This window comes from Primulina tabacum, chromosome 11, assembly GCF_025594145.1.
Source record: "Primulina tabacum isolate GXHZ01 chromosome 11, ASM2559414v2, whole genome shotgun sequence".
Taxonomy (NCBI): domain Eukaryota; kingdom Viridiplantae; phylum Streptophyta; class Magnoliopsida; order Lamiales; family Gesneriaceae; genus Primulina; species Primulina tabacum.
The window spans coordinates 17,208,036-17,280,124 of NC_134560.1; the positions used below are offsets into that span (position 1 = coordinate 17,208,036).

General features: G+C 36.0%; 4 pseudogenes; all 4 read left to right on the forward strand.

Annotated features, from left to right (window-relative positions):
- The first annotated feature begins 18,734 nt into the window (after nucleotides 1-18,734).
- Nucleotides 18,735-18,834, forward strand: LOC142519984 (small nucleolar RNA R71; annotated as a pseudogene).
- A 1,853-nt stretch (nucleotides 18,835-20,687) lies between these two features.
- On the forward strand, nucleotides 20,688-20,787 carry LOC142519985 (small nucleolar RNA R71; annotated as a pseudogene).
- Nucleotides 20,788-21,338: 551 nt separating this feature from the next.
- LOC142519986 (small nucleolar RNA R71) lies at nucleotides 21,339-21,438 on the forward strand (annotated as a pseudogene).
- Nucleotides 21,439-21,989: 551 nt separating this feature from the next.
- LOC142519981 (small nucleolar RNA R71) lies at nucleotides 21,990-22,089 on the forward strand (annotated as a pseudogene).
- Nucleotides 22,090-72,089: the final 50,000 nt, after the last annotated feature.

The window sequence follows — 72,089 nt, forward strand, 5'->3', positions numbered from 1 at the left end:
TTCGTCCAAATATGTTTTAGTAATCAAAGGATAACACAAATCTAGTTACCAAACAAATTATAACAGTAAAAAGGAATATATATTCGCCAAGCCGTCTCAGACACGGACCCCGTGTGGGCCTCCATGTACGGGTCCGTGTACACTCGGCCAAAAATACTCTCAAGCAAACAAAGGACACGGACCCCGTGTACAGGTCCGTTCTTGGGTCCGTGTAGACTCTGGATTTCTTCATTCTTGTGTGTAATGGACACGGACCCCGTGTACAGGTCCGTGTACACGTCCGTGTAGCCTCGGTCGTTCACAAAGATGCTTGAAGAATGTTCCTTTGCCCCCCCCGACGCGCTAAGTCGCAAGCTTCCAATTCATCTTCTACTTAATTGTGATGCAACCCGAACCCTTCGAGCCTTGTTTCCAAGCTTTCATTGGTTGGATAAAGGGCAACATTCAACATCTTCAAGCGTACTCTCGGGATTGGTTTTTAGAACGCATAGTGGTTGGCTAGATTCATATCATTCTGGATTGGAGAGTGTGAAACATTCAGGCTTGACCAATTCAAAAGTAGCATAAAATTCACGCACAAGTTCTATATAAGTAGGATATAAGACAGAAAAATATGATTCCCACCCAATGTTGCGAATCAAATCAAGCACTCTAGTTTTAATATTCAACAATTCCATGGTAGGGTGATGAATATAATTGCATGGAATGATTCTTTTGTTACACAATGCCTTATATCTATCTTTTTCCATTTTTTTGGTGAAGGTCAAATGACCATTCAAATTTGATTCAGATGGTGGTAATGAATTCATCCCTTTCCACAGCCAAGCCCTTTTATATGAACATGACTTACTCGTGCCTATATCCATTGAATTCAAAGAATTGTATCAATTAACAGAATTTTCTCACTCCAATACTTCCTAATACGCTCCAACACAGCAGCAAATCACAATCAAGTCTAACAAATAGATAATTGTCCATGAATTCAGACAACAATGACAATTCAACTAACTGAAATTAGAAGTGCGAAATTGAGAGATGTCACCGATAATAATCGTTGATATGAATCTAGCCAGCCACTATGCGTTCCAAAAACCAATCCCGAGAGTACGCTTGAAGATGTTGAATGTTGCCCTTCATCCAACCAATGAAAGCTTGGAAACAAGGCTCGAAGGGTTCGGGTTGCATCACAATCAAGTAGAGGATGAATTGGAAGCTTGCGACTTAGCGCGTCGGGGGGGGGGGCAAAGGAACATTATTGAAGCATCTTTGTGAACGACCGAGGCTACACGGACGTGTACATGGACCTGTACACGGGGTCCGTGTCCCTTACATTCAAGCATGTGAAATCCAGAGCCTACACGGACCCCCTTCCGGACCTGTACACGGGGTCCGTCTCCTTTACGACTTGGAGAGAAGATTTTTCCTAAATTAGAGTTTTAATTATTTTGGCAAGTAGATTTGATATCATTAAATATGCAATTTTCTGTATTTAGGTTTTTATTACCTATATTTAAGCTAGAATACCATGTAAACAATTCAACTTTTGTTCATTAATGATTTGATGTCAAATTGTGAAATTTTCTCTCAAATACACTTCGGTGTTTTCAAATTCGAACTTTCAAAGGGGGATTCTTTTGTCGTTCGTCTATCGATTTTAACAAGGGTTGCCAATGACAGGTTCTTTGGAGGTTCTCTTGAACGCGATTGTTTCTACCGTTGATTAATTGTTGCTAGACCGCGTGATCTAGAGGCGATTATCACACCTATCAATTACTTGTTTCAAAGATCGGAACAAATCAAAGATCTCGTGGGCGGGATTGTATCAATCGTGATGGTGTTGCATTGGAGATGTAGACTAGTGATGCACGGGGAGCGCTAGAAAACCCGAACGGCTGATGGGTCTCGGCTGTTGTAGGAGGCGCGAGTGCCTGGTGAAGAAAGGTGGCGCCTTGGTGGTTGGTTGTGAGAACCCAAGATTTTACGATCCGAAGCAAATCAAGTAAGTAATATAAACATGGAATTTAACTCAAACTAAGCTCAAAAATGTTTGTTCTAACTAAATAACTTGAATGATTACTTAGATTTTCACTAAACTTAACTCGAGGAAGCAACTTCAAAGCTCGGGGATTAGCTCAACTTGAAGTCAAGCTACAAGTAACCACATCCATCGAAGTATTGTCACGGGAGGAGTAAAACCCCAGCTCAAGGACTCGATCTTTCAGCTCAAAGCAGCTCAACCAAGTTGTCCTAAAAAGGCCAAAAACGGAGCTATAAGTTGAGCTAAGGTTTGGACAAATTATATATGCAAGAAATAATCAATGAAGAAGCTAAGGGTTAAGACAAACTTAATTTGCATGGGAGTTTGGATAATCATCCTAGAACTTGAAGAATGCATGGGAGTTTGGATAATCATCCTAGAACTTGAAGAATGCATGGGAGTTTTGGTAATCATCATAGAGCTTGAGGAATACATGAATCTTTGAACCAAAATAATGAGCAATCAAGCCTTTCTTGTTGACCAAGATTTCGGCCATGATGGGGCTAGGTGGAAGGGTTTTTCCAGCCTATAAATACTACATGCTAGACTTCAAAACTTACACCAAAAGTTCCCCTCAAAAAACGAAAATTTCGGCCCACTCCCCTTCATCAAACCTCTCCAAAATTTCGGCCAATCTAAGCAAGGAAGAGGAAGGAATTTTCGTGCAAACAAGTACTGAAACTTTGCCTCAAAGTGCTGCCGGATCGAAGACAACATTTGTCAAGGTTACGTCGAAGTGTTGCCCGATTTTCGACAAGAAACTTCCTACAAAAAAATCTGTAAGTGGGCTTTTGTTTTACGTAGCTTCTTTCTATTTTTAAACTTTGATATAGATAACATGACATGCATGTTGGTATGTCTTTTTCGAAAATATTGGTTTGCTCCGTTTAAAAATTCGATCGATTATGTTTTCTTGCAATGCTTCAAATTCTTTGATTCCGCTGTACATGTCTACAAGTCTGAACTCTAAGAAATCTGAGAAGTTCTGTATGTTACCTCTGAACTCTTTGTTACACTGTTACGAGTCAATTTGAAATGGGACGAGAATTGTGATTCTGTCTGGCCCCCAATGGTGGGTGTAAAACCATTTCTGTTTGGCCCCCAATGGTGGGTATAAAACCATTTCTGTCTGGCCCCCACCGGTGGATATAAAACCGAGTTCTGGCCTCGCCCCTTAGAGGAGTAACATATTGGGGACAATTTGACCATGGAAATGAGATGAGTAACAGTGTTATGTTGGTTATAATCTGATCTGTTTCTGAACCGTTCTGAAAAATCTAATTCGTTCTGAATTATCTGTCTCATATTTGTTCATTTCGATATGATGAGTTAAAGGTATTAAGATTTGAAAGATTGTTAAAGAACTATTTTAAAGAATTAAGTTCTATATGTATTTTTGGAATCGATCGACCCCCACTTGCTGAGTGTTTTCCCAAAAACACTCACCCCCTTACAATTTCAGATAAAAATGAAGAACAAATAAATGAGGAGGAGCAGGAAGCTTTCTGGGGTTGGTGATCGATGATCAAGAGCAAGAATCAAGTTATCCCATTTGTTTAAGTTTTCCGCATTTCGCAACTCTGATGTATTTTATTTCATTGTCGTTGTAAGACAATACTTTATTTATGAAAAAGACTGGTTTGATTTGATACGAGGCTTTATTGTTTGCAATATAATTGTTAAACAATGCCGGATGTCACCGACGCTTCGGACTTGGGGCGTGACATTTAAGTGGTATCAGAGCCGCCAGGTTCATAATCCCGCTGGGATTTTGATAGACAAAATTTGGCGAAGTCAAATTTTGGCAAAAGCCTAGTGTATCCCAATTTGAGTCCAACTTTCATCCGTTCTTGAAGTCTAACTTTCATCTGTTTCCTGAATTTCGAATAGACTTCAAAAATCTATCCCTTCGATCATTCCACAAACTCTGAATATTGAAAATTTTCCACAACAACTTTGTTTCTACTATTTGTGCCTTTCTATCCTTTATACGATTCTGATGCTTTGGTTTCGATTTTTATCCTAGGAAATGGCTGCTCCACGTACTCGCGCTCAGGCTGCTCTTCGTATGCGTCAGCTTACCATAGATAATCAAGCTAGAGAGATTGCGACTCTGAAGGCGCAACTGGCTAGGGAGAAACTGGAAAAATAGAAGCTTAGAGAAATTAGGCACATACTAGAGACCGACGTACAACAACTTACTCACCATCTGGATTTGGCTGAGAGAAGTGAGAGTGAGGGTCGCACGAACAGGGATTGGTGGTGATTTAGTTGCTGCGTGGCTCGGCTATGGAAGTTAGAGCAGACGAGCGGCGAGCGACTGCGACGACGACGGCGACGGCGCTGGAGTTGCAGATGGAGGAGAGGGTGATGTGAAACTGGTGGACGCTGCTGTTGGCTGAGAGTTGGAGAAGGAGGCGATGATGGGATTTGGAAAGAGGCGATGGAGGCTGCTGTGAGAGAGAGAAAAAAATTAGGTTAAATTTTTTTTTAATTAAAAAAGAAGAGAAAAAAAAGATATTTTCCCAGCAGTAGAGGTATTTCAACAAGGCGTGGTCACGCCTTGTGCGAAATTTTTTTAAATCAGTAGAGATGTTTCAACAAGGCGTGGCCACGCCTTGTGCGAAAACCTCTACTGGAGCAAAATAAAAAATAACAAGAACTAAAATTTGGGTTGCCTCCCAAAAATGCAATTTTTTTATGTCGTTATGCTCGACCCTCAAAAGCACTCATTAAAAGAGCGGCTGACGCCCAAAGTACATGTCATATGACACCATATATGGGTCTTGGTTCAATGTGCCCTCAATTTTGGCTTGATGTATGCAATGTAAGCTCGTCTCCTCAAAAAAACATGACTTTAAATAATAGGCATGAGACGAGAGTATCATCGTTGTCTTTTGAAGAACAAAATCTGTTGAAATCGGTAGTGGAGAAAGACAAGGATCTCCTAGATGTATGTATGGTAATATTATCGACGAGCTCAAATCGATAGTCTCAGGAGCTTGTTCATCTCTCAACTTCATTGGTGCCTCATCTTCATGTGATATTTCTTCCAAAACTTCTTCAGACTGAGGCTCAACAGTTTCCTCATTCAATGCCACGCATTTGTTTACCATATCATTCAATCGACTTATGATTATTTCAAGACTATATCCCTCATCTTCTTGATGCTCGAAAGGTTTGTCTCTAAAATCAGATTGGCTAATTTCTGGAGTGTATTAGTGGCTCCAACTCTGCAGCGAAGGATCCCAATACTGATGGTAGTCAAACTCGGCCATATCATTTAGCAAATATATCACATTGTCTTCACGTCAACAAAGTAGTGGACTACCAGTTATTAGTGCTCTATTAAATACTCATCTTCGTGCAACTGCATCCAAACCTTTAAGAAAAAGTCGAAGAAGAACATAGTTAGAAAAATCATTATTCCTGAATTTTGTTGCTAAATTATTGAATCTCTCCCATGCTGCATAGAATGGCTTTTCGGTTTGTTTGGCAAAACTTGTGAATACTTGTCGATGAAACATCTCGAAGTATTTCACAACAAAAAATTCTCAAATTCTTCTTTTCTTAATGAATAACCTGTACAAGAAGAATGAGACATAAAAAAAAATAACAAAACTCGAAAAAAAACTAACTTTGCACCGTTCCCCGGCAACGGCGCCAAAATTTGGTGTGCTGTTGTTGACCCACCAAAACTAAATTTCTACTCTCTAAATAAAATTAGTGTAATGGTGAGCAGGGTCGAATCCATAGGGAACGGGAGATTTATTTCTTTCGAGCAAAATGTAAATAAAGGGGGGATTTTGGGATATTAATTTAATAAAATGCTAAACTAAATTTCTCCACGAAAAGAAAATAATAAATTTAAATGACAATTGATCAACTAGAATAAAGTGAAGAATTTATTATGAGAAAATACTGATTCAAAGGGATTCTACTATTTAATTATCTCACTGTTCATCGGTAAACCAATCATTTATTCATGTTATTCCAAGCAATTAACCTTAGAATAATAAGGATAGCCGCTAAAATTCTTGTGTTTTCCTAAATTAATTGACCGAACCCAACATCCAGTCAAAACTTACCAATAATCAACTGGGCACGATAGCGTTCCATATTAATTAACGATAGCATTTTAGTTTCGTGAAAACAGTTAATCCTAAAATCTAACAACCAAGATAGCTGCAATTGAAAGATGTAGTTCCGTCGATTTATTTAGATTATACATGTTATGATAGCACAACACATCTAACATATTGCTACTCACGTACCAATCGTTCATGAAAATTACGGATCACTGAATTCATGGTTGGCATTAGAAAATCATACATCAAATTAAATTGTCAGATTAATTGACGTAAACATTCATATAATTATATCATAAATCAACGAATACTTGGGCAAACAAGAATAATAAATTAAAGTGCAAAAACTTCACAGTGATAAAATTAAAATAGTAGACTATCTCTTTAATTAGAAATAAAACTTAGTCTAAAGGTGTGGAGAAAATCCTTGTGCCCTTCTTTCTCTTCACTTCACGTGAGTTGTTTGAGAAGAGGTTGGAGAGAATTCTTTCTTTTCTTTCTGCTTGTGCGCCTCCCCATTGTCGTGAATGGTAGTATGATTTGGGTCTAAAAATTAAACCAAAATGCCCACTAATTTCTTAATTAACCCTAAATCTTAAAATATAAAATAATAGATAATATCTTATCTAGAGTTTCCATCCAAAAATTTCCACTAAACCAGACACCATAATTAATTCTTTTAAATCTTGCATAATCTTCACAAAATCAGATTTTTCACTTATTGCAATTTTAGGCAACTGTAACATAATCATAAGGCGTGGCCAGGCCTTGTGCCAGGACCTCTTCTGGTTTGATCATTCTCTTTCAAAACCCTATCTTGGAAACTTCAAATGTGATAAACATCACCTTTTTAACTCAAATTTGCTCTAAGACCGTAAAAGTTCCTTCTACAATAAAATTACACAAAAATGTATCAATTAAACATATCGGGGGTTGGAATAATGGGAAATATGAAAATAAAAATTCTAACTACTACGGGCCTATCAGTCAATTGGGCCTAGGCCAACGTATTAACATATTATCATATTCGTATCCGTATCCAAGGAAACACGATCGTCAGGCTCCCACTGGAACCATAACCCTCACGATATTTCCAACATATCATCGTATTTAGTCACAATCTATTCACGTCCTTCAACATGTCGTATTTCCATCACTTAATAAAAACATGCATAATAATATCATTTTTCTTTTAAACCAAGCATGCACATATATTTTAAATCGTAAAAATTCATGAACATTTAAAAAGCATAATTTAATGTATAAAAATTCATAAACATTTAAAATAATCATATTAGCATATAAAACAGCAATTAGAGCACTGCCATGATGTTTACTAATTTCTAGGTGTAAAATGACCGATTTACCCCTGGACGTAAAATTTCACGTTTTTGACTTTTTCATAATTTCATTGACTCTAACATGGCCTAAATAATTATTTAAGCCTAAATTAAAATTTTCATAATTTTATTTAGCTTAAAAATCAGACGTTTCAATTAATTCGTAATTAGTCGTTTTAATGTCGAAAAATTTCAAAATTTAATATAAAATTCCTAAATTTAAATTTTAGCCCTCGTGAACCACGATTCGACCCCCGTGAGTCGTGTTTCGATCAATTTAACAAAGGAAAACCCTAACATGACCCTTATGTTTCGACCCTGAGCCATGGTTCGATTTTCACGAGCCACCCTCAAACCATGCTGGACCAAACCCTGACCAACCCCCTTAGGCACCCTACTGAACCCTTGGAACCCATGAATAGTACCCCTAGGCTCGAACCAAAGCCACACCAGCAGGTGCAAGCAGCGGCCGAGAACTCCATGAAGACAAGGACTCTTGTTTACACTCCTAGGACTCTAGCCGACCGAGCCACCCTTGAACCAGCCTATTGTGCACTCACCTAGGACACTAAGAATTCGACCTAGCCTAGCCCACAGCCCCCTGGCCGAGCCACCCAACCCCTGCAAGCCTGCGCATGATCTGCGCTGATGTGCGCTGCTCTCACTAGGACTCCTTCCCCAGCCCATGACTCGAGTCCTAGCATGGCTAGGACTCTACCCTTGACCCTTCACAGACCCCCGCTAAGCCCTGACCCAAACCAAGACCAAGCTTAGCCCTTATGACTGCTACTACTTACATTATAATTCACCCAAGTGTAGGTTGTCTGCGAGTAATATATTTCGTAAGTACGAGATCGATCCACAGAGAGGTTATTTTAAGTTTAAATTTATTAATTTATAAATTACCAAATGCAAGAATTCAGTTTACAAATTATAAATTTTGTCGAGGCTCAAAGATTTATTATTGGTTTATGTAATATTGTTTAACTAAAAGTAGAACAAAGAAAATCACCACAAATAATGGTTCCAAGAAAATTAAATATTTAAACACACACATAATATAATATAGTTCCCAATATAGAAAATACCGAATTAACCGATATTTTGTATATGGTACCTATGATTATATATATATAACTATATAAATATATAATTGCATAAAGTAAATGTTAAATTAAATCATTATATTTCATTTAGAACAGCCGACTGAGCCACGCTATTGACTAAATGAAATATATGATTTAATAAGTTAGTTGAAGTAAAGTAAAAGTTAGATGCGAAATATAAAAATTAGTTGTGGGAAAGTAAAAGTTAGTTGCAGTAAAGTAAAAGTTAGATGCGAAAAATAAAAGTTAGTTGCGATAAAGTAAATGTTAGATTGTTAGATGTTAGTATTAAATCATAATATTGCATTTAGAACAACCGGCAGAGCCACACTATCGTCTAAATGAAATATATGATATAATTATATAAATATATATATATATATATATATATATAATATAACAATAATAATAATTGATGAAATATTTATTGTATCAAAATTAAACAACAAATCAAGATAACCATTTTAATGGTATCAAGCATTTGATGTAAATTCATAACAACAAATAATTTATTTTAAACATACAATAAAAAGAAGTTAGCTAAATGAAAAGAAATAAAGAAAGAGTATACAAAATATAAACAATCTTATTTCACCAAGAATTCATCCTCGTCACTTTAACATAATAGATTTAGCTTGCCATGAGCTTACTTTTGATCATCACTCATATTTATGAGAATGAAAAATATATTGAACTTAGAACTTTTATACACACACACTATATTTTACAATGGGATAGAATGATTTTCAAGCTAGCACAAAGCCTCTATTTATATGCCAAATGAGAGAAAGGGTCAAATTTTTTATTAATGTTATGTAATTGTAATAATAGTTTTTGTCTCCTCCAACTTCAATTCCATGACCCTTCTTTCAATGCTATGTTCCATGACTTCAATCTCCGAATTTGACTCTGCTCAAAGCAGCAAACATGTAGGGCATTGTCTGTAGATAAATTTGGCCATTTTGTTCATCTCATTTGGTTAAATATTGAATTATTTATGATTTTTTTACTATTAGCTGGTCATAGTAAAGTAAATATGTCCTTTTGATATTTGCACAATTTGATCATCTTAATGAACTTTTTAGGCATTCATGTCTTCTCCAAAGTTGTAGATAATTTCTCAAAAATTTCAAACATATTTAAATCATCTCCATTTGAATTTTGCAGCTTGAGTTATCATTATTTTACCAACACGTAGAAAACCTGAAAATAAAACATATTTAGTAAGACATTTAAATATAAACAAACAATACTAAAATGACATAATTTTATAATTTTAATGAAACTTAAATTTTAAAATATAGGTTTTAACATATAATAAATTATTAATTTTAAGTTTCATCACACCCCCACACTATCTTATTACTAGTCTCTTAGTAATAAAATAAAATATATCAGAAAATCACAACATAAATTCTTTATTCCTTTTATATATTCAAATATACAAACATATTCATTTTAAAAACAAAATCATATACCGATTTATATATATATATATTTCGTTTAATATAATAATATATAATTAGATGTGTTTTTATTATTATTCTTATTTTCACATAATATATATATTTTTTTAAATTTCTAAATTTTTATAATAATATAGTCAAAATGATAATTCACACCACCCACCATAACATGTATAATATCAAGAATATTATTGTAAAAGTCTCAACTCCATATATTTTTTCAGGTCAAAATATTTAATGAATAGCTAGTTTTCACTCATAGAATTGGAATGAATATTAACTCTCATTGAAAAAGGATAAGTATTAAAGCAGACAATTAAATAAACTAATATTGAAAAAAAAAAGGAAAATTTACAAACAATAAAATCCCTTTTCTTTTTTTCTTTTTTTTCTTCTCTTTTTTTTTCTTTCTATTTTTTTTAATAACGTGACTGCAAAATTTTACAATAACAAAAATTTTTTTATCCAAGCATTCTACCATAAATATTTGTATATATATATATATATAAACATTTTATATAATGGATACATCCGACTACCTGTGAAACTTATCTAGCAAGAACAAATCTTTTTGTTTGTTTTTTTTTATTTTTTTATTTTAAAAACATATTGATTGATGTTTTCAGAACACATTGATAATACATCAATCAAATCTAGAAAAAAAATTACAATGAATAAAGTATTTTGAAGTCCGTTATTTAATTACTTCTTTTTTTTCAATAAATATTTTTTAGGGGAGTTATATTCTTGTAATTAAATATTTTTTAATAATCAATAAAAGTTTATTAATTGTTTTCTCATTTCTGACCACTTACTCACAAAATATGTGTGAGTATATATTATACTTTTACAAAAAGAATTCTTTCAATTATACATGTTAACAACCATACAAACCATATCTTTTAACAATATTCTCATAAAAATTTTAGAATTATTTTATTTGAAAACACACACAATTATATATATATATATAAATAAATAAACACATCTATTATATATTTTATATTAATTGATCAAAAATATATATATATATATATATAAATTAGTACATATGAAAAACTAATTTTTCTTGTAGTCTGTAATTTGAATATAATGAATATTAAAATCCAGTGTATTGTGATTTTCCAATAATTATTAACTAATGCGTCTCAGGTGCATTTTACTGACACCTTACTCGACATTGAACTAAAAATTATTATTATTATTACTATATATAAGTATATATTTTTATTTTCGTATAATAGAAAAAGCTAATAGGAGAAGAAGAAGAAATTATTCATACCTTTAAAAAAAGCATTAAAACATACCGTTGAATCACAAGTTTAGCATCACATGAATTTTCTTTTCTTACTCTTGGATGTTGGCCATTAAGTTGAGATAAGAATGGATCTGATTCATGACTAAATCCTTGTAGTAAATCAATAAGTTCAACTTCACTTGTAGCAGAAACTAACATCTTTCATGGAGCTAATGAAAGAAATCACTGTTCAACAACATCATCAAGAAACGATAACAGTTTATTATAATAATTGTTAAAATTTAACAAACCAATTGGCTTATTATGGATATTTAATTGTGCCCAGCAAACAGTACATATTTCCTCTAAAGTACCGAAACCTCCTGGAAAAGCAATGAAAGCATATGAATGTTCAATCATTTGAGTAATTCGTCCATACATGTTGTCCACTTTAATTTCTTCTTCTATTGTTGGTCCAGTAAGATTGGCTAAAGTAATCAGAATAATGCCTAAGACTTCACTTCCACCTGTATGCGCAGCTTTAGCAACTTTTCCCATGAGACCAACTTCACCACCACCATATACCAAATGAATCTTTTTTTATCAAATGTTATTCCAAGCTTTTCTGCTACTTCAATTGAATCTTTTCCTGCACTAGATCAACAAAATACACAAATATTTTTTATTTTACTTACCGTGGATGTTGACATATTTAGAAATATATTTTCTGTAATTGTTAGATCACATCATATGAATTTATAGGTGTAACATGCCAAAAGTCAATATTTGAACAGGAAATTATTATTAATAAAAGAAAATAAAAATGACATAAAATTAAAACACATATATACAATGTAGTTGTGATTGTGGCTCACATCTTCCTCTGATTTTACGTTCAGTAACGGCTTCAACGCCTTCTATGAGTTGAGGATATGCTTCCCATCCAATTTTCTTATAAATGGACAAACAGTGTCCTTTAACGTCAGATTCCCAAGACTAAATTGTATATATATATATTACTTATCAAAATAAATGTGTGTTACAATAGTAGGATTTTTGTAAGGCTGATTCCACCGTCCATATTGATATTCCTCGTGTTTAAATTGCCACCATAATTTAAGAAGTTTATTTTGCACGTATCCACTAGAATGCATATCAATAACCTCTAGAAAATTATCCAAAGACTCTTTACTCAGACCATTCTTAATGAATAAAATTTTATCTTCTCTATTCATTGATGTCATTCCAACATTTTTGCATTTTCTCTTACAAGTCTACCTTGCATTTCCCCTTACAAGTCTACCTTGCACATTTATGACATCCACCTATACGTTTAGCTCTTCGCTTTTTGGCATATGTGCTTTTACAAAATCCTAGCACATGTCTTCTTATTATTTCACTTGCTTCCCCAACCAATCGGACTTTTGCTTCAATTATCAAACAGACATCATTTAGTATGCCATAAGACATCATCAACATTAGTCGCTCACATCTAGCTTTATATATTTTTTTCAGCGCATTATCAGGTAAACAAACAAAATATTTACGAAGATTCATAATACACAGGATCCATATTATTATTATTATTATTATTATTATTATTATTATTATTATTATTATATATATATATATATATATATATATATTTCAATTATTTTGGGGACACTGAAAAAACCGACTTAGACAGTCACGGAGTACCGTTATCCGCTACTTAACCAAGAAATGAACTAGAATATGCAAAAACAGAATGAAAATATCAAACAACTATTGTGGATCATATAAAGACATAAACTGATCATTAAGAATTTCATTTTCTATAAAAGGCTCAAGTCTTTGCCCATTAACTTTAAACACATAATTATTTTTAGGATTTTCAATATCAACAGCACCATGAGGATAAACAAATTAAACTATAAATGGTTCTGACCACCTCGATCTTAGTTTTCCTGGAAATAAATGCAAATGAGAATTATAAAGTAGAACTTTTTATCCAATTTCAAATGACTTTCTCATAATATTTTTATCATGAAAGGCTTTAGTTCTATCTTTATAAATCTTTGAATTTTCATATGCATCATTTTTTAATTCTTCAAGTTCATTTAATTGCAATTTTCTTAATTTAGATGCATCATCTAGATTAATATTAAATACTTTAATTGCCCAATAAGCTTTATATTCAAGTTCAACTGATAAATGACAATATTTACCAAAAACTAACCTATATGGTGACATACTTAATGATGTTTTAAATGCAGTTCTATATGCCCATAATACATCAATTAATCTTAAAGACCAATCTTTTCGAGTTGGATTAACTGTTTTTTCTAAAATTTGTTTTATTTCTCTATTTGCAAGTTCAACTTGACCATTACTTTGAGGATTATATGGAGTAGAAACTTTATGTGTAGTGCCATATTTTCTTAACAAAGAAGAAAATGATTTATTTATAAAATGACTTTCCCAATCACTAATTATTGCTCTACGGTATTCCAAATCGGCTAAAAATATTTTCTTTTAAAAATTTTATAACAACTTTATGATCATTAGTTCTACATGAAATTGCTTTAATCCATTAGAAACATAATCAACAGCGACTAAAATGTAAGTAAATCTAAAAGTTAATGGAAATGGACCAATAAAATCTATCCCCCAACTATCAAATATTTTCAATAATTATGATTGGATTTAAAAGCATCATGTTTCGTTTTAAAATTGATCCCATTTTCTGACAGTTATCACAAGATTTGCAAAATAAATGTGTATCTTTGAATAAAGATGGCCAATAAAATCCACATTGTAAGATTTTTGTAGCTATTTTATTGGATGAAAAATGACCTCCACATGCTTCTGAATGATAAAATTTAATAACATTACTTACTTCATTGTCGGGTATGCATCGTCGAAAAATTTGGTCAGGATAATACTTAAACAAGTAAGGATCATCCCAATAAATTTTTTTTACTTCTATTAAGAATTTATTCTTATCCTGTGAATTCCAATAAAAATGCATTTTATTTGTCACAAGAAAAGTTACAATTTTAGCAAACCATTACATAATAGTAGCATAAAACAACTGATCGTCTGGAAAATTTTCATTTATTGGTTCTTCATTATGAGATGATTCAGTCATTATTCTAGATAAATGATCGGCTACAACATTTTTTTTCTTGTTTTATCTTTAATTATAATATCAAATTCTTGTAACAATAAGATCCACCGTATTAATCTTGGCTTCGCATCTTGTTTATTTGATAAATATTTTATGGCAGAATGATCAGTGTAAACAATACTAGTAGAACCAATTAAATAAGATCGAAACTTATCTAATGCAAATACTACTGAAAGTAATTCTTTTTCAGTAGTTGAATAATTTATTTGGGCTCTATTTAAGGTTCTACTAGCATAATAGATTGCATAAGGTTTTCCTTCTTTTCTTTGTCCTAACACAGCTCCTATAACATAATCACTTGCATCACACATTAATTCAAATGGTAAAGACCAATCTGGAGGTTGTAAAATAGGTGATGTAATTAAAAGACTAATTAATTTTTTAAAAGCATTTTCACATTTCTGAGTACATTCAAATTGTGTATCTTTTGTTAAAAGATTTGAAATTGGTTTAGATATTATGTTGAAATTTTTTATAAACCTTCTATAAAATTCTGCATGACCCAAGAATGATCGAACTTCTTTGACTATTTTTGGTGATGTTAAATTAGCAATAACATCAACTTTGGTTTTATCAACTTCAATTCCTTTTTCAGATATAACATGTCCTAAAACAATCCCAGATTTAACCATATAATGACATTTTTCCCAATTTAAAACAAGATTTTTTTCTTCACATCTTTTTAATACTTCTTCCAGGTTTTTTAGACAATTTTCAAATGAGTTTCCAAAAACAGTTATATCATCCATAAAAACTTCTACAAATTCTTCAATAATATCACTGAAAATACTTAACATGCATCATTGCAATAACTCTCTCTTTTCATTTTTTATAACAGTGATGCCTGAATTTTTAGATACTACCTGTGTTGGACTTACCCATTTACTATCTGAGATTGGATAAATAATTCCACCATCTAATAATTTTAATACTTCATTCTTAACAACTTCCTTAATATGTGGATTTAACATTCTTTGTGGTTGTTGATATGTTTTAACATTTTCTTCCAAGTGAATTTTATGTGTGCAAATTAAAGGATTTATACCTTTTACATCTTTCAAAGTCCATCCAATTGCATTTTTATATTTTTTAAGTAATTTAATTAAATTTTCTTCTTGATTTGGTAGAAGAGCGGAAGAAATTACAACATGAAATGTTTTATTTTCACCAAGAAATACGTATTTCAATTCTAATGGTAAAACTTTTAATTCAAGTTTTGTATTATCATCTTCTTTAAAATTATTTTCATACTCAAAACTTTTCATTGAAAAATCTTCAGATTGTTGATTTTCTTCTTGTATATTTTCTTCCACAATTATTTTTATTTCATTTATACTTGGTTGTTTACATAAATTGAACACATTAAGTTCTAGAGTCATATTTTCAAAAGACAATTTCATTATTCCATTTCAACAATAAATTAAAGCATTTGAAGTTGCTAGAAATGGTCGTCCCAATATTACTAGAATTTCATTATGTACTTCTATTGGTTGTGTATCCAAAATAATAAAATCTACAGGATATATTAATTTATCAACTTGAACCAACACATCTTCTACAATACCTCTAGGTATTTTGATTGACCTATCCGCCAGTAGGAGAGTAACAGAAGTGGGTTTTAATTCTCCTAAATTAAGTTTTTCATAAACTGAATAAGGAAGTAAATTCACACTTGCTCCCAAATCTAACAAAGCTTTTTTAATTTTATTTTCTCCAATAATACATGAAATTGTTCGACAACCAGGATCTTTATATTTTAAACTAGAATAGTTTTGAAGAATAGAACTTACTTATTCAGCCAAAAATGCTTTCTTCTTCACATGCAATTTTCTCTTCACAGTACATAAGTCTTTTAAAAATTTTGCATAGGAAGGTACTTGTTTAATAGCATCTAATAATGGAATATTTATCTTTACTTGTTTAAAAACTTCATAGATATCAGAATCACTTTTTTGTTTTTTATGATTTGTTCATGCATAAGGAAAGTGTGGAGGTTTATTTGACTCATTTACTATTTCAGATAATTTATCATTTACCATATTATTCTTAGAATTTAAGGTATCATCATTCTCAAAAGTATCAGAATTATCATCCTTACTCTTTGAATTTAAATGATCCTTGTTTTCATTACTATATGGATCATTAACTATTTTACCACTTCTAAGGGTAATAACGTATTTTATTTAGTCAATTTTATCATTATTTAATTCTTGATTTTAAGTTTTAGGATTAGGTTGAGGTTGAGATGGAAATTTTCTTTTTTTCATGAATATTAAGTGCAGATGCAAATTTTGCAAGAGTTTCTTTCAAATCACTTATAAATTGACTGTTTTGAATATTGATAGACTCTTGCTTTTGGATAAATGCATGAATTACATATTCAAAGTTTTTTCTTGGAGGTGTAACATATGGAATATAACCTTGATGATTTTGGTTATTTTGAAAATATTGTTGTGAAGGTTGTGCATTATTATCATTCCTCCAAATAAAATTATGATGATTTTTCCATCCAAGATTATATGATTGTTAAAAAAAAACTAATATTGGTTTTTATAATTGTTAACATAATTTGCTTGTTCATGGAGACATTATTTAAATGAAGCTAATGTTGGGCAATCTTTTTTAGAATGAAAATATGTATCACATATATGACAAACAACTTCTTGAATACTTTTTAATTGACCACTCTTTTTCATTTCTAATTACTCAATTTTTCTTGCTAAAGATGCAAGTTTAGCTTGAATATCTATATCATCTTTAAGATTATAGATACCATGCCCATTTGTTGAATTATTGATTTTAGTTGTTGGTGGTTCCATTGTGCCTATATTATCCCAATTTTGAGCATTTTCTGGCAATGAATCCAAACGCTCCGTAGCTTTATTTGGGTTTTTATCTTCAAAAGTTCCATTCCACATGAATTCTATCATTTGCCTATCTTTAGGTATTAGACCTTCATAAAAGTTAGAAACTATTCTCCATGTTTCAAAACCATGATGTTGGCATGTATTAAGTAATTCTTTATATCTATCCCAACATTGATAAAATGTTTCTCCTTGTTTTTGAGAAAAAGTTGTAATTTGTCTTTTAAAAGAGAGTGTTCTATGGGAAGGGAAAAAACTTTTGAGAAATTGTTGCTGCATTTCTTCTCATGATCTTATTGAACTTGATCTTAAATTTTGTAGCCATGTTTTAGCTTTATCTTTTAAATAAAAAGGGAAAAGCTTTAATCGAACTATATCCATGCTACAATTTTGATCACTATAAGTGTTACAAACTTCCTCAAATTCTCTTAGATGTAAATATGGATTTTCAGAATCTAAGCCATGAAAATTTAGTAAAAGTTGAATAATTTGAGGTTTAAAGTTGAAATTAGATGCAAGTTTAGCTTGAATATCTATATCATCTTTAAGATTATAGATACCACGCCCATTTGTTGAATTATTGATTTTAGTCGTTGGTGGTTCCATTGTGCCTATATTATCCCAATTTTGAGCATTTTCTGCCAATGAATCCAAACGCTCCATAGCTTTATTTGGGTTGTTATCTTCAAAAGTTCCATTCCACATGAATTCTATCATTTGCCTATCTTTAGGTATTAGACCTTCATAAAAGTGAGAAACTATTCTCCATGTTTCAAAACCATGATGTGTGCATGTATTAAGTAATTCTTTATATCTATCCCAACATTGATAAAATGTTTCTCCTTGTTTTTGAGAAAAAGTTGTAATTTGTCTTTTAAAAGAGAGTGTTCTATGGGAAGGGAAAAACTTTTTGAGAAATTGTTGCTGCATTTCTTCTCATGATCTTATTGAACTTGATCTTAAATTTTGTAGCCATGTTTTAGCTTTATCTTTTAAATAAAAAGAGAAAAGCTTTAATCGAACTATATCCATGCTACAATTTTAATCATTATAAGTGCTACAAACTTACTCAAATTATCTTAGATGTAAATGTGGACTTTCAGAATCTAAGCCATGAAAATTTAGTAAAAGTTGAATAATTTGAGGTTTAAAGTTGAAATTAGATGCAAGTTTAGCTTGAATATCTATATCATCTTTAAGATTATAGATACCACGCCCATTTGTTGAATTATTGATTTTAGTCGTTGGTGGTTCCATTGTGCCTATATTATCCCAATTTTGATCATTTTCTGCCAATGAATCCAAACGCTCCATAGCTTTATTTGGGTTTTTATCTTCAAAAGTTCCATTCCACATGAATTCTATCATTTGCCTATCTTTAGGTATTAGACCTTCATAAAAGTGAGAAACTATTCTCCATGTTTCAAAACCATGATGTGGGCATGTATTAAGTAATTCTTTATATCTATCCCAACATTGATAAAATGTTTCTCCTTGTTTTTGAGAAAAAGTTGTAATTTGTCTTTTAAAAGAGAGTGTTCTATGGGAAGGGAAAAACTTTTTGAGAAATTGTTGCTGCATTTCTTCTCATGATCTTATTGAACTTGATCTTAAATTTTGTAGCCATGTTTTAGCTTTATCTTTTAAATAAAAAGGGAAAAGCTTTAATCGAACTATATCCATGCTACAATTTTGATCATTATAAGTGCTACAAACTTACTCAAATTATCTTAGATGTAAATATGGATTTTCAGAATCTAAGCCATGAAAATTTAGTAAAAGTTGAATAATTTGAGGTTTAAAGTTGAAATTAGATGCAAGTTTAGCTTGAATATCTATATCATCTTTAAGATTATAGATACCACGCCCATTTGTTGAATTATTGATTTTAGTCGTTGGTGGTTCCATTGTGCCTATATTATCCCAATTTTGAGCATTTTCTGCCAATGAATCCAAACGCTCCATAGATTTATTTGGGTTTTTATCCTAAAAAGTTCCATTCCACATGAATTCTATCATTTGCCTATCTTTAGGTATTAGACCTTCATAAAAGTGAGAAACTATTCTCCATGTTTCAGAACCATGATGTGGTAATGTATTAAGTAATTCTTTATATCTATCCCAACATTGATAAAATGTTTCTCCTTGTTTTTGAGAAAAAGTTGTAATTTGTCTTTTAAAAGAGAGTGTTCTATGGGAAGGGAAAAACTTTTTGAGAAATTGTTGCTGTATTTCTTCTCATGATCTTATTGAACTTGATCTTAAATTTTGTATCCATGTTTTAGCTTTATCTTTTAAATAAAAAGGGAAAAGCTTTAATCGAACTATATCCATGCTACAATTTTGATCACTATAAGTGTTACAAACTTCCTCAAATTCTCTTAGATGTAAATATGGATTTTCAGAATCTAAGCCATGAAAATTTAGTAAAAGTTGAATAATATGAGGTTTAAAGTTGAAATTAGATGCAAGTTTAGCTTGAATATCTATATCATCTTTAAGATTATAGATACCACGCCCATTTGTTGAATTATTGATTTTAGTCGTTGGTGGTTCCATTGTGCCTATATTATCCCAATTTTGAGCATTTTCTGCCAATGAATCCAAACGCTCCATAGCTTTATTTGGGTTTTTATCGTCAAAAGTTCCATTCCACATGAATTCTATCATTTGCCTATCTTTAGGTATTAGACCTTCATAAAAGTGAGAAACTATTCTCCATGTTTCAAAACCATGATGTGGTAATGTATTAAGTAATTCTTTATATCTATCCCAACATTGATAAAATGTTTCTCCTTGTTTTTGAGAAAAAGTTGTAATTTGTCTTTTAAAAGAGAGTGTTCTATGGGAAGGGAAAAACTTTTTGAGAAATTGTTGCTGCATTTCTTCTCATGATCTTATGGAACTTGATCTTAAATTTTGTAGCCATGTTTTAGCTTTATCTTTTAAATAAAAAGGGAAAAGCTTTAATCGAACTATATCCATGCTACAATTTTGATCACTATAAGTGTTACAAACTTCCTCAAATTCTCTTAGATGTAAATATGGATTTTCAGAATCTAAGCCATGAAAATTTAGTAAAAGTTGAATAATATGAGGTTTAAAGTTGAAATTAGATGCAAGTTTAGCTTGAATATCTATATCATCTTTAAGATTATAGATACCACGCCCATTTGTTGAATTATTGATTTTAGTCGTTGGTGGTTCCATTGTGCCTATATTATCCCAATTTTGAGCATTTTCTGCCAATGAATCCAAACGCTCCATAGCTTTATTTGGGTTTTTATCTTCAAAAGTTCCATTCCACATGAATTCTATCATTTGCCTATCTTTAGGTATTAGACCTTCATAAAAGTGAGAAACTATTCTCCATGTTTCAAAACCATGATGTGGGCATGTATTAAGTAATTCTTTATATCTATCCCAACATTGATAAAATGTTTCTCCTTGTTTTTGAGAAAAAGTTGTAATTTGTCTTTTAAAAGAGAGTGTTCTATGGGAAGGGAAAAACTTTTTGAGAAATTGTTGCTGCATTTCTTCTCATGATCTTATTGAACTTGATCTTAAATTTTGTAGCCATGTTTTAGCTTTATCTTTTAAATAAAAAGGGAAAAGCTTTAATCGAACTATATCCATGCTACAATTTTGATCATTATAAGTGTTACAAACTTCCTCAAATTATCTTAGATGTAAATATGGATTTTCAGAATCTAAGCCATGAAAATTTAGTAAAAGTTGAATAATTTGAGGTTTAAAGTTGAAATTAGATGGAAGTTTAGCTTGAATATCTATATCATCTTTAAGATTATAGATACCACGCCCATTTGTTGAATTATTGATTTTAGTCGTTGGTGGTTCCATTGTGCCTATATTATCCCAATTTTGAGCATTTTCTGCCAATGAATCCAAACGCTCCATAGCTTTATTTGGGTTTTTATCTTCAAAAGTTCCATTCCACATGAATTCTATCATTTGCCTATCTTTAGGTATTAGACCTTCATAAAAGTGAGAAACTATTCTCCATGTTTCAAAACCATGATGTGGGCATGTATTAAGTAATTCTTTATATCTATCCCAACATTGATAAAATGTTTCTCCTTGTTTTTGAGAAAAAGTTGTAATTTGTCTTTTAAAAGAGAGTGTTCTATGGGAAGGGAAAAACTTTTTGAGAAATTGTTGCTGCATTTCTTCTCATGATCTTATTGAACTTGATCTTAAATTTTGTAGCCATGTTTTAGCTTTATCTTTTAAATAAAAAGGGAAAAGCTTTAATCGAACTATATCCATGCTACAATTTTGATCATTATAAGTGTTACAAACTTCCTCAAATTCTCTTAGATGTAAATATGGATTTTCAGAATCTAAGCCATGAAAATTTAGTAAAAGTTGAATAATTTGAGGTTTAAAGTTGAAATTAGATGCAAGTTTAGCTTGAATATCTATATCATCTTTAAGATTATAGATACCACGCCCATTTGTTGAATTATTGATTTTAGTCGTTGGTGGTTCCATTGTGCCTATATTATCCCAATTTTGAGCATTTTCTGCCAATGAATCCAAACGCTCCATAGCTTTATTTGGGTTTTTATCTTCAAAAGTTCCATTCCACATGAATTCTATCATTTGCCTATCTTTAGGTATTAGACCTTCATAAAAGTGAGAAACTATTCTCCATGTTTCAAAACCATGATGTGGGCATGTATTAAGTAATTCTTTATATCTATCCCAACATTTATAAAATGTTTCTCCTTGTTTTTGAGAAAAAGTTGTAATTTGTCTTTTAAAAGAGAGTGTTCTATGGGAAGGGAAAAACTTTTTGAGAAATTGTTGCTGCTTTTCTTCTCATGATCTTATTGAACTTGATCTTAAATTTTGTAGCCATGTTTTAGCTTTATCTTTTAAATAAAAAGGGAAAAGCTTTAATCGAACTATATCCATGCTACAATTTTGATCATTATAAGTGTTACAAACTTCCTCAAATTCTCTTAGATGTAAATATGGATTTTCAGAATATAAGCCATGAAAATTTAGTAAAAGTTGAATAATTTGAGGTTTAAAGTTGAAATTTGATGCAAGTTTAGCTTGAATATCTATATCATCTTTAAGATTATAGATACCACGCCCATTTGTTGAATTATTGATTTTAGTCGTTGGTGGTTCCATTGTGCCTATATTATCCCAATTTTGAGCATTTTCTGCTAACGAATCCAAACGCTCCATAGCTTTATTTGGGTTTTTATCTTCAAAAGTTCCATTCCACATGAATTCTATCATTTGCCTATCTTTAAGTATTAGACCTTCATAAAAGTGAGAAACTATTCTCCATGTTTCAAAACCATGATGTGGGCATGTATTAAGTAATTCTTTATATCTATCCCAACATTGAAAAATTGTTTCTCCTTGGTTTTTGAGAAAAAAGTTGTAATTTGTCTTTTAAAAGAGTGTGTTCTATGGGAAGGAAAAAACTTTTTGAGAAATTGTTGCTGCATTTCTTCTCATGATCTTATTGAACTTGATCTTAAATTTTGTAGCCATGTTTTAGCTTTATCTTTTAAATAAAAAGGGAAAAGTTTTAATCGAACTATATTTATGCTACAATTTTGATCATTATAAGTGTTACAAACTTCCTCAAATTCTCTTAGATGTAAATATGGATTTTCAGAATTTAAGCCACGAAAATTTTGTAAAAGTTGAATACTTTGAGGTTTAAAGTTGAAATTAGATGCATCAGGAGGAAAAACTAAACAAGATGGGGCACTAGTTATAATACGGTTCGTATGGTGCCTAAGTGTTCTTAATTTATCATGTTCTTGATTATTATTATTATTATTATTATTATTATTATCATAATCTTGATTATTTGAATTATCATCCATGTTTAAATTATTTTCAGATACTCGAATAAGTTTACCACTTTTTTTATGACTCCAAATACTCATACAAGTAAAAACAACACAATACTTATAAATAAAACATAAATTACAAATATAAACTTAATTGCTACTACTTAAATTATAATTCACCCAAGTGTAGGTTGTTTGCAAGTAATATATTTCGTAAGTACGAGATCGATCCACAGAGAGGTTATTTAAATATAAATTTATTAATTTATAAATTACCAAATGCAAGAATGAAGTTTACAAATTATAAATTTTGTCAAGGCTCAAAGATTTATTCTTGGTTTATGTAATATTGTTTAACTAAAAGTAGAACAAAGGAAACCACCATTGTAAGGCCCGAGAATTTGATTACCGTAATCTGAACTGAATTGGGTGTATTTACCGTAATCTGAGATTATTCTGGGATGATTTCTTGATTAATTGAAGTGATTATAGACGGAACGGAGTGGACCGGGAAAGACGAGAACATACGCGAAATATGTGGGAAGGAAATGTCATGCGCGCACATGCGCGAGTTGGTGCGCACACATGCGCGGTTGTGACAGAAGACTCTACGCATATGCGCGGCGTGAGGGCGCACATATGCGCGAAGTGTACAGTAGCCTAGTGGAGTGCTCGGCGCATATGCGCGACGTGAACGGCGCATATGCGCGAGCAGGGCAGGAAGGTTGGCGCACATGCGCGGCAGAAGGCACGCATATGCGCGAGTTGATATATGCGGAGACAGTAGGTCTCGCGCATATGCGCGATGTCAGTGCGCGCATATGCGCGAGTAGTCCAGTAGTCGTACAGTGTTTCCGGCGCATATGCGCGGACCTTGGGCGCGCATATGCGCGCGAAATGCAACACGAAAGTAAGCCACCTGCCCCTTGAACATGCACGAGATATATATATATATATATATATATCATGAACTGTTTAGAATTCAAAAGAAACGAGAAAAGGGTCGAAGCTTTGGAGAGAAAAATCCTTACGCCTTTTGTGAAAGATCCGCCCGTCTGAATTGTAATCCGACTGCAGTACTGTGTTCCTATTAACGCAGGCTACAACGGGACGTAAGTTTTGTTACGTTTAGATACGATTTGAAATTATGATATTACCATAATTGAATGGAATTCATATATGATGTTCTTGACATGTTAGACATCATAGAATCGAAGTCAGATTAAGAAACGGACTGGTTATGTAATTGTTATGATTTTTGGAGTCGATTTGATTGAGAATCGATATCAGATTTATATTATCGTGGAAATTATGAGTTATATCGATAGTGATTATGAGTTATGGTATTATATCTGTGATGTTGAGACTGACAGGGTTATCGAGACTGTATTGTTATACCGTCAAAACATCCGTAAATTGATATTGATCAGATTCGGTATTGATTGAGATGGTATCGTGGTATCATATGTCGATTGACATTGATCAGATTATGTTTTGTTTTGAGTATTAATCAGAACAGGTTTTGAACTGAGTTATATACTGATATTGTATCTAATCGATTGTCATTATCAGATTGGGTATGGACAGAGTTAACTTCAATACTTCGTCTTCGTCGGACCGAGAAGATAAAGGTATAAATTAATGTTGAGTTGGGATTGCACAACTCGAGTGAGGTTTGGCTCGAGTTTCCCTAAATCACATACTTTACCTTATTGTATTGATTTGATTGATGTACTTGTTCTCTTGATTTATAGACAGCAGGTATTAGACGAGTAATCTTATGACAGAAGTGCCTGGTAGTGGTGGGATCGCCACGGGCACATTGCACGATGTCACAAGATAGTGTATTGGCGATTGTGCCAAAGTCTGTCACCGGATGTTTGGCTATCGATGTGGATATAATACGAGCTTCTTCTATTACTGGTGATCGATACCATATCGATGTGGATAGAATTGGTATTTCTTCTATTACTGGTGATCGATACCCTATCGACGTGGATAGAACTGGAGTCTTTTCTATTACTGTTGGTCGATATGGGAATGCTGACTTCTGGAAACCGGGATCCCTAGACTAGGATTGAGTCTAGTCTTAAATGTGACGTCATGAGTCTAATTGACAGTTATATTGATTCATATTGAGTTATGTTCCTGATGATGGTACATGTTTAGAATATGATTTATTCTCGATATGGATTTATATTCTGATCTGAATACATGTTAGACATATCTGTTATATGCTTTTATATTGTTTTTATGATTGCATGTATACATGATTTATAGTGAGAATGTAATTCTCACCGGAGTTATCCGGTTGTTGTCTTGTTTGTATGTGTGCATGGCAACAGGTGGGATAGGATCAGGGTCAAGAAGAGAATGAGGCTGGACTAGATAGCGTGGAGATCCGGGCTTCGAAGCAACTTAGGATTCAGCACTGATATATAGTTGAACCTAGTTGAATTCTTGTAAATAATACAAGGTTTATATGTTTATGTTTAGTATGTAATCTGAATTGAATTACATTACGTTTTCGCTTTGTAGTTTAAAAAAAAAAATTTAGACCCTGTTTATTATAATTGTTTGAATTATTCCTAAAGACGATTAAGGAATAATTAGCGTCCGGGTCCCCACAACCATAAATCATGGTTACAAGAAAATTAAATATTTAAACACACACATAATATAATATAGTTCCCACTATAGAAAATACCGAATTAACCGATATTTTGTATATGGTACCTATGATTATATATATATAACTATATAAATATATAATTACATAAAGTAAATGTTAAATTAAATCATTTATTTCATTTAGAACAATCGGTAGAGCCACGCTATTTCCTAAATGAAATATATGATTTAATAAGTTAGTTGCAGTACATTAAAAGTTAGATGCGAAAAATAAAAATTAGTTGCAGGAAAGTAAAAGTTAGATGAGAAAAATAAAAGTTAGTTGCGATAAAGTAAATGTTAGATTGTTAGATGTTAGTATTAAATCATAATATTGCATTTAAAACAACCGGCAGAGCCACGCTATCGTCTAAATGAAATATTTGATATAATTATATATATATATATATAACAATAATAATAATTGATTAAATATTTATTGTATCGAAAGTAAACAACAAATCAAGATAACCACTTTAATGGTATCAATCATTTGAAGTAAATTGATAACAACAAATAATTCATTTTTATACCTGGAATAAAAAGAAGTTAGCTAAATGAAAAAAATAAAGAAAGAATATACAAAATATAAACAATCTTACTTCACCAAGAATTCATCCTCTTCACCTTGACATAATAGATTTAGTTTGGCATAAGCTTACTTTTGATCATCACTCATATTTGGGAGAATGAAAAATATATTGGAGCTTAGAACTTTTATACACACACACTATATTTAACAATGGGATAGAATGATTCTCAAGCAAGCACAAAGCCTCTATTTATAGGCCAAATGAGAGAAAGGGTCAAAAATTTTATTAATGTCATGTAGTTGTAATAGTAGTTTTTGTCTCCTCCAATTTCAATTCCATGGCCCTTCTTTCAGTGCTATGTTCCACGACTTTAATCTCCGAATTTGACTCTGCTCAAAACAAAAAACATGTAGGGCATTGTTTGTAGATAAATTTAGCCATTTGGTTCACCTCATCTGGTTAAATATTGAATTATTTATGATTTTTTTACTATAAATTGGTCATAGTAAAAGTAAATATGTCCTCCTTTTGATATTTGCACAATTTGATCATCTTGATGAACTTTTTAGGCATTTATGTCTTCTGCAAAGTTGTAGATAATTTCTCAAAGATTCCAAACATATTTGAATCATCTCCATTTGAAATTTGTAGCTTGAGAAAAGATGCACCGCCTGAAGAGTTTAATGTAAATGAGAAAATTGAGGTAAAAGCACCTTCTCCTGAATTAAAGGAACTGCCAAGCCACCTTTGTTATGCATTTTTAGGTGAAAATTTGATATATCCGGTAATCATCTCTTCTTTTCTTACTTGTACTGAAAAAGAGAAATTGTTGAGAGTGTTGAGGAAATTTTAAACTGCATTTGGTTGGTCTATTTCTGATATCAAGGGGATTAGTCCCACTATATGCATGCATAAAATTTTGATGGAGGAGTCGTATATACTCCTTATGTGGATCACCAGAGGAGGCTAAATCCAGCCATGAAAGAGGTAGTGAAAAATGAAGTGTTGAAATTGTTAAATGCTGGAGTTATATATGCTATTTCTGACAGCAGTTGGGTATCTCCTGTGCAAGTAGTGCCTAAAAAAGGTGGAATGACTGTGGTAAAGAATGAAAATGATGAACTAATATCTACTCGTACTGTGACTGGATGACGAGTATGTATTGATTATAGGAAGTTGAACAATGCCACACGTAAAGATCATTTTCCATTACCTTTTATTGATCAAATGCTTGATAGACTTGCTGGTTATTGTCACTACTGTTTTTTAGATGGTTATTCAAGTTATAACCAGATTGTTATAGCACCGGAGGATCAAGAGAAGACAACTTTCACGTGTCCCTATGGCACGTTTGCTTTTAGGAAAATGCCGTTTGGGTTATGCAATGCACCTGCCACTTTCCAGAGGTGCATGATGGCCATTTTTGCAGATATGGTGGAGGAAATAATGGAAGTCTTCATGGACGACTTTTCGGTATTTGGTTCGTCGTTTGATCATTGTTTACATAACCTTTCCCTTGTTTTGCAGAGATGTCAAGAAAAGAACTTAGTTCTTAATTGGGAAAAGTGTCATTTTATGGTCCAAGAGGGTATTGTTCTTGGACATAAAGTGTCTTCAAAGGGATTAGAGGTAGACAGAGCCAAAGTGGTTGCAATTGAAAAGCTTCCACCACCGAAGAACATCAAAGGGATAAGGAGTTTTTTAGGACACACTGGGTTTTATCGTAGATTTTTCAAAGATTTTTCTAAGATTTCTAAACCTCTGTGTAACTTGCTTGAAAAAGAGTCGACTTTTATATTTGATGATGATTGTTTGCAGGCATTCGAGAATATCAAAATGGCATTGGTAACTGCACCGATTATGATAGTGCCGGTCTGGAAGGAAACCTTTGAGCTAATGTGTGATGCAAGTGATTATGCAGTGGGTGCTGTATTAGGCCAAAGAAGGGAGAAGATGTTTAGGGCCATTTACTACGCAAGCCGCACGATGGATGCTGCACAACAAAATTACACTACAACCGAGAAGGAGATGCTTGCAGTAGTATTTGCTTTCGAAAAATTCAGACCTTATTTGATTGGCACAAAGGTAATCGTTTTCACTGACCATGCAGCTATTTGCTACCTATTCGCCAAGAAGGATGCAAAACCACGCTTGATAAGGTGGATTTTGCTATTACAAGAATTTGACTTTGAGGTCAAGGATAAAAACAAGCGCTTATTAGAATACGTGAAAACAAGCGCTTATTAGAAGGCAACCCAAATTTTTGTTTCTTTATTGCATTTTGTTTTCGGTTTTGATTTTATTTTTGTATTATTATTATTATTATTATTATTTTGGTTGTGTACTTTTAGTATAGTGTTTTCTTGTATATTCCCAAATCTTATAAATCCCAATTGTTTTCTTTTCAGGACTAAAAATTGGAGAAAAAAATTTTCCCGAAGGAAGAACGCCCCCGCGCTAACACAATTAGCGCACCTGCGTTAGCTTTGGAACAAAAAATTGAAAAATTTCCCGAAGGAATACCGCACCCGCGGTATCTTTTGCAGCGCACTTGCGGTCCATTAAGATTGAATTTCAAGAATTTTCCGAAGGTGGAGCGCACCAGCGGTGTATTCTGTAGTGCACCCGCGATACATTTACAGAAGCCATACCGCACCCGCAGTAACTTTTGCAGCGCTCCCGCGGTCGATGAAAATTGAATTTCACAGATTTCCCGAAAGTATATCGCACCCGCGGTCCTTCTTATATCGCTCCCGCGGTCCATGGTTTTAAAATCTGAAATGGGCAAACATCGGACATAAACGAAGAACACTCTTAAAAATTTCTTCTCCAACTTCGAAATTTCTCCTCTCAAAACACACTCCAAACTCAAATTTTGTTCTTCCAAGCATAAATTTTTCACTATACACCTACATTACTTCAATAATTCCATCCAATACCCATCTTATTCCACAAATTCAACACAAAACCTAGGGTTTGAAAGGGGGCTCGAAAATTTCATCAAGGATTGAATGGAGCTTTGATTTTGTTCTTCAAGAAACATTTCAACACACAAGGTGAGCAAATCCATAGTACATTTGTTGAGATTCGAAATTATTGGTGTTATTGGCTATGGAAGAAAAAAATTGAATTTTAGTGGAATACATTGTTGATATTGTTGATTGTATTGGTGTGTATATTGTTGAGGTGTTGTTATTGTGGTTAAAAAGTTTGGGGGTGTGAAGAATCATCTAGTTTTGTGAATTGGATTGAAGGGGAAGTTGGTGATTTGAAGGTGTTTGATAAAATACCTCCAAGAAAGAAACAATCCAAGGGTGCATCATCATCTGCAAATTATGATGCAAACAGGTTTTGGGACGAGAAAGCGGAGGAAAACTATGGAAAAATTTTGAACAAAAGCATTATAAAAGAAAGGGGATTTGATATGAGTTTCCCCCGAACTGAAATTGGATTAATGCTTACTGCTCGGCATTGGGAAGAGTTTGGCAAGCAGCCACAAGATGCTGTCATTTCGTTGGTAAGAGAATTTTATGCTAACCTTAAGGTTAAGCATGAACAATTGAAGGTTTTGGTGCGAAGTAAAATGGTAGCTTTTGATGCACATACTATTAATACGCTGTATGGTATACCACCATGTATGCATGATGAATATGAAGAATACCGGACTGAGCAAGTTGATTATAATAATATTCTTCAAACAATATGCATAGAGGGAGCGGAGTGGAGAATGAGAGAAGATGTGCATGTCAGCCTAGCCAAATCTGATCTCAAAAGAGTTGCCAAAGATTGGTATTCCTTTATTTCTGCTAGGATTAAGCCTACCGAGCATACCACCACCGTCATCAAGGAGAGGGCAATCCTGACTTTTTGCATCATGACGGGGAAGAAAATTGATTTAGGTCAATTGCTTCAGAGTTCGATGCTTGATTATGCAAAAGGTAACTCTCCTAGTGGACTCCTCCACCCTTCTCTTATCACTGCATTATGCCAGAATGCGGGAGTGACTTGGGCAGTGAATGAAGAATTGTTAAAACGGAAAAATGTCATTGTAATAGTTCAACCACATAGGGCAGTGAGAGGTGAACAAGCTGCGGCACGTCGAGCTGAAAAGGAATTCAACAGAAGAGCTGCAGAAAGACGTGCCCATGCTCAAGCTCAAGAACCACAACCACAACCGCAACCAGGAAATATGAGAGATATGTTGACCCATTTGGAAGAAGAAATGCGAAATCAACGCCAAGACATGGATGAGTTTCGGTTTAGGACCGATACATTTATGGGATATATGATGGATTTTACGTCTGTCTTGGCTCAGCAATTTCCATTAACTTCAACCTTTGGTAATCCATTTCCACCTCCTCCACAGTGGCCACCCATATACCACCCGCCGGAGTTCCAAACACCACAAGATGACGCAGATGATGAGGATGGCGATGACCATTGACGGTCGTTACCCGAGGTATGTGTATTCGTCTAACTTTCATGATCATTTACATCGAGGACGATGCACATATTTAAGTTTGGGGGAGAGATATTATTTCATTTTATTTAGTTTTATTTTGTGTGTTGTTCATTTTATTTAGTTTTATTTGAGTGTTTTATTCTTTTCTTGTGAGTTTGTTGCTTGTGTGTTTGTAGTGTCATAGTCATGAAATTTTTTATTTGAAATGGCCAATGATGAAAAAATTTTTGTATTGAGAAGAAAGGTCATGCATTTCATTAATGTTCATCAATCAATTTGAAAAATTTAGAGAACAATCATGAGATTTGGTAAATTTGAGACTTATAAATTCTAAACAACTCTTTGATTTTTATTTGATATTGAAATATATTTTTGCAAACACATATATGATTGAGGCAATTTTTGATTTTATTTGGGCCTATTTATATTGTTCATAAATATTCATTTGAAGCCCTCTTGAGCCTATATGAGAAAAAAATTGTGTTCTTGAAATTTCTTGGAAGCCAAGCACTTTTCTTGTGAATATATATGTATTTGGTTGATGCATTGAGATATCACTTTTCACGATGATTAGATTCTACTTTGTGTTAGTGAATTGAGATTTTGTCAAGAACTATCCAAACAACACTCGAGGCGAAATACGGACAAACTATGATTTAGGAATGATTTAGGTGATTTTTTGGATCGATTGAGCCTTTCAAGCTACCAAATAAAAATAATTTATCATTTGTCACCTCTTTGAGCTTATATGAATTCGAATGGCACACGTTAATATGTGTAAAAGACCCCCATTCGATATCCTTTCATGTAGCCCACATTTACCAACCCTTTGAATATCTTACACAATTATTGCTACCTTCTCAAGGGAGTAAGAATTCAAAAGATTAAAGAAAGTGATATTCTCCAACAAAAGAAAAGAAAAGAAAAATGATGAATGATGTTTGATTGAAGAAGTTGGAGAAAAAGGGGAGAAAAAGAGATGAAATGAATAAAAAAAATGGAGATGAAAGAAAGAAATGGAGTTTGCAAAAGAGATAAAATTCAACTTACTCCCTTATTTGAATTTCTAATCTTCATTTGTAGCCATGAGCCAAGGCCTAACATTACAAGCATTGCAAATCCTATTGACCAAGTCATAGTTGTCCAATATACTAGTGGAGAGTGTTTGGGAGGATTTAGCCTATGGACAATCGGTAAACACTTCCATTGAGTACTAATCTTGATCAATTTTACACACACCTCAATGCATTAAATATTTATTGGGTATTCCTTTCTTGAATGAATATGGCTTTGAACCCAATCTTTACCGGAAAAGACCTTTTGATTTGTGTTTGTAAAAATTGAAATCGATTGATAATGTTTTGAAACATGAGTTGAAGAGATTAGAAGTTAAGAAAATTAACCGATTGCATGATTATATCCGGATAAAAAATTGGTTGGATTGATTTGACTTGTGAATGCATGAAGATTTAGTTAATTTATCTTGAGGCAAAGTTCTTTAAAATATTTCATGACTTGTTTGTTTGTGTTGTTTTGTTTTGCTCGGGACTAGCAAAATATTAAGTTTGGGGGAGTTTGATAAGTGCAATTTATTGTACTTTTATTACTTGTTTTTAACTTGGAATTTTGTGATTCTTAAGCAGGTTTTATGTGATTTGTTGTTGTTGTAGTTTGGAAGCTTAGAATGAGAGTTTGGAGTAGTAAAGTGTTGAATTGGAAAGTGCAAAAGATAAAATTACCGAGAGCCTACCGCACCCGCGGTACATGTTGAACTGCACCCGCGGTCACTGAAGTTCGAAATTAAAAGATTTCCCCGAAGCTGCACCGCACCCGCGGTAGCTTCATTAACGCACTCGCGGTCTTCACAAAACAGAGTCCGGAAAATCTGTAAATTTGTGTGTTGCGCTTGAAAGTTGAAGAAAAAGGTGTGCTGCGATTAGAGACTGGTCTGGACTATAAAAAGACTTTATTTACTTACCATCTAGGGTATGGGGAGCCAAGGAAAGAGTGGAGGCTGCTGCTAGAAGATTGAAGATCAAGTTCATCTAGTTCTTGAGAAATCTTTTGCACAAATCCGGGGACGGAAACTGCACTTCGAACTCTTGTTCTAAGTTCTTCTTTCTTTTATTTTTCATTTGATATGTCTTGTTTTAGAACCATGTTTTGTTATTTTATTTTTGTTATTATGAACTAAGTTTTAATTCTAGAGGAATGATGGAACAAAAATAGAAACCATGTGTTGGAATCTATGAACTAAGTTATTTAAGTTCTTCATATTGTTCATTTGTATTGTTCTAATCTTAATAATTTCAATTTATTGGCCATGAGTTGAATGATTTATATGTTTACAATTTATCACTTGGAAAAAAAATTATAAACAAGAAAAGAGAAAAATACATCAATGGTATTTATAGAGTTTGGGAGGGCCTATATTGCTATGGAAGCCTATAGAGAATCTAGTGTTTGATGTGTTATTTATTTGTAGATTGTTGATGGGAACATTGCAATCAAATTTTAGATAACCAATATCTATTTAACACTCGGGAGAGGGAGTAGATAACTATAGGATTCTTGGCTAATGAATAAGAAGGATTTTTATAACATAGCTACAAGAATTACCCATGGTGGATAGTTGAGTGAAATCGGACCTCTAGATCTTTTATTCCATTGTTATTTGCTAAAGTTTGGTGTTATATTTTATTTAAAAATTCATTTTCAATTTAGTTATTCTTAAAAACAAATCTTTTAATTGATTGTTCTAAATAAAATCGAGATTATTTTAATTACAAGCATTAATATACATTTATATACATACTCCTCGTGGGATCGACACTTGTACTCGAAAACACATTTTATTACAACTTGACGTTGTGCACTTGCAAGCAATTAAGAAAATATGCAACAATTGGAGAGAATTTGGTGTGCAAATTCTGAAAGTGGCCGTGAGGTTATAGGGAGGGTTTGGGGTGAAATTGCACTTTAAATACTTAATTATTCTACTAACAAGGCTTAGGACTATTAAGCATATCAATTAAGCTCATTAGTGCTAAATTAAAATATTAAAAATAGTTTTGTTTAAATAAGTTTGTGAATTTATTATCCGGTTTACAAAAACGTTCGTATTTTTGTTCCAAAAACAAACACCGATAAAATTTACGTCCCGGCTTATAAAATCGCCTCAAAACCCCTTATTTTCAAAAATATGAAAAAGCATCACTCATAATTGAAATAATTAAAAACATTATTTTTAATAAAATTTTTTTTCATTTTTCAGCCCTTGATCTCTGTAAGGCCCGAGAATTTTATTACCGTAATCTGAAATTGATTTGAAATGATTTGGCGATAATTGATGTGATTATAGACGGGAAGGATTAGACCGAAAAGACGAAAGAAAACACGGAATATGTGCGAGGACAGAACACCTCGCGCATATGCGCGGCGAGGATCCGGGCATATGCGCGTGAGTGGCAGAACACCTCGCGCATTGCACGAGAAGTGTGCGCGCATATGCGCGGCGAGGATCCGGGCATATGCGCGTGAGTGGCAGAACACCTCGCGCATATGCACGAGAAGTGTGCGCGCATATGCGCGAGCCATACGAGAAGCCAAGGGGGAAGTCCAGAAGAGTTGGCGCATATGCGCGACATGAATGGGAGCATATGCGCGAGAATGGCAGAGAAGTTGGCGCATATGCGCGGCTGAAGGCGCGCATATGCGCGAGTATTGAAATGCCGAGACAGTAGGTCTCGCGCATATGCGCGACTTATGTGCGCGCATATGCGCGAGCAGTCCAGTAGCTAATCTTCCGGATCGAACTTCCGGCGCATATGCGCGAGGCATGCAGAACATAAAATCGACATTTGGCTCACTATGAAACTTGGTATATATATATGTGTATAACAAGTGTATCTTCAGAATTCAAGAACGAAGGAAATCGAAAAGCTTCCGAGGAGATTTTCTTTAATTTGAGAAATTGCAAGTTACGAAAGATCCGTTCGTCTGATTTGAAATCCGAGTATAACACCGAGTTCCTAGCGACGACAGCTACAACTGGACATTGAGTATGGACAGAGTTGAATGTGAGATTTTATCTTCATCAGATCGAGAAGATAAAGGTATAAATTGATGTTGATGCGGGATTGCACAACTCGAGTTGGATTCGACTTGAGTTTCCTAAAATCACATACTTTATGTTATTGCATTGTTATTTCCAATTGAATGTGATTGATATATTTGGTCTATGGATTTATAGACAATTTATGTATTGAGGCATAGGCTGATGTGCCTAGTCGTATACATTTGATCTCGTGACAGAGGTGCCTGATTGTGATGGAATTGTCACTGGCCCATTGCACATTGTCATCGAGGTTTGGCTATATCGAAGTGGATAGAATTGAAGTTTCTTCTATTACTGATGTTCGATATGGACGCCAGGGTCGATAGGCCCAGTCTGTGGCTGATTCGCCAAGACGCCGGACGTTTGGCTATATCGGAGTTGATAGAATTGGAGTTTCTTCTATTACTGGTGTTCGATATGGAAAGAGCCAAAGTCCGTGAATAAGAACATGCCACCACCCCAATCGGGAGTGTAGGTTGGTGTATGTTCTTATTCCGAACGGGATCCCTATATTAGGATTGAGTCGAGTCAAAGTCGAAGAGTCACGGAGTGTGATTCGGAGTTTGTATTGAGTCATGTTTCTGATTTGATACATATTCAGAGTATGATTTACAGTTTGATATTGATTCATGTTTCTGATTTTGTTTCATGTTCTGAATATCTATTTCATGCTTTATGTTGTTTATATGAAATGCATGTATACATGATTTATACTGGGAATATAATTCTTACCGGAGTTATCCGGCTGTTGTCTTATTTGTATGTGTGCATGACAACAGGTGAGACATGATCAGGGTCAAGATAAGAAGAGAGAGAGATCATGATTAGAGTGGAGACTACGGACTTGGATTAAAGATAGGGTTGAACACTTGATAATTAGTTGTTAACCCTTAGTTTTTATTGAATGTAGATTGTACAGGACTTGTACTTTATTTATACGAATCTGTATATTAGTTAGATTCCATTACGTTCCGCAATTAAAGAAATTTTTTTTATGACCCAAATTACTTGAATTAATAAATTGATCCTAATGATGATTAAGAATTGAATTAGCGTCCGGGTCCCCACAACAGGTGGTATTAGAGCAATAGGTCCAGAACGTAGGTTCTTGAGATTGAGATAGAAGCTAGTGAGCGGGGTAGATTGAGTTTTCTTTCCTTGCATGTGATTGCTAGCATGTAATGTATTATAATGTTGAATTACATTGTGTATGCTAACATGATATTATGTTTTATTGTTTTTGAAACTACATGTTACCTGAATATCTGAGTTGATTTGGTAATGTGTATTATTTGGAAATGAGTCAGAACCAATTCTTGATCAGAGGTAAGCTGATCGGAAAGGGATTGAGACGTATTTGTCTCATGTGATTGCTAACTCTTGTGATTATCAGATATACCTCCGAGAAGAATTCGAGAATCGGGTAGTACTTCGAGTAATCAGATAGATGTGTCAGAAACTCCGATGGAAACAATGATGAAGAGGTTTCAGTCGTTTCAATCGCCGATCCTGAATGGTACTGAGACGCCAGTCGATTGTGAGAATTGGTTAGAAGATATAGAAATGCTATTTGAATTTTTGGGTTTCACAGATGATTGTAGAGGTAAACTGATTGGGCACCAGTTATGGGAAATCGCAAGGAGTTGGTGGCTGGTAACCAAAGAAGCCTTAGAACAGCGTGGTCCAGTGATTACGTGGAAAGTTTTTAAAGTTGAATTTTATCAAAGATTCTTCCCCATATCATACAGACAGGATAAAGGTGCATAGTTTTTAAATCTGAGACAGGGTCAGTTGAATGTTGATGAGTATTTGGCCCAGTTATTTACCTTGCTACGTTTTGCCCCTCACGTGGCTAGAAATGATGCAGTTTTGTTTGATCAGTTCATATAGGGATTGAATCCGGAGATACATACATTGGTAAATGTGAAACAACCGAATAACTTTGCTGATACTCTGAACAGAGCTAGAAAAGTAGAAACAGTTCTGATGAGACAAAAGGAAGCTTCGTATGTTCTTTCAACACCGAGACCACAACAACTACCTCCCAGAATCGAGATTGGTAGCAGCAGTAGTGAAAAGAAAGAACAGTTGAAAGCTCGAAAGAAGCAGTTCAATAAGTTAGGGAGCGGTTCATCTAGCTCCAGTGGTTCTAGCACGAGTTATACCGAAGTGTATTGTAGAGCCTGTGGAGGAAGATATCCCACGGAGCAATGCCAGGGAGTGACTGGTAGATGCAATGTCTCTAAACAGCAGGGACATTTTGCTAGAGTTTGTCCACAGAGAGGTTCCCGAAGATTCTAGGGAGCAGAGGCATCTGGTGGTAGTGATCGAGGAACAGATCCAGGATGCACTTGATGATGTAGTGACAAGTATCTGTTCTTTTATGATTTTGTCCCATATGTATTGGGAGATTCTCGTACATCTTATACATGATTCTGTATGAATTGCATTGACATATGCTTTATTCGGTTGGATCTGTATATACTGTAGTATTGATTTCTTTATCTTTTTGGGGAAAGATTGATACCAGTGAATTCTGTAAATATCGTATACTGCAGTGAAGTGAGAATGAGATTGAGTTATACTGTGTTGTACTTGTGTGGTCTGATTTTGACTTCATTATTGATATTGATGTATTGACAAGTACAGAACTATTATAGATTCTTGCCAGGAGATGGTAAGATTCGGACCTGAAATGGCCGAGGAATGAATAATATACGGTAAGGATTTTCGATTTAAAATTCCTTTGATATATGTATTATTTATGACTCGATGATTATCGAAAGGAATGGAGTAATTCCTTATGTATTCAGTGGATTACTGAAACTGAGTGTATCATGGAATAATTTGCCGGTAGAAGGAGAATTGCTAAAGTCTTCCTAGAGAAGATTCCGGGTTTGCTTTATATCAGGGAGAGTGATTTCAGCCTTGATTTGATATCAGGTACTGTTCCTATTGTTAGAATTCCATACAGAATCATGTTGATTGTATCGGAAGAATTGAAATATCAGTCATAAGATTTATTGCCTGAGAATTAGAGTTACCTCTGATTGTGCGTGTCTCTGTAAAATACTTCAGTTCTGTTTATCAGTTCAGTTATGGGCGGATGAATCCTGTGTTCAGAGGTATTCTGATGATTTTATGCTCGGTATATTCATAATATTTTAATTACTCGCAGCATATGACCGATTGAATCGAATATTTTGTATTGAATATTCTGAGAATTGAGATTATGGTAGATAAGAACTGTTGAATTGTGAATCTGGCCTGAGACAGATTGTATTCAGAATATGTGACATCTGAAGACGATATATCTGTTGAGCTGAGTACAGTGAAGCCGTGATCAGTGGCTGAGATTGATATCAGTGTCAGATATTGGTGGTTGTATGAATTTAGCAGGATATTATATACGATGGTTGTAGTAAATCTGCTTGAGACTTGTTATCTTCTAACTCAGTATTTGATATAGACTACATATAGTTGAAATTATATACGGTGTGAGTCAAACCAAAGCTGATTTCGGGAATTAAAGCAGTTCAGAAGTTTGATCAGAATGTTCAGAATGTTTAGACCTTGATTTCAATGATCAGAGTAGAGGATCGATCAGAATATCAGGTAGGTGATACTGTATTATATGTGAATAACCGACTTGTTTGTGCCGAATATTTCGCATCTGAAACGACAGGTATGATCAGAAATGCGCCATCTTTAATTCAACATTTATTTTGATGATAGAAAAATGTAGACTGACTTGAAATGACTGATGTTAGGGAAACAGATGAAATCAGTTGTAACAGAATTTGTACTGAAATGTCTAAATTGCCGACAGGGGAAAACAGGAGATTGGTTATATCGATTATCGATTTTTGAATAGAAATGGGAGTAAATTTCTATAAATTTCGTAATGAAACTACCGAAATCATTTCAAGATTGGAATGCGATGTGATTGTTATTAATAGATTGCATAAATTTGCATATATTATTTGTACATGAAGACTTACGGATATGACCAGTCGATGGAGATTTATGTCAGAAAAGAGGAGAGATTGTACTGAATGCCAAAGTGGATTATATCAGGCTGTGATTTTCGTTTGATTTTGTACTTTTTGCAGAGTATACAATAAACTCTTTCACTTATCGTCTATAGATCGACAGATAGTTGGAACAACTATCCTGGAACTGGAGGATATCCAGGAACTGTAGTGCTGGATTTTAGCACTTGTTGAGGCGATGTGTTGTCACTTTGTGAATGATTGTAAGACAGCAGCTATCAGATGAGTTTTGAAATAGCATCAGTCGAGGCATTGTACAATGAGGACTGCAGATTTCCTTCGTATAGGAATAATATCTGCGAGATACCTGAGATTGGATCAGATGGAATCAGAGATATGAAAAAAAAATTGAAACTGATTCGGAAGAAAATAAAGACAGCTCAGAATAAATAGACTGAATATGTCAACGTCGGATGATGACTGTTGATATTTGAGGTTGAATATTGAATATAACCTTGATTAGAATTATCAGAGTTGATAGGAGATGTTAATGTTGATTTATTATGAGCTGTTGATGGGTATATACGGATGCTGTATAGCCAATATTGTGAGATTAATTCTGCTAGAGCTATTTCGAGTGATATTATGAGATTATACTTCTTGAATAATTATTCCAAAGTGAAATCAGAAATTCGTGAAAGAAAAATATTTCAGGATTAAGAATATTCCGCTGTTGGAAGTATAGTACAAACATCAGGGCATCGAATAGGCTACCTGGAAGACTGAGTCTGATATGAGGTAGCGATGTTCAGAATTATTACATTGAAAGGAATTATGATTGATTCTGTTATACATTTCTTTCCTTGTCGGACTTGCTATCGGATTTAATTGCCTGTGATTTAGGGGACGAAATCGTATCCTAGGGGAGGAGAAATGTAAGGCCCGAGAATTTTATTATCGTAATCTGAAATTGATCTGAAATGATATTGCGATAATTGATGTGATTATAGACGGGAAGGATTAGACCGAAAAGACGAAAGAAAACACGGAATATGTGCGAGGACAGAACACCTCGCGCATATACGCGGCGAGGATCCGCGCATATGCGCGTGAGTGGGAGAAGACCTCGCGCATATGCGCGAGAAGTGTGCGCGCATATGCGCGAGCCATACGAGAAGCCAAGGGGGAAGTCCAGAAGAGTTGGCGCATATGCGCGACATGAATGGGCGCATATACGTGAGAATGGCAGAGAAGTTGGCGCATATGCGCGGCTGAAGGCGCGCATATGCGCGAGTATTGAAATGCCAAGACAATAGGTCTCGCGCATATGCGCGACTTATGTGCGCGCATATGCGCGAGCAGTCCAGTAGCTAATCTTCCGGATCGAACTTCCGGCGCATATGCGCGGAGTTAGGACGCGCATATGCGCGAGGCATGCAGAACATAAAATCGACATTTGGCTCACTATGAAACTTGGTATATATATATGTGTATAACAAGTGTATCTTCTGCATTCAAGAACGAAGGAAATCGAAAAGCTTCTGAAGAGATTTTCTTCAATTTGAGAAATTGCAAGTTACGAAAGATCCGTCCGTCTGATTTGAAATCCGAGTATAGCACCGAGTTCCTAGCGACGACAGCTACAACTGGACATTGAGTATGGACAAAGTTGAATGCGAGATTTCATCTTCATCAGATCGAGAAGATAAAGGTATAAATTGATGTTGATGCGGGATTGCACAACTCGAGTTGGATTCGACTTGAGTTTCCCAAAATCACATACTTTATGTTATTTCATTGTTATTTGCAATTGAATGCGATTGATATATTTGGTCTATGGATTTATATACAATGTATGTATTGAGTCATAGGCTGATGTGCCTAGTCGTATACATTTGATCTCGTGGCAGAGGTGCCTGATTGTGATGGAATTGTCACTGTCCCATTGCACATTGTCACCGAGGTTTGGCTATATCGAGGATAGAATTGGAGTTTCTTCTATTACTGATGTTCGATATCGACGCCAGGGTCGATAGGCCCAGTCTGTGGCTGATTTGCCAAGACGCCGGACGTTTGGCTATATCAGAGTGGATAGAATTGGAGTTTCTTTTATTACTGGTGTTTGATATGGAAAGAGCCAAAGTCCGTGAATAAGAACATGCCACCACCTCGATCGGGAGTGTAGGTGGGTGTATGTTCTTATTTCGAACGGGATCCCTAGATTAGGATTGAGTCGAGTCAGAGTCGAAGAGTCATGGAGTGTGATTCGGAGTTTGTATTGAGTCATGTTTCTGATTTGATACATATTCAGAGTAGGATTTACAGTTTGATATTGATTCATGTTTCTGATTTTGATACATGTTCTGAATATCTATTTCATGCTTTATGTTGTTTATATGAAATGCATGTATACATAATTTATGCTGGGAACATAATTCTCACCGGAGTTATCCGGCTGTTGTCTTGTTTGTATATGTGCATGACAACAGGTGGGACATGATCAGGGTCAAGACAAGAAGAGAGAGAGATCATGATTAGAGTGGAGACTACGGACTTGGATTAAAGATAGGGTTGAACACTTGATAATTAGTTGTTAACCCTTAGTTTTTATTGAATGTAGATTGTACAGGACTTGTACTTTATTTATACGAATCTGTATATTAGTTAGATTCCATTACGTTCCGCAATTAAAGAAATTTTTTTTATGACCCAAATTACTTGAATTAATAAATTGATCCAATGATGATTAAGAATTGAATTAGCGTCCGGGTCCCCACAGTCTCCATTATCCGATCGCAACTCGAATAATCCTTAAAAATACATTTTCATGCATAATGACAGTAAAATCCTATTTAACATATAATCATGCATGTCACATAATCAACTAAGAAATTAAAATCAATTAATTAGACATTTTTCATATTTTCTAGATATGCATGCAGTTGAATTACGTCGTCTTAATTTTGGAAATTACAGTTCTTGGTATCATCAGCTGAAGATAAAGGATGTAGATGTTCATAAGACAGCCTTCATAACTAGATATGGGCACTACAAGTTCTTAGTGATGCCATTTGGACTGACGAATGCTCCAGCCATTTTTATGGACCTAATGAATCGAGTATTCCAGCCCTACCTAGATCAGTTTGTCATAGTATTCATTTACGACATTCTTATATACTCGAGGAGCCATGAGGAGCACAGTCAGCATTTGAGTACAGTTTTTCAAGTCTTGCAGAGTCACAAGTTGTTTGCAAAATTCAGTAAGTGTGAATTCTGGTTGGAGAAGTAGCATTTTTGGGACATATCATATCTAGGAGTGGCATTGAGGTGAATCTAGCTAAAATGGAAGCAGTAAAAGAATGGGTCGAGCTGAATAACGCGTCAGAGATCCGTAGTTTCCTAGGCTTGATAGGCTACTACATGAAATTTATTCAGGGGGTTTTCCTCGATTGCAGTGCCAATCACTTCATTGACAAAAAAAATGCTAAATTTGTATGGAGTGAAGAATGTCAGAAGAGCTTCGATACTTTGAATCAAGCCCTTATCATAGCTCCAGTTTTATCCATGCCATCAGGGCAAGGAAATTTTGTGTTATACACCGATGCTTCTAAGCACGGTTTAGGCGCAGTATTGATGCAGCATGGTCGGGTTATAGCATATGCCTCCAGACAGTTGAAAGTGCATGAGAAGAACTACCCGACTCACGACCTTGAGTTAGCTGCTGTTGTCTTTACGTTGAAGATATGAAGACATTATTTGTACGATGATAAATGCCATATATTCACTGATCACAAGAGTCTCAAGTACTTCTTCACACAGAAGGAGCTGAATATGAGACAAAGACCGTGGTTGGAGTTAGTAAAAGACTACGATTGTGAAATTAAAGACTACGATTGTGAAATTAGCTACCATCCATGGAAAGCTAATGTTGTGGTAGATGCCTTGAGCAGGAAAGTAGCAATTGTAGCACAACTATCAGGGCAGAGATCTCTTCAGTATGAGATTCCGAGGTCTGGCCTATAAGTTTATCCTAAGGGCAGAAGTCCCAAGTTGTCTAATCTGACAATCCAGTCTTGTTTGCTAGACCGAATCTGTAGAGGTCAGCCTTCAGATGAACAGTTACAGAAATGGAGACATAAGGATGAATCCAAGGGCAACGTACTCTACGTAGTGTCCGATGGTATTGTGAGGTATAGAGGAAGGATGTGGGTGCCTAGTGTTGATTTGATCAGAGAGGATATTTTGACAGAGGCACATACCTCTCCATATTCCATCCATCCAGGGAGTATCAAGATGTACAAGAACTTATAGATGATGTATTGGTGGCCAGGGATGAAGCGAGAAATTCGCCGATTTGAATCTGAATGTTTCACTTGTCAGCAAGTGAAAGCACAACATCAGAGGCCAGCAGGGATGCTTAAGCCGCTCCCTATTCCCGAGTGAAAATGGGAGAATATCACATGGATTTCGTTTTTTGATTGGCGAGGTCAGTCAGAGGATCTAATGCCATTTGGGTTATAGTGGATCAACTTACTAAATCGACACACTTCTTACCGGTGAAGACGACTTTCTCCATGACTCAGTATGTAGAGCTCTATATCCAGGAGATAGTCCGATTGCACGGGATCCCAGTTTCTATTATGTCTGACATGGACCCGATATTCACATCGTCCTTTTTGAAGAGTTTACATGAAGTTATGGGGACGAAGTTGCTATTCAGTACTACATTCCACCCTCAGACAGATGGCCAGTCTGAGCGAGTGATTCAGATATTGGAAGATTTGTTGCGAGCATGTGTGATCGATTTCCATGGGAATTGGGAATCGAAACTAGCCCTAGTGGAGTTTACCTACAACAACAGTTTTCAATCATCTATAGGTATGACTCCCTACGAAACACTGTATGGGAGGAAGTGTTGATCGTCGATTCATTGGGATGAAGTCGGTGAGAGATCAGAACTTGGCCTAGAGATTGTTCAGCAGACTGCAGATGTAGTGGTCAAGATCCGAGACAGGACAAAGATGGACCAGAGTCTCCAAAAGAGTTATGCTGACAAGAGAAGAAGGTATCTCGAATTTTCCGTAGGAGATCACGTATTCGTGAAGATAGCACGTATGAAGGGTGTTATGAGGTTTGGGAAGAGAGACAAGCTGAGTCCGAGATTCATTGGGCCATTCGAAATTCTTGACAGAGTTGGGACACTTGCTTATCGTGTAGCTCTACCGCCGAATCTGGCCGGAGTACACAATGTGTTCCACGTTTCGATGCTAAGGAAGTATATGGCAAATCATCCCCAGCATCCAACCCTTTTCCCCAACGATTTTTCAGCAACTCTCGTTCGTTTAGTAGCAAGAAACGTGCCACAAGTCGTCTCGGATCGGTTCTCGCATCTCCTCGCTTCGATATTCGTCGTTTCGTGAGTATAATCATCAAGACATGTATCATCTTTCATTTTTCGCATTGATCTTGTCGTAGTAAATATTTTGATTCATATTGTGTGCAAAAATCCGTATATGTTATGCAAAGTTTGAGCGAAAAGGCTTGGATCGATTTTGAAACAGTTTTTAGATCACAAAAACCGAATCTGCCGTCATTTCGAATTCTGCGAATTTTCGATCGGTTTTCTGGAGAAACTTTCAACATATAAAACGTAGTACTTTTGGGTATCTTCAATTTGACGGTTCGTAATTTTCGGACAAGTGACGAGTGAGTTATGATCATTTTTGTGTGACTGCTCAAACTGTGATGATATCAAAATGTGTTCTTCATTTTTTCTTGAGGTTTATTGATTGCAGGCTTCGTTGGCAACCGCCGAGTGGTCATTGCTGCGTTTAGGTATGTCGTGTGGTGTCATCAGACGCTATTTGGTGTTTCGTTTCTGGTCGGTAAGGGTTTGGTTACAATAGAAGTCGTAGGGAAGCGAATGGGTAGAAGATGACATTCTTTGGGTATGGTTCGCGCAGGGTTAGTGCCAAAGCGTTGTATTTGGAGCGCTGCAGTGCCTGAGCTTCGTGCAATGTAGCACCGTGGCGCTTAACCAGCGCTGCAAAGCTACACTTCAGGAGCCTAGGCGCTGGTTCAGGGATTGAGAAGCTTAAGATTTAAGTGCTATTGCCTCGTTTGAGTATCAATACGTCGATATGGTCAAGCTTGGAATGGTAAGATTAGCCGTTACAAAGTTTGAATAGGAGTCGTTGAATTATGGTTTAAGCGGGGTGTGTCTTCCATTGTTTGGGAAATGTTCATACTCCATATCAAGATTTTTTCGGGGTTCGATGTCATGATTTAGTATGTTGATTAAACATGGTCAAGTCCCGAGTGGTCTAAAAAGTCATAAGTTATTTAATTACTTCGGTGGTGAGTGCGATTGGTACGGTTAAGTTATGAAATTTATGTTGCATGAATAATGTGTTAGTATGTGCAGCAGTAGCCCAAGCGAGATCCAATGAAGCCCTCAACGCTACGTAAGTATAATCGACGTGCAAAAAGAAAATGTTTTATGTTTTTGAGGTATGCAAATTGTCTTGTGACCAATTATGTTACGAGTTTGGAAGTCGGAGAACGTGTCCGGGGACCTCTCTACCCCGGTAAAGCATGACCGGGTTTTGATCAGGATTGGGAAGCGGTAAAGAATGACCTGGGACCAATCCACCTGGTAAAGCATGATCAGGGATCTTATGTATGTGGGATTGGATGTTCGGTCGAAAGGCTGTGATGATCTGTGCCAGCCCAGTACTGTGGTTTAGTCTGATCAGGTGCATTATGTTATGGGTCACTTGCTTTGAAACATATCTCTACGCAAAATGATGATGATTATGCATGTTAAGTATGTATGATGCAAGAACGTTTATGAAAAAATTTATGAAATGATGGCACACCTATGTTTATGTAATTATGTTCGGAGTTTAAGTATGTATGTGTTACTTTAAAAGGCATATAATGTATTTCTTGATATTCTCAGTTTATACATGTTGAGTCTTTAGACTCACTAGACTTGATCGATGCAGGTGAGGATGAGTATGAGGAGGCGAGAGGCGGGGACCAGTGAGTTGGCTCGGACTGTGCGGAAGCCTTGCTCGAGGACCTCTTAAGTTTCAAGAATTTTATGCATGTTAAACTCATTTACTCTAATTTTAATGAAACCACTTAACATTGTTTAAACAAGTACTTTTTGCAAGCTCGTTTTGACTGTACTCGTTTATATTTCAATTATTTTGTCAAGCATTTTATTTACGTGGAATTTTTGAGAGATTATTACTAATTTAAGAAAGATTTTTATTTTCCGCAAAATTTTAAGTAGTTTTAAAGTACGGTATGTTACATACATCATGCATCATCAGACCCTTAAACCTACTGAAAAACATCCTTTCTCGTAGATCTACCTTGGCAGTCCCTTTGTGCATCAAGAACATTAATTTAAAAGCTAGAAAATCAAAGTTTGATCATGTATTGGGCAGAAAAATGAAAATAAATAGAGGGCAACATATTTTTCGTGCAAACATGTATAAACATGCATAATATGGTATGAATGATGAGCAAGGAGAGATTAAGGTCTGCCTTTGCATGTTTCACACACGAAAATTCAACTCTTCACGCATAGGAACGTTAGCGGAGAGACGGGAGAGAACTTGCTGAAATTTCCTCTCAAATCACGTGCAAAGCCTAAAAAACGTGAGGTGTGTGTGGCCGTGTATGGTGGAGAGCAAACCCTAGGTCTCTAAGTGATGTGTGCGTGAGTTGTGTGAGTAGAAAATTAGGGTTTAAAAGCCTTGTTTTGATATAAAATACTATGGTGGCAATCTAGGCCCAATAACCTTAGTATAATAGGCCCATTAGATAGTAGGTAAACCTTTTCATGTAGGAAAGTTTTCGAAAATATTAGCCGAGTTCCCAAAAAGTCCTTATTTTTGTCAAAAATTGATTACCAGTTTAAAATACGATTCGACGCGTAAAAACATCTCAAAAGACCATATTTTAGAAAATAACATATAAAATATACCATTTATTAAATAATTAAAAATAATCATTTAATAAAAATATTTTCCCTTTACAGGCCCTGGTCTCCGTTCCTCGATCGCGTCTCGAATAACCATTAAAAATAGAGTTTTATGCATAATAATAGAAAACCATATTTTTCAACTTGTAAACATGCCAAACACATTTAATTAATGCAATTAAAATAATTTAATTAGGTATTTTCTATTTATCCTAGATTTGCATGCAGTTGGATTACATTATCGCATTTTGGACCTTAAAATTCCTCCCTCCGTTAAATGAAATTTCATCCCGACATTAATACTTACCGAATAACTTCGGGTAGTGACTCCTCATGTCGGTCTCAGTTTTCCAAGTAGCTTCCTCCTCCGAATGATTTAGCTACTTGACTTTGACCATTTGTATAACCTTATTTCTGAGCTTTGTTACTTGCCTATCCGGAATTTTTATAGGCCTTTCCTCGTATCACATATTTGGAGTCACCTGCTGCAAACTCTTGTTCCCTTCGTCGCTTATCAGTGTAGCTCTTCTGGTGACTTTGATCAGTCTTCATCCTATCTCGAATTTTGTCTATTAGCTCTGATGTCTGCTTGATCAAGTCCGGACCAAATTCTTCTCTTTCACCAACCCGTCCCAATGTATCGGTTATCTACATTTTCTCCGATAAAATGCCTCGTAAACATCCATACCTATAGACGATTGGTAGATATTGTTATAGATGAACTCCACTAGAGATAGCTTCGGCTCCCAACTTCTCTGGAAATCAATCACACAAACTAGGAGTAAATCCTCCAATATTTGAATCACCTTTTCGGACTAACCATCGGTTTTAGGATGAAACGCGGTGCTGAACAACAGCTTCGTTCCCATCGCTGCATGTAGACTCTTCCAGAAAGACGATATGAAACTCGGATCTCTGTCCGAAACAATAGTCACTGGAATTCCGTGCAATCGGACTATCTCTCGGATATACAACTCTACATACTGAGTCATGGTGAATGTAGTCTTGATAGGCAGAAAGTGCACTATTTTGTAAGACGATCAACTATCACCCAAATGGCATTGAATCCTCTAATAGTCCTTGGCAATCCCACTACAAAATCCCTCATGATATTTTCCCATTTCCACTCGGGAATTGGAAGTGGCTTAAGCTTCCCGGCTGGCCTCTGATGCTCTGTCTTAACTTGCTGGCATGTCAAACATTCGGACACAAAATGCAAGATGTCTCGCTTCATGCTCAGCCACCAATATTATGACTGCAATTCCTTATACATCTTCGTACTTCAAGGATGAATGGAGTACGGGGTATTGTGAGCTTCTTTCATAACAACCTCTCTCAGTGAATCGCCACTAGGAACCCAAAGTCGATCTTGATATTGAACTATGTCGTCATCCTCGGAATACAGTTTCCGACCCTTCGATTCATATCTCAGTCTCCATTTCCGCAATTGCTCAACGAAAGACTGACATTCACGGATGCTATCCCTCAGGGTAGACTAAAATATCATAGTAGCAAGATTAGGAGCCTCGCTCCTAACATACACTGCAAGCTCGAATCACTGTTTCTGGTTGTAATGGTCTTTGAGCTGTCAATTGAGTAATAACTGTTGTTTTTCTACTCAAAGCATCCGCATCTACATTAGCTTTTCCTGGATGGTAGCTAATATCACAGTGGTAGTCCTTCACTAATTCTAACCATCTTCATTGCCTCATATTCAACTCTTTTTGGGTCAAGAAGTACTTCAAGCTTTTATGATCAGTAAAAATCTTGCACTTCTCCCCATATAAGTAATGTCTCCAAATCTTTAATGTAAACACTACTACTGCAAGCTCGAGGTCATGAGTTGGCTAATTCTTCTCATGAACCTTCAACTGTGTAGGCGCGTAAGCTATCACTAGATTATTCTGCATCAGGACTGCGCCTAAACCAAACTTTGATGCATCTGTGTAGAGAACATACTCTCCTTGCCCTGATGACATCGATAGAACTGGCGCTGAAGTTAAAGCTTTCTTCAGATTCTCGAAATTCTCTTGGCAGTCTGATCCCCAAATAAACTTTGCATTCTTCTTTGTCAAGGCGTTCAAGGGTACCGCAATAGAAGAAACACTTCGAATGAATTTCCGCTAGTAGCCAGCTAGCCCCAAGAAACTACGGATATCGGTTACACCCTTAGTTACTGGCTCTAACGGCCCCGACCTTGCTGGGATCGACCTCAACTCCATCTCTAGAAATAATGTGTTCTAAGAACGCCACTCTCTCGAGCCAAAACTCGCACTTGCTGAACTTAGCGAATAGCTTTCTATCTTACAATATTTGCAGTGTTGTTCTTGAGTGGTGATTGTGATCCTCTTTGCTCCTCGAGTAAATCAGAATATCAACCATGAAGACTATGATAAACTGATCCAGATACGGCTGAAATACGCGATTCATGAGATCCATGAAGATCGCTGGTGCATTGGTCAACCTGAATGACATAACTATAAACTCGTAGTGCCCATATCGACTTTTGAAAGCCGTCTTATGAACATCGGACTCCTTCACCTTCAGCTGATGGTATCACGAACGAAGATCTATCTTTGAGAAAAAATCGAAGTTCCTTGCAACTGATCAAACAAGCCTTCAATTCTGGAAATGGATACTTATTCTTGATGGTGACTCTATTAAGCTCTCTATAGTCAATGCAGAGTCGCATACTACCATCCCTTTTCTTCACGAATAAAAATGGTGCGCCCCACGGAGAACAACTCGAGCGAATAAAACCCTTGTCCATCAACTCTTGAATTTGATCTTTCTCAGCTGGTGCTAGACGATATGGTGCCTTAGAGATTGGCATTGTACCCGACATCAACTTAATAGAAAATTCCACCACTCGGTCTTGTGGAATGCCAGAAATGTCATCAGGAAAGACGTTAGGAAATTCTCTGACCACCTCAACATCCTCTAGCTTCTGATTGACAGGACCATGTGCTGAAGTAACACATGCTAGAAAAGCTTGGCAGCCTCGCTTCATAAGTATCCTCGCACAGATGCAGGAGATAATGTGCGGCATTTTTGTAATGCCCGAAAACCCGAACACACTAACCACATGCATGCATGAAAATTAATTAGAAGTTTATTCAAATAAGTGGTTTAAAGGTATGTTTAAATATAGGTATGATTGAATGAATGTTTAATTAATTGTTACGAATGTGAACTTCTACAGTAGAATACGCGATGTAAGGCAAATGCAAGAGAACTAGGGACGATTTTGATGAGGTTTCCATTTTTAGAATTTGGAGATGGGAAACTTGGGAATTAGTAATCCAAAATAGGAAAGCGGAAAATTCATGTATAGTAAGGTACGAACTTAATAGGTAACGAACTTTTGCTAGAAAATAAAAAATTTCGGGTTTACGATACTAAAAACGAGGGACATCAAATTTTTTTATTTTTATTTTTGGGAATTATAGTGGATTAACTATGGAATTAGCAAGGATTGAATTGAAATAATTAGGGCCTTTAATCTACCCTAAAGCCCACTTAGAAACTTAATGATTTATTTATATAAAACCCTACCCTACAACCACAAAAACACATGCCTCCTCACACCATCAGCACACACAACTCACACACACTAAGCGTAGGGAGGCCTAACCCTAGAGGAGAGGAAAGAAGGAAGTTTTGCGTCCCGTTCATCTCTCGTCGCACCGTCATTCGTATTTCGTAAGCGTAAAGGATCAAGGCATGTTTTCAAACCTTTATTTATGCACCATTCAATCCATAATATATCTATATGCCAGGAGGTTGAGGGGTCGAATCCTGGGAAGGCACAAACTCCACTTTCCTGGCGTGGAAAAGTCCGATGAGTAAGTGCAAGCTGGTCTGAGTCCAGGAATTGTGATTGCAGAGTCTGAGGACAGGGCCAGGGCCTTACATGTTTTCATAAAGTATTCTTCATGTTTTGGGAAATTGTTGAAGGAGAGATCCGAACCAAAGGATTCAAGTGTTGATCTAGACGTTTAAGAGAAAATTTGAAGGGACAAAAGATGGAACGGAGGGCCGCATGGGGCTGTCTAGGCCTGCACGCAAAACGCGTCCAAGCCGTGAAGGGAAAGGGGGTGTCTTGGGGTTCTATCGGTCACAGGGAATGCATGGGACCCTAGCCGAGGTCTTGAGGGAGGTATAAAGGTCCTAGGAAGGGCTAGGAAGAGTTCGGTCAGGGCCTGGACTAGTTGGTGAAGCGCTGCGACAGTGCCTCCGGAAATTTGCACTTGTTGGCTCATTTTGGATGTGTACGGTTCTAAGGGCTAGGGGATGGTGGAAAGGGCTGGACCAGGGACTAGGTACGTTCCTTAGTGTCCTGGTGAGGGGCTGGTGTGAGCCAAGGGTTGAACCAAAGTCTGTGACAGCCGCTGGTCGTGAGAGAGCCGCTGCTGCCCAAGAGACGCTTGCAGAGTGATGCTAATGCGAGGGGTTTGGGGGCTTGGGTGTTTGGTTAGGGGTCGGTTCGAGCCGTGGTCCGTTCGGGGTCGTAATTTGTCCGAACGTGTCAAAATAGGGATGAAATGAGCCTAGGTTAAAATTTCGATTCATGTTTCGATTTTGGTTTGAATTCGGGAAGTTCCAGCAGCTTAAATTGGGTCTTAGGATGTTAATAAAGGTCTTGTCTTGGGTTGGTTCGAGTTGGAAGGGTTGTTTGGTCATTTGTTTACCCGAAAACACGAAAATAGGGTTTAACGAGTCATCCGATAAGTGAATTGAGTCGTTTTTGAAGTGTAGGTCCTAAGATTGAATTTCCAGCAAGCTACTAAACATTTTTGGTATTTTCAAAGGTTCTAAATCGAGTCTTTTTCGTTAAGTCAAGGTCCGAGATCGTCCGGGTACATATAGCATTGAATCGTGGGCGGTTGGTTTGAGGAAAGTCAATACATATCATGTTAAATGTTATTTTTAGAAGTTTTAAAGTATATGCATGATATATGACATTTTCAGAAGTTTTAACGTATCTGTATGTTTATGCTATTTTTAGCAGTCTCGACGTATACGAATGATATAAGACATTTTTGGGAGTTTTAAAGAATATGGAAAGTTATGAATGTTTTTATGAAATGATCAAGGAAAGGAAAATATTTTTGAGGAATGTGAATTGGTCATGACGTAAAAGTAGTAAGGGATCCCTGGAAAACGGGAACGGTGAACTTGCAATGAAAAGGGAGTGAACAGTCGAAAACGAGGGTGATAATCTCAATAATAATAGATCCGTTGAAGAACGTAATTTCCATGCATGTGATTGTATATTTATGTACTTGTTATATTCGGTTTAAGCATGTTGAGTCATTAGACTCACTAGGTTTGAATGGTTGCAGATGATGACAATGTTGAGTCGTGAGATATGAACTATCGAGTCATCCGAGAGACGCAGTGCATATCCGAGGACCTAGAAATTCCGCATATGTTAAATTTTTGATCATTTTATGGATTATTGCTTTTATTTACAGACTGATAAGATGCTAGAATTTATTGACTTGAATTTTAGAATTTTATTTCTTTATTTTCTTATTTCGCATAAATGATTTTAGTTACTATGAAATTCAGTTATTTGATTATTTATGCTAGTTTATTTATGATTAATTAATTATGCATGAATTAGAAAAAAAACTAGTGTAAATTAAATGAATTTAGAAGTAGGGTCGTTTCAATTTGCTTGTTCCTTGCTGCCTCAAAAACAAAGGATTTCCCGCTGGGTGTTCAAATAGATACTGACCTCTGACGAAAATCTATCGAAGTTCCATTGAAGAACAGCCAATCCATGCCAAGAATGATGTCGACTTCAGGTATCGGGAGTACGATGAGTTTTGCCCGAACCACATCTTTTTGCAGACGAAGCTCCAAATTCTTCACAATACTCGATGCAGCCATTTGATCATCAGAATGAATGGAAACTCTAAAGCCCAAATCCAAATCATTGGGTATAATCTTTAGTCGTTTTACAAACGTCTCGGATATGAATGAGTGTGTAGCCCCTGAATCCAGCAATGCATAGGTAACTATACCTAAAATTAATATCCTTCATGCGACAAATATATCATCAAATCCAATCGAGATGAAAACTTAAAGAATTTCTATCATTAATAACCAAGATTCTCAAAAATTATCACACTTGACCAAATAAGTTTTTCGAAAATTGCAACTCAAACCTTAAAGTTTCGAATTACTTCATTTTGGTCCTTAAATTTTTCGAAAATTGCATCATAACCCAAAATAATTTTGAATTCACTCAATTTCAGCCCTATTCCCTTCAAATTTACTGTTTTGTGCCTAAATTCCAGACATTACGGTAATAGCCCAAGTTTTTCCAGAGTTCGGCCCCTGGACTTTCAAAACATTGCAATTTAGTCCCCGAATTTTTGAAAATTCTAGATTTTGCCTAAGAACTTTCGATCATCTCGATTTCAGTCCCTAGACTTCTTAAAAATTTTGGTTTAGCTCTTGTAATGCTCGGCCATGTATAATCTAACCCTTAAATTCTTGGTTTTGCACTTTAGCTTTTACAATTTTTGAATTATGCAATATATACCCCAAAATTCCTTTCCTCCAATTTTAAGCCCTAAAATTCTTATTTGGTCCAATTCATTCCTTTACATTATAAAATTTTATAATTTATTCCCACTTTTATAATTATCAATGTTGTCCCTTAAATCCAACTAAAATAGAGCATGCAACCTAGTTTTCTCTAAGTTCTTTATTATCTCAATCAATTCTACTAACCAATTTAACCTTTCATGCAATAGAAGCAATATAAAAATGTTAAACAACTAGGTTACCAGTAATCAGAGTCGTGTCTGGCTCTGCCTCTGCTTCCTCGGCATGCATAACATAAACTCTGCCAACAGTTGGTCCTTTATTCTTTGGGCAGTCAATGGCCTTATGTCATTCCTCCTTGAATATGAAGCACTTGTATGTTCCCCGCATGCACTTGTCAAAGTGTGGATGATTGCATTTTTGCACAGTGACCTATTGAAATGTCCACTACTTTTTTTTATTATACTAAACATAAACTCGAAATTGCTAAATAAAATAACTAACATAATCATAAATAAAACTAATTTAACAATTTAAATCTCAAGTGCTCCAAATAAAATCCCTAAATCATCAATTTACAATAAAATAAAGCATAAAATCTCTAATAATAATCATTAAAAATAAAATAAAGCATAAAAATCTATAATAAAATCATTAAAAATAAATCTTTTATATATCAAGCTAGTGCGAAAATAAATGTCCCTCGGGAGTGTACTTGATACGACCACGGGTGGTCAAGCTCCAAGGAAGGCATGGGATCCTTTGTAGTTGCCGGAGGGACCAGTCACGAGGGGACGCCTAAAGAAGTTCAAGGAGGCACTACAGGGAGTCATGAGCAAGCATGAAGGGGTCGTGATGCATGGGAGTACGTCGGGAGGCCAAAGGAATATCATTCAAGCATTGTTGGAGACGGCCGAGACTCCATGGACCTGTACACGGGGTCCGTGCCCTTTACAGCCGAGGATGAAGAATTCCAGTGTCTACACGGACCCGAGCACGAACCAGTACACGGGGTCCGTGTCCTATGACATTTGCGAAGGCCGTGTGTACACGGACCCGTACACGGAGGTGGACACGGGGTCCGTGCCCCTTGTTTCCAGCTGTAGATGATTTTTCCCGAGAGTACACGGACCCGTGCACGGAGGCCTACACGGGGTCCGTGTCTGAGACGGCTGAGCGAAAATATTTTCCTTTTCTAGAGTTTTAATTATTTTGGAGACTAGATTTTGATATCTTTTGTTTATCAAAACATATAGGGACGAAATTTGATACACAATAGAGATTATCATTGATATTTTATCAAAGTTTAGAGTTTTTCTCTCTCAAGCTTTTCAAAGCTTTTGCTTTGTGTTTATTCAAAAATAAAACTTATCAAGATTCGTTCTTGTGGCGTTTGTCGATTGATATCATACGGATTGTCAGGGGCGAGTTCCTTGAAGGTTCGTCTGTTTCTCAATTGTTTAAATCGTGAATATTTATTGCTAAGTTTTTATAATTTAGAGGTGAATATCACACATTCAAACTTGATTCAAAAGATCGGGACAACAACGATTCTTTGTTCGTTATTGAATTGAGGGCGCGATTCGATTTTAATCGTGTTTGCTATTCGTTCGTACAAAGTTTCTTATCATTTGGTATCAGAGCCTAGGTTCATTGAATTCAAGTAAGTTTACCCTTCGTTCTATTATCAGATCTAAATTTTCTTTCGTTCCGCTTTCAGATCTGATTTGTCCATTATTCTTCGTCGTTCGTGAGTCTGTCATACACGAAATTTTTTGCTTTATTTTTTTTCTTTCTTTGAATTTTCGGAATTCTTAGAGCAAAAAAAAAAGTACGAAAAATCCGAAAATTCACCATTATTTCTTTTTGACATTTTGTTTTATTCTCTGTTGTGAGTCATATACACTTGTCTTACACCGTCAAAAAAAAATTTATTATTATCATTCACCTTCAAATTTCTTGTCTACATGGTCCAAGTGAGTCGATCACATTTGTTCACAAGTTGAACTTGGTTGTTTGATACACAAATACAAAGCTTGAGCACACTTTAGAGAGAAACATTAGATTCGAGTGAAAACATTTGAGTGTGAGTGTTATTTTCTTTGGAGTGACCAGTGAGTATTTTTTGTGAGCAAAAAAATAAGAGAGGAGAGACGAGTGAACTTCTTTTGGAGTGACCGTGAGAATTTGGGTGAGGACTATTTTATTTTCAACTAACGTTTTCTTGCAGGTACAAATCCAAACTTATTATGCAAGAGATGACCATTTAGTTAATCAAGGAAGAAGCTAAAGGAGCTAAAGGTTTGGACAAACTTATTGTGCAAGAGATGACCATTTAGTTAATCAAGGAAGGAGCTAAATGAGCTAAAGGTTTGGAAAAACTTATTATGCAAGAAATGACTATTGAGAAAACTAATGAAGGAGCTAAGGGAGGAGCTAAGAGGCTATGACACATTTATGGTGCAGGAAATGACTCTTGGAGCTTGAGATGTTTTGACCACATTGATGGCACTTCTTGGAGCCCAAGATTTCGGCCATAGGGTGTTGAAAGGCCATATTTTTCCTATAAACACCACCTCAAGGTGTTGAAGAAACCACACCTACAAAGCCATAAGAAAATTCGGCTCCTTCACTCCATAAACCCTCAAAAATTCGGCTGAAAGCAAGAAAAAAGAAGGGAAAGCTTGTGTCGTTATTTTAGTGCTGAAAATTATTGTCAACACTGAGGGGAGGCTCTTTCCAAATTTCGGTCAGCATCTTGTACGAATTCGGCAAGTTTCGTACGTCCAAGTTTGAGCAACTCAAAGTACACCTTTACATTTAGTAAGTGTGTTTTTGATATGTATATTCGTTTGTATTTTTAAATCTTGAATATATAAGTTATGACATGCATGAATGTGTGTCCTCATTTTCGAAAACAGCATGATGTCCGTCTTTTAAAATTTCGATCGATTATGTGTTTTCTTCTATGCTTCGAAATTCTTTGGTTCCGCTGAATCCGTCTGAAGCTCTGATATGTTCTGTCTGTTAAACTCTGAATTCTTTGTTGCACTGTTATGATTCGAATTTGAAATGGGATGAGAATTGTAATTCTGTCTGGCACCCATTGGTGAGTATAAAACCATGTTCTGTCTGGCCCCCATCGGTGGGTATAAAACCGTGTTCTGGCCTCACCTCTTAGAGAACTAACATATTGGGGACAATTTGATCATGGAAATGAGATGAGTAACAGTGTTCTGTCTGTTCCGATCTGTTCTGTTCTGAATTGTTCTGATATGTTTCTGAATTTCTCTGAATCGTCTGATAACCTCTGTCTCATATTTGTTTCGTTTCTGTTATTATGAGTTAAAAGTAATAAGATTTGAAAGTTTGTAAAAGAAATGTTTTAAAGATTAAGTTCTATATGTATCATTGTAAATCGATCGGACCCCACTTGCTGAGTGTTTCCCAAAACACTCACCCCTTACAAATTTCAGATAAAAATGAAGAGAAAATGAATGAGGAGGAACAAGAAGCCTTCAGGGGATGGTATCCTATGAGCAAGATACAAGAAATCAAGACTTTATTTCCTTTTGTTTAGTTTCCGCATTTGCAACTCTGATGTATTTTTATTTCATTGTCAATGTAAAGACAGTGTTTTATTTATGAAAAAGACTGGTTTTTGGCATTTGGATACGAGGCTTAGTTGTTTTCAAGAAATTGTTAAACAATGCCGGATGTCACCGACGCTTCAGACACGGGACGTGGCATTTAAGTGGTATCAGAGCCGCCAGGTTCATAATCCCGCTGGGATTTTCACAGACAAAATTTGAAGAAGTCAAATTTTGGCAAAAGCCTAGTACATTCTGAAACAAACTCTCATTCTTTCCAAAATTCTTTGAAAAATTCGAAATCTATTTCCTTCAATCGTTCTGCAAACTCTTAGTATCGAAAATCCCACGACAACATTGTTTGTGCCTTTCTATCCTTTATTCGATTCTGAAATTTTACCTCAACGGATACCTTCGTGCTCGTGTTCAATCCGTACTTCGCAAGCGTCAACATACCATTGAAAACCAAACACGAGAGATTGCAACCCTAAAGGATCAACTCGCTATAGTAAAACAAGAGAACAAGAACTCGTAAAGATTAAGAACCTACTTCAAACTGATATACAACGTCTCACCTATCGCCTTGATAGATCAAAGAGCCAGCTCGCCCTAACACTACGTAGCCCATCTCACGTGATACGACTCCTAATCGAAAGTTGATAGTAAAGATTGAAACTGAGAAGGATCTTGCTAACCGCTCTCTTTATCAACATGAAGACCTTTCTAGCAAGCAAGAACATTACATCTCCAAGCTTCATGGTGATATGGAGAGAATGCAAGAACAACATAACTATATGCATCTTGTCATTGAAAACATGGAAGAAGAAGAAGAAGCACCTATGGAAGTAGTGGAAAAAGAACAGTGATGATGAAGAGATGATAAGGTAGGCTGGACTTGTATTATGGTTAAATGATATGAAAGAAAGAAGTGTAACATTTCTTTGAGAATGTACAGAGATAAGTTGAATTATATTTTTGGGAACAATCCTATCAGAGATAATTTGACTTATATTTTTTGGAATACAAATACTCTGATATAAGTTGACTTACATTTGGGAATTTACTTCTCGAAGATAAGCTTTCGACTTAAGATAAAATGTTTGATTCGTGGATAATAAATTATTTATGAAAATATGAGATAAGAATTATATAAGTTTTGATATTCAGATATAAAAGTTGATTTTTATGTCAATAATTAGCTGTATGGACATTTAAATTTGGGATATAATGCGATAAATTTTAATATGTAAGATTTTGGAATATTTAATAAAGATAAGAAACAATAACTTAAGTTAAGAAATTAAGGTCATTACCTTAGGTAAATAAAGAGAGTTATGAGATATTGGTGGGCATCAAGGGAAATGTAGCATGCATAATAGGTTCTGACTCTTCTTATAGTAAAAAGAAAAATAGGGGAAAGATTTGTGGAGAAAGACATCCAATGAAACTTGTTTGTATTAAAGCATGTTAGGCTCATAGTTTTGATTAAAGAAAAATTTAGTAAAAAAAAAAAAGAATTGTTTGAAGATTTAGTTTCTTCCGTACAAGTTGAAAGAAATTTTAACTAGGTTATTGGGACTTAAGTCAATATGCTGATAAGGAGTTATGTTCTAAGATTCTATATTGATTTTAAGTTTTGAGATATTAATCGTAATAATTTTAAGATAGAATAAAATAAGTATGGATACGCATATATTCAGTACCGATTTTATTTAGTGTACTATGGTAAATTTCAACGTCATTATGAGAATTGGTTGGTTGGACAAGAATCATGCAATGGTAAATGGTCGGAGTAAGAATGACAAACTCCAATCCAAGAATAAATCATAATTTAAGGCAAGGATAAGGAACAGAAATCCTTTCTTTCTGCTTCTCAGATCTAGAAAGGCATGGAGCATGGCGAAGAAGTCTAACTAGCAATAATAAGAGAAGCAAAAGAAGGAATTAAGCTCAAGATATAAAATATTCCTGTGGTAGCGAGCTTCGGAAAGGTTACTTTGAATTATCTCAGACAGTGAAGTAGAATTCGAAAGTAACTTGATAGCTCGTGCTACACTAAAATCTAAGGAACCCTAGCAAATGGCTTCAGTTGAACTCAAGTAGCTAAAAGATCAATTCCAATATTTGTTAGTCAAAAACAAATCAGACTAAGTGCCTCTCCTTGGGGAGCTTCAATCTTATTGACACAAAAGAATGGTGAAAGCACAAGATAGTGTGTCGATCTACAAAGAACTCAATAGGATCAAGAAAAAATGTCATCTTTCAAGAATAGATGACTTTTTCTATCAGTTAAAAGGAGCTAAGATCTTTTCGAAGCTCTATCTAAGGACAGACTACCGCAATTGAAGGCCAAGGCAGAGAATATTCCTAAAACAGCAAAAAAAAAGGGTATGGACACTATGAGTTCACGATAATACCTTTTGGCTTGACCAATGCTCCAGCAACATTCATAGAACTCATGAACAGAGTGTTCAAGAAAATTCCTCGACAAGTTTGTGGTAGCATTTATTGATGACTTTCTTGCATATTCAACAAGTGAGTAAGACCGCAAGGAAGATCTTCGTCTTGCTCTACCGATGCTCAGAGAAAAATAACTAAATACTAAATTTAAGAAATGTGAATTTTGATCAAAAAAATGTCATATTCTTCGGTCATATAATCTCTGAAATGGGCATATCAGTGGATCACAAATAAGGTGGAGGCAATCATAGAATGGCCTTGATCGAATACTGGAATAGAAATTTGAAGTTTTTGGGATTAGTTGGTTCAAAATATGTTCACGCAAAAGAAATTAAACATGGGACAAAGACGGTTGATCGAACTATTGAAGATATTTTAGGGTGTGTGCCATGGACCTCGGAGGAATTAAATAAACACCCCCCTTGATTGAATTTTCCGATAACAATAATTATCATGGAAGTATTGAAATCAGAGGGAAAGCTATCATGGTACTTGAATTGTTGATAAAGTAGCTATTATCAAGGAAAAACGCAAGGCAGCTCATGATCGACAAAAGAGCTGGGCTGATTTAAAGTGAAAACCGTTGGAGTTTGAAAATGGTGTGAAAGCTTATGTTAAAGTTTCCCCTATGAAAGGAGTGGTTCGATTCAGCAAATGTAGAAAGATAACTCCAAGATATGTCGGACCCTTCGAAATACTGAGAAAAATGGGAAATCTAGCTTATCAGCGGGCTTTAGCACCAGGCATGTCAAGGATTGACAACGTTTACCACGTCTCACAGCTAAGGAAGTATGTCTCAGATCCAAGTCAGAATCTTAAAGTCGCTAATAAACGAAGGGAAGAAGTCCCTATTCAAATAGTGGACACCAAAGACCAAGTGTTGAGACGCTAAACAATTCCATATGTCAAGATACAATGGTCAAATCATATGGAATGAGAAGCAACTTGGGAATTTGAAGAAAGTATGCGCACTCGGCACCCTCATCACTTTAAAGATCTTGCTAACTAAAGTTTCGAGGACGAAACTTCCAATAAGGAGGGTGGGATGTGAGAACCCGGATTTTTCGAAGCGAAGCACCTCAAAAAGCTCGGAAAGTAGCTCAAAAAGAAACCGAGGCAATGCAATACCTTGGGAATTTAGGGTACGTCACTTGGAAAAGAAACCCTCAGCTCATAAGCTAAAACCCTCAGCTCAAGGAAGTTCAAGATTCTTGGAAAAGAAACCCTCAGCTCATAAGCTAAAACCCTCAGCTCAAGGAAACTCATTGATTGTCGATGAGGAAATCCCTAGCTCATGAATTCAATATCCTAGCTCAAAGAAGCTCATCCTTTCTTGTCCTAAAAGAACCAAAATGGAGCTAGGAGAAGAGCTAAAGGATTGGACAAATTTAATGTGCAAGAAATGACCTTTGAGTTAACCAAGAAGAGGAGCTAAAGGAGCTAAAGGTTTGGACAAACTTATTGTGCAAGAGATGACCATTGAGTTAATCAAGAAAGAAGCTAAATGAGCTAAAAGTTTGGACAAACTTATTATGCAAGAAATGACTATTGAGAAAACCAATGAAGGAGTTAAGGGAGGAGCTAAGAGGCTATGACACATTTATGGTGCAGGAAATGACTCTTGGTGCTTGAGATGTTTTGACCACATAGATGGCACTTCTTGGAGCCCAAGATTTCGGCCATAGGGTGTTGAAAGGCCATATTTTTCCTATAAACACCACCTCAAGGTGTTGAAGAAACCACACCTACAAAGCCATAAGAAAATTCGGCTCCTTCACTCCATAAACCCTCCAAAACTCGGCTGAAAGAAAGAAAAAAGAAGGGAAAGCTTGTGTCGTTATTTTAGTGCTGAAAATTATTGTCAACACTGAGGGGAGGTTCTTTCCAAATTTCGGTCAGCATCTTGTACGAATTCGGCAAGTTTCGTACGTCCAAGTTTGAGCAACTCAAAGTACACCTTTACATTTAGTAAGTGTGTTTTTTATATGTATATTCGTTTGTATTTTTAAATCTTGAATATATAAGTTATGACATGCATGAATGTGTGTCCTCATTTTCGAAAACAGCATGATGTCCGTCTTTTAAAATTTCGATCGATTATGTATTTTCTTCTATGCTTCGAAATTCTTTGGTTCCGCTGAATCCGTCTGAAACTCTGATATGTTCTGTCTGTTAAACTCTGAATTCTTTGTTGCACTGTTATGATTCGAATTTGAAATGATGAGTTAAAAGCAATAAGATTTGAAAGTTTGTAAAAGAATTGTTTTAATTATTAAGTTCTATATGTATCATTGGAAATCGATCGACCCCCACTTGCTGAATGTTTCCCAAAACACTCACCCCTTACAAATTTCAGATAAAAATGAAGAGAAAATGAATGAGGAGGAACAAGAAGCGTTCAGGGGATGGTAGCCGATGAGCAAGATACAGGAAATCAAGAATTTATTTTCCTTTTGTTCAGTTTCCGCATTTGCAACTCTGATGTATTTTTATTTCATTGTCAATGTAAAGACAGTGTTTTATTTATGAAAAAGACTGGTTTTTGGCATTTCGATACGAGGCTTAGTTGTTTTCAAGAAATTGTTAAACAATGCCGGATGTCACCGACGCTTCAGACACGGGACATGGCATTTAAGTGGTATCAGAGCCGCCAGGTTCATAATCCCGCTGGGATTTTCACAGACAAAATTTGAAGAAGTCAAATTTTGGCAAAAGCCTAGTACATTCTGAAACAAACTCTCATTCTTTCCAAAATTCTTTGAAAAATTCGAAATCTATTTCCTTCAATCGTTCTGCAAACTCTTAGTATCGAAAATCTCAAGACAACATTGTTTGGGTGGGATGAAACTTCCAATAAGGAGGGTGGGATGTGAGAACCCGGATTTTTCGAAGCGAAGCACCTCAAAAAGCTCGGAAAGTAGCTCAAAAAGAAACCGAGGCAATGCAAAACCTTGGGAATTTAGGGGACGTCACTTGGAAAAGAAACCCTCAGCTCATAAGCTAAAACCCTCAGCTCAAGAAAGCTCCAAGATTCTTGGAAAAGAAACCCTCAGCTCATAAGCTAAAACCCTCAGCTCAAGGAAGCTCATTGATTGTCGATGAGGAAATCCCTAGCTCATGAATTCAATATCCTAGCTCAAAGAAGCTCATCCTTTCTTGTCCTAAAAGAACCAAAATGGAGCTAGGAGAAGAGCTAAAGGATTGGACAAATTTAATGTGCAAGAAATGACCTTCGAGTTAACCAAGAAGAGGAGTTAAAGGAGCTAAAGGTTTGGACAAACTTATTGTGCAGGAGATGACCATTGAGTTAATCAAGGAAGGAGCTAAATGAGCAAAAGGTTTGGACAAACTTATTATGCAAGAAATGACTATTGAGAAAACCAATGAAGGAGCTAAGGGAGGAGCGAAGAGGCTATGACACATTTATGGTGCAGGAAATGACTCTTGGTGCTTGAGATGCTTTGACCACATTGATGGCACTTCTTGGAGCCCAAGATTTCAGCCATAGGGTGTTGAAAGGCCATATTTTTCCTATAAATACCACCTCAAGGTGTCGAAGAAACCACACCTACAAAGCCATAAGAAAATTCGGCTCCTTCACTCCATAAACCCTCCAAAACTCGGCCGAAAGCAAGAAAGAAGAATGGAAAGCTTGTGTCGTTATTTTAGTGCTGGAAATTATTGTCAACACTGAGGGGAGGCTCTTTCCAAATTTCGCTCAGCATCTGGTACGAAATCGACAAGTTTCATACGTCCAAGTTTGAGCAACTCAAAGTACACCTTCACATTTAGTAAGTGGGTTTTTGATATGTATATTCGTTTGTATTTTTAAATCTTGAATATATAAGTTATGACATGCATGAATGTGTGTCCTCATTTTCGAAAACAGCATGATGTCCGTCTTTTAAAATTTCGATCGATTATGTGTTTTCTTCTATGCTTCGAAATTCTTTGGTTCCGCTGAATCCGTCTGAAACTCTGATATGTTCTGTCTGTTAAACTCTGAATTCTTTGTTGCACTGTTATGATTCGAATTTGAAATGACGAGTTAAAAGCAATAAGATTTGAAAGTTTGTAAAAGAAATGTTTTAATTATTAAGTTCTATATGTATCATTGGAAATCGATCGACCCCCACTTGCTGAATGTTTCCCAAAACACTCACCCCTTACAAATTTCAGATAAAAATGAAGAGAAAATGAATGAGGAGGAACAAGAAGCCTTCAGGGGATGGTAGCCGATGAGCAAGATACAAGAAATCAAGAATTTATTTTCCTTTTGATCAGTTTCCGCATTTGCAACTCTGATGTATTTTTATTTCATTGTCAATGTAAAGACAATATTTTATTTATGAAAAAGACTTGTTTTTGGCATTTCGATACGAGGCTTAGTTGTTTTCAAGAAATTGTTAAACAATGCCGGATGTCACCGACGCTTCAGACACGGGACGTGGCATTTAAGTGGTATCAGAGCCGCCAGGTTCATAATCCCGCTTGGATTTTCAGAGACAAAATTGGAAGAAGTCAAATTTTGGCAAAAGCCTAGTACATTCTGAAACAAACTCTCATTCTTTTCGAAATTCTTTGAAAAATTCGAAATCTATTTCCTTCAATCGTTCTGCAAACTCTTAGTATCGAAAATCTCAAGACAACATTGTTTGGGTGGGATGAAACTTCCAATAAGGAGGGTGGGATGTGAGAACCCGGATTTTTCGAAGCGAAGCACCTCAAAAAGCTCGGAAAGTAGCTCAAAAAGAAACCGAGACAATGCAAAACCTTGGGAATTTAGGGTACGTCACTTGGAAAAGAAACCCTCAGCTCATAAGCTAAAACCCTCAGCTCAAGAAAGCTCCAAGATTCTTGGAAAAGAAACCCTCAGCTCATAAGCTAAAACCCTCAGCTCAAGGAAGCTCATTGATTATCGATGAGGAAATCCCTAGCTCATGAATTCAATATCCTAGCTCAAAGAAGCTCATCCTTTCTTGTCCTAAAAGAACCAAAATGGAGCTAGGAGAAGAGCTAAAGGATTGGACAAATTTAATGTGCAAGAAATGACCTTCGAGTTAACCAAGAAGAGGAGTTAAAGGAGCTAAAGGTTTGGACAAACTTATTGTGCAGGAGATGACCATTGAGTTAATCAAGGAAGGAGCTAAATGAGCAAAAGGTTTGGACAAACTTATTATGCAAGAAATGACTATTGAGAAAACCAATGAAGGAGCTAAGGGAGGAGCTAAGAGGCTATGACACATTTATGGTGCAGGAAATGACTCTTGGTGCTTGAGATGCTTTGACCACATTGATGGCACTTCTTGGAGCCCAAGATTTCAGCCATGGTGTGTTGAAAGGCCATATTTTTCCTATAAATACCACCTCAAGGTGTCGAAGAAACCACACCTACAAAGCCATAAGAAAATTCGGCTCCTTCACTCCATAAACCCTCCAAAACTCGGCCGAAAGCAAGAAAGAAGAATGGAAAGCTTGTGTCGTTATTTTAGTGCTGGAAATTATTGTCAACACTGAGGGGAGGCTCTTTCCAAATTTCGCTCAGCATCTGGTACGAATTCGACAAGTTTCGTACGTCCAAGTTTGAGCAACTCAAAGTACACCTTCACATTTAGTAAGTGGGTTTTTGATATGTATATTCGTTTGTATTTTTAAATCTTGAATATATAAGTTATGACATGCATGAATGTGTGTCCTCATTTTCGAAAACAACATGATGTCCGTCTTTTAAAACTTCGATCGATTATGTGTTTTCTTCTATGCTTCGAAATTCTTTGGTTCCGCTGAATCCGTCTGAAACTCTGATATGTTCTGTCTGTTAAACTCTGAATTCTTTGTTGCATTGTTATGATTCTAATTTGAAATGGGACGAGAATTGTAATTCTGTCTGGCCCTCATTGGTGGGTCTAAAACCATGTTCTGTCTGGCCCACATCGGTGGGTATAAAATCGTGTTCTGGCCTCACCCCTTAGAGGACTAACATATTGGGGACAATTTGACCATGGAAATGAGATGAGTAACAGTGTTCTGTCTGTTCCGATCTGTTCTTTTCTGAATTGTTCTGATCTGTTTATGAACTTCTCTGAATCGTCTGATAACCTTTGTCTCATATTTGTTTCGTTTCTGTTATAATGAGTAAAAAGAAATAAGATTTGAAAGTTTGTAAAAGAAATGTTTTAAAGATTAGGTTCTATATGTATCATTGGAAATCGATCGACCCCCACTTGCTGAGTGTTTCCCAAAACACTCACCCCTTACAAATTTCAGATAAAAATGAAGTGAAAATGAATGAGGAGGAACAAGAAGCCTTCAGGGGATGGTAGCCGATGAGCAAGATACAAAAAATCAAGAATTTATTTTTCTTTTGATCAGTTTCCGCATTTGCAACTCTGATGTATTTTTATTTCATTGTCAATGTAAAGACAATGTTTTATTTATGAAAAAGACTGGTTTTTGGCATTTCGATACGAGGCTTAGTTGTTTTCAAGAAATTGTTAAACAATGCCGGATGTCACCGACGCTTCAGACACGGGACGTGGCATTTAAGTGGTATCAGAGCCGCCAGGTTCATAATCCCGCTGGGATTTTTACAGACAAAATTGGAAGAAGTCAAATTTTGGCAAAAGCCTAGTACATTCTGAAACAAACTCTCATTCTTTCCAAAATTCTTTGAAAAATTCGAAATCTATTTCCTTCAATCGTTCTGCAAACTCTTAGTATCGAAAATCTCATGACAACATTGTTTGGGTGGGATGAAACTTCCAATAAGGAGGGTGGGATGTGAGAACCCGGATTTTTCGAAGCGAAGCACCTCAAAAAGCTCGGAAAGTAGCTCAAAAAGAAATCGAGGCAATGCAAAACCTTGGGAATTTAGGGTACGTCACTTGGAAAAGAAACCCTCAGCTCATAAGCTAAAACCCTCAGCTCAAGAAAGCTCCAAGATTCTTGGAAAAGAAACCCTCAGCTCATAAGCTAAAACCCTCAGCTCAAGGAAGCTCATTGATTGTCGATGAGGAAATCCCTAGCTCATGAATTCAATATCCTAGCTCAAAGAAGCTCATCCTTTCTTGTCCTAAAAGAACCAAAATGGAGCTAGGAGAAGAGCTAAAGGATTGGACAAATTTAATGTGCAAGAAATGACCTTCAAGTTAACCAAGAAGAGGAGTTAAAGGAGCTAAAGGTTTGGACAAACTTATTGTGCAGGAGATGACCATTGAGTTAATCAAGGAAGGAGCTAAATGAGCAAAAGGTTTGGACAAACTTATTATGCAAGAAATGACTATTGAGAAAACCAATGAAGGAGCTAAGGGAGGAGCTAAGAGGCTATGACACATTTATGGTGCAGGAAATGACTCTTGGTGCTTGAGATGCTTTGACCACATTGATGGCACTTCTTGGAGCCCAAGATTTCAGCCATGGTGTGTTGAAAGGCCATATTTTTCCTATAAATACCACCTCAAGGTGTCGAAGAAACCACACCTACAAAGCCATAAGAAAATTCGGCTCCTTCACTCCATAAACCCTCCAAAACTCGGCCGAAAGCAAGAAAGAAGAATGGAAAGCTTGTGTCGTTATTTTAGTGCTGGAAATTATTGTCAACACTGAGGGGAGGCTCTTTCCAAATTTCGCTCAGCATCTGGTACGAATTCGACAAGTTTCGTACGTCCAAGTTTGAGCAACTCAAAGTACACCTTCACATTTAGTAAGTGGGTTTTTGATATGTATATTCGTTTGTATTTTTAAATCTTGAATATATAAGTTATGACATGCATGAATGTGTGTCCTCATTTTCGAAAACAACATGATGTCCGTCTTTTAAAACTTCGATCGATTATGTGTTTTCTTCTATGCTTCGAAATTCTTTGGTTCCGCTGAATCCGTCTGAAACTCTGATATGTTCTGTCTGTTAAACTCTGAATTCTTTGTTGCATTGTTATGATTCTAATTTGAAATGGGACGAGAATTGTAATTCAGTCTGGCCCTCATTGGTGGGTCTAAAACCATGTTCTGTCTGGCCCACATCGGTGGGTATAAAATCGTGTTCTGGCCTCACCCCTTAGAGGACTAACATATTGGGGACAATTTGACCATGGAAATGAGATGAGTAACAGTGTTCTGTCTGTTCCGATCTGTTCTTTTCTGAATTGTTCTGATCTGTTTATGAACTTCTCTGAATCGTCTGATAACCTTTGTCTCATATTTGTTTCGTTTCTGTTATAATGAGTTAAAAGTAATAAGATTTGAAAGTTTGTAAAAGAAATGTTTTAAAGATTAAGTTCTATATGTATCATTGGAAATCGATCGACCCCTACTTGCTGAGTGTTTCCCAAAACACTCACCTCTTACAAATTTCAGATAAAAATGAAGTGAAAATGAATGAGGAGGAACAAGAAGCCTTCAGGGGATGGTAGCCGATGAGCAAGATACAAAAAATCAAGAATTTATTTTTCTTTTGTTCAGTTTCCGCATTTGCAACTCTGATGTATTTTTATTTCATTGTCAATGTAAAGACAATGTTTTATTTATGAAAAAGACTGGTTTTTGGCATTTAGATACGAGGCTTAGTTGTTTTCAAGAAATTGTTAAACAATGCCGGATGTCACCGACGCTTCGGACACGGGGCGTGACACTTTCCTTTACCGCGCATTATACCTTGTGTCCAGGCTAGGAAGCTCATGCATAGAGGGTTTCGGGCGTTTTTAGCAACTTTTATATCTGTCCCCGAAGCACCCAGTCAGTCAGCTTCAAATGTTCCGATTGTTAGAGACTTCTTAGACGTTTTTCCTGAGGACGTCTTTGGTATGCCACCCGAGAGAGAGGTGGAGTTTTCCATTGAGCTTATGCCAGGTACGGTTCCGATTTCAAAAGCACCGTACCGACTAGCACTGACAGAGATGGCAGAACTTAAGAAGCAAATTCAGGAACTTCTTGACAAGGAGTTCATTCGCCCGAGTTTTTCTCCATGGGGCGTGCCAGTCTTATTTGTGAAGAAGAAGGATGGTTCTATGAGGCTCTGTATTGATTACCGGGAGTTGAACAGGGTTACAGTGAAGAACAAATACCCACTTCCGAGGATTGAAGATTTATTTGATTAGTTGCAGGGAGCTTCGGTATTCTCGAAGATTGACCTGCGTTCCGGTTATCACCAGTTGAGGGTGAAAGACATTGATGTTTCCAAGACTCCTTTTAGGACTTGTTATGGCCACTTCGAGTTCCTTGTGATGTCATTCGGTTTGACGAATGCGCCAGCGATCTTCATGGATCTCATGAATCGCGTATTTCAGCCGTATCTTGATCAGTTTGTGATAGTATTAATAGACGACATTCTCGTCTACTCTAAGAATCAGGAGGATCACAGCAGACATCTGACCACAGTGCTGCAGACCTTGTAGAAGCACAATTTATTCGCAAAGTTCAGTAAGTGCGAATTCTGGTTAGAGAAGGTGGCGTTCTTAGGCCACATTGTTTCTAGCAGTGGTATTGAGGTAGACCCAGCGAAAGTTGCAGCAGTCAGAGATTGGGTTGTGCCGCAGAATGCATCCGAGATCCGTAGTTTCCTTGAGCTAGCTGGATATTATCGGAAGTTTATTCGGGGATTCCCCTCCATCGCAGTTCCACTCACATCATTGACCAAGAAGAATGTTAAATTTGTGTGAAGCGAGGAGTGTCAGAAGAGCTTCGATACCTTGAAGCAAGCTCTTATCTCAGCACCAGTTTTGGCCATGCCGTCAGGGCCCGGAGAATTTGTTTTGTATACCGATGCTTCAAAGCTCGGTTTGGGTGCAGTATTGATGCAGCATGGGAAGGTGATAGAGTATGCTTCTCGTCAGCTGAAAATCCATGAGAAGAATTACCCTACCCATGATCTAGAGTTGGCCGCCGTGGTATTTGCCTTGAAGATTTGGAGGCATTATTTGTATGGGGAGAAGTGCCAGATATTTACCGACCATAAAAGCCTCAAATATTTCTTTACGCAGAAGGAGCTGAACACGCGTTAGAGGCGTTGGTTGGAGTTAGTGAAGGATTACGACTGTGACATTAGCTACCACCCGGGCAAAGCTAATGTAGTTGCGGATGCATTGAGCAGGAAGCTTCGCAGTGATGGCTCATTTGATGATTCAGAGACCTCTTCAGTCTGAGATGCAGAGGTTTGATCTAGAGACTTACCCTCGAGGTAGAGTTCCCCGTCTATCTACCTTGACTATTCAGTCCTCTCTTCTAGATCGTATTCGCAGTGGTCAGTCAGCAGATGAGCAGTTGACAAAGTGGAAGCAGAGAGATGAGGCCAAGGGCAGTGTCCTGTATACAGTCAGCGACGGTATAGTGAGATATCGCGACAGAATGTGGGTTCGTAGCAATGGTTCTATCCGAGCAGATATTCTATCAGAGGCCCATATGTCGCCGTACTCTATTCACCCTGGGAGTACGAACATGTACAAAGACCTGCAGTTATTGTATTGGTGGCCGGGAATGAAAAAAGACATCAGACGGTTTGTATCCGAGTGTCTGACATGTCAGCTTGTGAAGGCGGAGCATCAGAGACCAGCAGGTATGCTCAAGCCTCTTCCCATTCCCGAGTGGAAGTGGGAGAATGTCACCATGGACTTTGTGACCGGGTTTCCGAAGTCAGTCAGAGGATCAAATGCTATCTGGGTGATCGTTGATCGTCTTACCAAATCAGCGCACTTCTTTCCTATCAAGACGACTTTCACCATGATTCAGTATGCAGAGTTGTATATCTGGGAGATAGTCCGACTTCATGGTATTCCAGTTTCTATCGTATCTGACAGAGACCCCAGATTCACTTCCTCATTTTGGAAGAGTTTGCATTCGGCTATGGGTACGAAGTTGTTGTTTAGCACAGCTTTCCACCCTCAGACAGATGGGCAGTCAGAGCGAGTTATTCAGATTTTGGAGGATCTCCTCCGCGCTTGTGTTATGGATTTCTCTGGGAGTTGGGAGTCAAACTTGCCATTAGTGGAGTTCACCTATAACAACAGTTTCCAGTCTTCTATAGTTATGGCTCCGTATGAAGCACTGTATGGCCGAAAGTGTAGATCTCTTGTTCATTGGAATGAAGTAGGGGAGAGATCAGAGTTGGGTCCGGAGATTATTCAGCAGGCTGCCGATGTAGTAGTCAAGATCCGTGATAGGATGAGGACTGCTCAGAGTAGACAGAAAAGCTATGCGGATCAGCGGAGGAGAGATCTAGAGTTCGCAGTCGGTGACCATGTTTTTGTGAAGGTAGCACCTATGAAAGGTGTCATGCGATTTGGGAAGAAAGGGAAGCTCAGTCCGAGATTCATTGGACCATTTGGGATCCTCGACAGGGTTGGGACGTTAGCTTATCGTGTTGCTCTTCCGCCGAATTTGACCGGAGTACACAATGTGTTCCACGTCTCTATGCTGAGGAAGTATGTGGCAAATCCTTCGCATGTCTTGAACTTTGAGCCGTTGCAGCTTACTCCGAACCTGTCTTATGAAGAGAGGCCGGTGCAGATCTTAGACAGACAGGAAAAGAAGCTCCGGAACAAGCTGGTTAAGCGAGTGAAGGTCAAATGGCTTAACCATTCAGAGGAGGAAGCTACGTGGGAGTCTGAGCCAGAGATGAGGAGTCGTTACCCCGAGTTATTCGGTAAGTTTTAATTTCGAGGACGAAATTTCTTTTAAGGGGGAGAGAGTTGTAGAACACGTAAATTAGACTACGTATAAGCCATGCATAATTTCTAGTATTTAAATTAAAAGAACTTTCATTGCATGAGTATTTAAATTCTTTTCTTTAAATTAATTATTTTACGCAGTAGTTTAGTTGCTATCTTTTCAGTTAAATAAGTAAGGCCGGACAGGAGTTGGAGTTTGGAGATAAAACTTAACATTAAGAAAACATTCCTAAAATTTACTTAAGATAAATAATAAGTTAATTTATTGTAATAGAACGTTTAAGGAATTATTTAAGTAATTTAATTATTTAGCCATGCATGCAAGGTAATATTATTCCATAATTAATTTATTAATTCACTAAATATTTAATGGTTAGATAAAATACTAAAGAATTAAAATTCAATAGTTAAAAAATATTTCCCCTTCATTTTTATTATAATTTTCGGCCTTAACACTTTAAAAGATTTAAATTTGCTTGGATAACTCAACTTTGATTCCTTTCCATATCCATTTCATGGTAGTTAATCCCTTCAATTTAATCATCAATAATTAATAATTTAAGCAATTTCCTACCCTCATTTTTGATGACAAATTCGGCCCCTCCTTCATTAATTTAAAGATATTTGACAACTCATTCTTTTAATATCTCTCCTTACCTTTTCTTGCTAGATAATTCCTTAAATTTTATTCTCCACTAATTAATATTTAAGCAATATTCTCCCTTATTTTATAAGCATAAAATCGGCCAGCCCTTATGTTTAAGGATTTAAAATTAATTTATCAACTTATTCCTTATTATCTTTCCATATTCTTTCTTGGTAGATGATTTTTCCCCACTTTTAAATCACCAACAAATAATTAATTAAGCCATATTTCTCCATTTTTCCTAGACCTAA